Source organism: Akebia trifoliata, chromosome 9, assembly GCF_017979445.1.
Source record: "Akebia trifoliata isolate Shusen 1 chromosome 9, ASM1797944v1, whole genome shotgun sequence".
NCBI classification, from domain to species: domain Eukaryota; kingdom Viridiplantae; phylum Streptophyta; class Magnoliopsida; order Ranunculales; family Lardizabalaceae; genus Akebia; species Akebia trifoliata.
Window position 1 is genome coordinate 17,412,254 of NC_141383.1, and position 72,089 is coordinate 17,484,342.

Consider the following 72,089-nt stretch of genomic DNA (forward strand, 5'->3'; position numbering starts at 1 on the left):
TTCCTTCATTAGAAGTTGAGCTAGATGTTCATTTTCTTTTTTGAGTAACTTGGTTACTTCAAGAGGAGGTTCTTCGTTAGAAGATTCTTCCTTCGAAACTAGATTATTAGTAAAATTATTATTATGTTCAAGGTAATCAATTTTTTTATTTTATCAAAAAGAGATAGGGTGACAAGACTTACTACGGACTTAACAGACTCAATGGAGTCAACAAAAATAATAGACTCATCAAACACATCTGGCTTAGTAGACTTAACAAGACTGACAGAACTAGTCTCAACATGAAGCACATGACTTACTACATAATAATTAGAAAGAAACTCGACCGCAAGTTTGATTACAGACTAAGGATTTGGGATTTCATTTCCTACTGATAACACTAAGACACTGCGATCTTCAATGAATAATTGATCAATATTGAAAGAGTCCACGATTATTTACCGGTCTTCAATTTATTTTTCTTCAACCTCTTTGCTTGCTTCTTTTTCAAGCTAGTCCATGCCAAATAAGATTTTGAATCGTAGCAAACGAGTACCCGTGATGTGATTAACGAATGGTTGGAAAACCATAGTAATGAAAATCTTTCCCTACTTTTACGAAGTATCCATTGAGGGTCTTATGATAAGGTTTCATCTTAATCAGATCTGTAGAGCGTCTTTGCTTTTTGGCATTTACCTTATCGTGTTTTGTCTTCCAATATTGGGTTCAATCTTCCTTGGTAAGTTCGTATCCTAAATCAAACGCGTCGATGACTTCTTTGATCACTGGTGTGTCTTTAATACCTTGTTGCCTACAACCTAGGCCCATGCCAGGGAAAAACCTCATATTCTTGAACATATTAACTATATAACAATTTGAGGTATTTTTAATAGGGAAATACTCATTTACGGTGTGGTCTCATTGAACTGAATAGAGGATTGGATGTCTATGACTTAAAATTTTACAAGAAATTCAACTATGGGTATGTACAATCGGAGGTGTAAAATTTTTAATACGTTTCTCTTAGTGTTATCATATGCTTTGACACTTTGATCAGTTGGCTTGAGATCTTCAACTTTAAACTCATGACAAGTAGCAGTCTTCAATGGGCAAACATTCAATGCGCTCCTATTATCAACTAAAATTAGAGGGACCCTCATCCTGTTGCAGTCGACTGTAATGTGTAATGACTTGGTATGACTTACTATTTCTTTTGGGAAGTCTGGGTCTAAGACAGACAAAATGTTATCCACATAAGTTGCCCTTATTATATTGGCCAGCTGATTTGGGAAAGTATCAAGAGAGACTTGGACTGTCCCTAGTGCTTTGAGAATGGTCTCCCTATGGGCAGTGGAAGCCATAAGAAAATCCCAAACTGAAATATTGGCCCATGTTATCTTTAACTGCTTGATTAAGGAGTCATCTTCTTCGACGGTTTCTTTAATGGGATCTCCCTTCTCTTTTCTTGCCAAGGCTATGGGATTGTCGACACATAATTCTGAAGTCTTAAAGATTCTTCTCCCTTGAGTCACATGTCTAACTTCGTCGTAGGAAAGGGAAAAAAACTTATCGTCTTATGTCAACAAGTATGGGTCTTCTTCGTCAAAGAAATAGAGTTTTCCAGGTCCATTTGAGGTAGGAGGTAACTATTGAATGCATGACTATTATTATAACGAGTTAATTGGGTAGTTTGACGTGGATTGAACAAATAAGAGAAACATGGTCAAATGATAGTTGGGTATTGGAAACCATGTTCAGGGTTAGTGAAGATTGATAGACAAGTAATGGATTAGTGGTGACATTTGGTGGTATTGGGCTGAGAATGGTGATATTTTTAATGTCAATGAGATTTTGAATGACGTAACGAAGGATGATACATCGATCAGTATGATGGCCAAGGTTTTGATGGCATAGAAAATATTAGGATTGTGCGGGGCTTGTAGAGGATTTGGTGAAGGTCAGGATTGAAGAGGGTGAGAAACCCTTTCTTTAGTAGTTTCTTAAAAACTACAATAAGGGTCATCCCTAAGTTGGTAAATTGACGCGAGGTTCGGGGTTGACTTGAATTAGCTTGATTATTAGTTCAGGCTAGAGGTTAAGCTGGGGTGACAGATGTGTTGGTTAAATATACGTGGTTGGTGCTAGGTTTGGAAATGAAAGGTTTGTTAGACTTGTTGTTTGAGGGGTTGGAAAGACCCCAGAAGCAAAAACATCATCGAATTGGCTTCTAGCTTGTAATAGGGACTCAAATGTAGAGAGATATTAGGTGACTAGGTGCTGACCATATCCTTGCGAGAGATTTTTTGGGATAATTTCTAGTTGTTCTTTTTCCAAGGGTCTATCCCATATTTGGGCAGCTTTGACTCTCCAACAGTCGATGAAGTCAATAGATATTTTTCCATTATTTTGTTTAGTTGATTCCAAATCCTTTCGTGAAGTTTCGATCTGGGTACTATCCTTATACTAGTACTAGAACAATTTTGACATATTTTCCTATGTTCCTATTGTAGTTGGATCTTGAGACATCAACCATTATATTGCTAATCCTGATTGAGTGTGTTAGAATAATAATGTCATATATTTATCGTTGATGCCCATGGTGCGCATGTTAGTGACATACACCTTGAGATGAGTTCTTACGCAACCTATTCTATTGAACTTGTCCATCTTAGGCATTACAATTTTTTTTGGTAAATGAATCCTAAGAATACAATTTAGAGGCTCAATACATGTTGCAATTTTATCAATGCACTTTATATTTTTTAAGGTTATCACCAATTAAGACATTCTATTGGCTAACATAGGACTTTTATTAATGGGTATTTCATTTCCATTGAGTTCAAAGACTTCTTGTGAGTGTCTTGTTGCGTTGTCTTCTGCTCTCTTTCCCTCTGGATTGTCAAGGAAGTTTCACATTGATTCTGAAATCTGTTATAGTGCTTTTACCTTACTTTTTATATTGTTTATATCTGTGACGAAGACTGCCAGAATTTTGGGGATCTCTGCAAGTTCAGATTTTGAAGTTATTTCTGATTGTAAACTTGGTACCAATGTTCGTTTTAACCAACTGGACTTACGACTCCAGTTAGGTGATATACGCTTAAGCTTAGGCGCAATGATAACCCTAAAACCCTATCGAAGGTGAATTTAATCAATTTTAGTGTTACAGTCCCTCTTAATAACATTTTAATAAATCCTGAGATTTATAGAATTTTGTGTACCAATCTATTAAATAATTCATTCATGCAATGTTTACTTTATTTAAAAGGAAAATAATTTCATTAAATTATTAAAAATTATTGACAATAAGGACAAATGTTGTTTTCATTGAATAACAACTTTTAACATATCTGATTTAAACTATTTTTTATATTGATGCTTGGCTTCGTTTTATTGGTCATCAGGATGACTAGGGCAATCGAGCTTGCTTCTTTTGGCTTTAACAATTAATTCCTTAAATTCTTCTGATCCATTTTGATACCATTTGTATTATTATTTAATTTAGCCAGGGGGATACAGTTGCATGGTAGGAAATTGAATATCCATTCTCAATTCTAAATTGTTAATTTATTATTTATTTTAAAAGAAAAATAATATATATGTATATATTTTGTGAATTGTTAAAGAGTTTACGAATACCTAAAAGGATAGTCCGTCATATCATTCGGAATGATATACCATCCTGTGATGTATAGTAGGGACAACCAAACTCTTACGTCGTATGGGACGCATATGAGAGTGGCATCACAACTAGAATTCGAATTATTTATTTATATATTTTTTAGTGAATATGTAATATAAATGTAGTCGTACACGAGTGGGGATGTATAATAGGAATCACATGCACGCTTGTTAGGCATAGACGAAGATGACTAGTTAATAATTACTAATGATGTTTAGTAATCAAACAATTGATCTTCGTTATGAATCAACGACCAACCTGAGCCGGAGAAATGATCAACTAACTGTGGCAATTGTGTTGTCCTGCCAGACACTAACATAAAGTCCCATGTCAGATCTCGAGGTATTAGGTGATGCCTTGAAATTTTGGCATGGTCTACTTTATTTATGTTAGCATTCTAGGGCACTAAAAACCTACACCTGATAAAGGACATACACTATCATGCATATATATATACAAAATAGAATAATAGCGGAAACTTATATACATCTAATAACGTATGATAAATCAGAGTACAGAAAAAGAAATTTATATACAGGATTATACATAAACTCCTTACTCTAATAAAATTCTTAACACTCAAAACCAAAATTTATATTACTACTTGGACAACCTGACGCCGCTAGGTATAATCTAGTGCTTACCATGAAAAAGACTTTGATCATCTATCTGACTTACCAGATAATCCTCACTCATGCTCTACACCTGTCTTGCCAAGCTCCAGATCTAAAATTAAAAAAAATGGAGAAGAAAATGGTGAGTAACAATGGTGACTAACAATTTTTGTCAATAATCTCTTTTAACATGAACAAATAAAAATAATGAATCATTTTAACATATGCAAAATTTTAAAGAAAAAACTATGATTAACTTGTACATATAGCCAGGGATGAACAACTAAACATTTTAAAACTCACATTACATTATCAATAATACTCACTATAATATTTATTTTTAATACAAATCTAGTTGACTAAACAGAAACATTAAACATGTATTTCATTTTATATATCAAAATAAGGCAACATATATATAATACACAATGGTAGAGTAATGGAATTAGAGAGTTGTGATTCACGATTGTATCGCTCCTACTCGGGACATAATGTTTCATAATAAAGTATTAATTCCTGATTTTGTGACTGGTCGTTGTTACCACACTTGCAGGATCATTTATTTGGTTCAGGCTAGCCGTTTGACGTGATCGTAAGCAATGAGTCTATTTTCGATGTGTCAGAATGTTTGACTACTATAGATTGTTAGTGATCACTGACTAATTATCTTCGTCTATGCCTATCAGGTGTGCATGTGATTCTCAAATATACAATATATTCGTATATGACCACCTTTACATTACAAGTTCACTAATAAAGATAGAGAGGAAAAAAATCTGGATTCCAGTTGTGACTCTACTCTCATACGCATCTCATACCACGTATAAGTTTGATTGTCCCTACTATATATCCCAAGATAATATATTACTCTAGATGATATGATAGACTATCCCTTTAGGTATTCGTAAGTTCTTTAACAATTTACAAAATAGCTACATATATATATTATTGCTTTTCTTTGAAAATAAATAAGAAATTTCCTTTGAAAATAAATAAGAAATTAACATGACAGAGTTGAAAATGGATATTTAGTTTCATATCATGCAACTGTGACCACGTGACTTAAAATAAATAACATAATATAAATATAAACTGCGCATCGCGCTAAAGAAAGTAAATAAACATGCAACTAATATCGTTATCCCTGGATATTCGTTCACCAACCTACATACAATATTACAATGTAAAATGTAAACATTACCCCTCGAGTGTGACTCTTACATTTTATCGTTTCATCCATTTTTTTTTTTTTTTTGCACTTTCTACGTTTTCAAGCACATCATTCATTTTTAGGGTTCATTCACTCAAATATTCATTTTCTGATATCAAATCCTTTTTCATATTTTAAAATTTATTTTTATCATTTAAATTGAAACTTTACAAAATTTATATCAAAACAGAGTATGAGCAGTGCATAGAACCAACTGGTAGAAATAACCTAGTGAAATATCCTACCAACGTATAATTTGTTATAAAATACAATTAAACATATCAAATATGCAAGTTCTGATGTGAATTTGAAATAAAGAAAAGAATTCTACATTTTTTTGAAACAAATCATAAGTTTTCGATAATAATCTTAAATGCAATTTTTATAATCTACGGTTAACAATAGAAATTGAGAGTCCTTACAGCCTATGTGCGATAGGATTGAAGTGCGTGCGTAGAAATCGAGATGATTGACATGAAAATCAAGATGGATCAGACGTCGAGACGACTGATTTTTGAATCTGATCCGATGATTTCGAAGATTTCAATGTCATCGACCTTAATTCCTTCTACGACGGAGGATTGTTTGGCCTCGAAATTGATGAAATTCGAGGTTTAAAAGTTGAAACCCCTGTATCACATACGATTGATGTTTGATAAAATGGGATGAAAAAGAAAAGGAAATGAAAAGAAACTAAGTGAATTTTGTAGAAGACGAGGCTGCGAACATTTTTTCCTTCTATGTCGGAAGTCAACGACGACCTATTCGCGATGAATATATGATTGAAAATATTAAAAAAAAAATATTTTTTTTAAAATAAGTCTCAGCTGGTTTTTGACGCATTTGAATGATGATGAATAGAAAATTCGTTTAAAAATTATTTATATAAATTTTTGGGACGAAATTGATATTTTACCTATTGTTTCGTTTGACGATAACTTAACCGTTCAGACTATAAAAGTGATGAATGAACATTCTATTTTATTTAATTTTTTATTTCAGATCTAATGGTGTGGTCAAATTCTATAAATTATCTCTCTAACAAAATTTTATTTTTTCGATTCGATGGGACCCTAAAATTGACGTCATTTCCGTTTTTGATGATAATTCAATTTTCTAGACTCTAAAAATAATAAGTAAATAGTCTATTTTCTATAATTTTTCGTTATGAATCCAATGGTGTGATCAAATTTTAAAATTTCTTACTCTAACAAAAAGTCATTATTTTAGCCTAGTCCAACTCAAAAATCGATGATTTTATGATTTTTTTGTTCGGACTCGCATTTGAGCGTGTTTATAGGTTAAAATATATTTTTTAATCATTTTGAATCTAATGATGAGGTTAGATTTTATTAAAAATGTTTAGAACAAAATTTTAAAATTTTACCCTAAGTCTTACTTTTAGGATTTTCTCAAACTTCTATTATTTTTTTCTCGAGATACAAATAAAAAACTTAAAAATTTGTAATAATGCTTCAATTGACCACAAAATCAAGTACAATGGGATTTTACATCGATCAAGCCTAGAACAATCGGGTCCCGACTGGGAACTATCTAGTCGTAAAATTCCAACTCTTTAATTCCTCTATTCTACCATTGTGTATTATGTTTATGTTGCATTATTTTGAATTGTAAAATGAAAAACATGTTTACTATTTGAAAATTTTCAATTAGAGTTGTATAAAAAGAAAATATTATAGTATGAGTACTACTGATTTATGTAATGTGAATTTTAATTATTTAGTTGCTCATCCCTGACTATATGTATAAGTTAATTGTAGTTTATCTTGTAAAACTTTGAATGTATTGAAATGATTGAGAATGCTTACTTGTTCATGATAAGAGAGGTTATTAGTCGAAATTGTTTGTTTACTTACTAGGTAATACGTGTTACTTACCTTTTCTTTATCTATTTTTTTAGTTTCAGATCCGGTACTTAACGAGATTGGTGTAGAGCACACCAGTGAGGATTATCTGGTGGGTCAGATAGATGATTAGAGTTAATTACTTGGTGAGAATTGGGGCTATACCTCATAACGACATCAGTTCGTCTAGGTTGTATTATAGGTTTTGGTTGAATGTTAAGATTTTGATTGAGAAAAAAGTTTTTGTAAAATCATGTATATTATTTACTTCTTTCGCACTCTGATTTACTTTACGTTAGTAGATGTATATAGAGTTCTGTTAGTTGATATCGTTGTTTAGGTGAAACATGTATTTGAGTATCTTTGAATGTTAACATAAAAAGAAAAAACCATGCCAAAATTTTGAGGTGCGACCTAGTATCTCAAGATCTAACATGGGATTTTGTGTTAGTATTTCGGGGATGTCACAGGCTGTCAATCACGTGTGCAGAAACTTTCTTCGAGAAACAATTCATGGAAGGACAAGTTTATCTCTTATGTTGGAAGGTTGGAGTTGGTAAAGTCTATCTTGCTCACTATTAAAGTTTTTTGGTGCAATTGCTTCATGTTACCATCTATGGTTGTCAAGGAAATGGAGAAAAGTTGTGCTAGATTTCTTTGGTCTAGGCCTGATAGTCAAAAGAACAGTAGTGTGGTTTGCTGGAATGATATTTGCAATCTCAATGCTGATGGAGGCCTCAACCTTGGGAACATTGCTGTTTGGAACAAGGAAGCTATTGTTCGTCATGTTTGGAAATTGTCTTCGAACCAGGACTCCTTTTGGATAAGATAAGTTAATGCTAACTTGCTCTAAGGTAGGAACTTGTGGATCGTTAAGGTCCCCAATGATACTTTTAAGAGTTGGAGGAAAATTCTTGAAGCTAGGGAAGCAATCTTGGCTAACATTACCCATTTAATTGGTAATGGCAAATCGACTAAGTAATAGGACCCATGACATCCCCTTGGCATTCTTAAGCATGTGTTCAATGACGACCTTACTCATGACTTAAGGTTGGGCCCTTGTGCCAAGGTCTTGACCTTTATTAGCAATGGTCTAATTTCGATAAGTAGAGAAGATAGCATACTCAAGATCTTTCAGCACATTGATTAAATCCCCATTCATATTGGCAGTGTGGATAAAGTAATATGGAAGGGGAGCACCAATGGTAACTTCTCAGTGGGTACAACCATTGGCCCTTATTTGAGATCCCAACCTGGTTCAAGTTGGGTTCATTTGGTCTAGAATAAGGCTAGTAACCCTAGCCACAACTTCATAACATGGCTGGCTATGAAAGGGAGACTGAAAACATTGAAGAAGCTCAAGGATTGGGGGTTGAATGTCGATTCCAAGTACAGGTTGTGTACATGCAATGAAGATAACACTAATCACTTATTCAGCTTATATTCATTTAAGAGAACAATATGGAATGCCATTTTGAAAAAAATGTCTTGTTTGTAGAGTGTCAGGGAATTGGGAAGAAGAGGTTTCTTGGTCTATCCTCAATTTCAAAGGGAACTCGATTATTTAACTTGTGAAGCAAGTGGCCTTTTGCTCCTTTATCTATCATCTTTGGATGGAGAGGTGCAATCGCATATACTAGAATAAGTTCAAGGATCTAGCCTTGGTCTTCTTCAACATCTCGGAAGATATCTGGACTAAGTTCGGGGATGACTTTGATAACATTGAAGACTCAACCTACAATAGGGCTTTCATGCAAACTTGGGGCTTTCAGGCTGGTTTCACTCATCATATGAGGACTTTTTGCTCTTGGATGAAGCTTAATGAGGGTGTTTAGGCTCTAAATACCGATGGATCCTTCTACCCCACTAGAGGTGGTTATGGTGCTATCATCTATGACCACGAAGGTCATGTGAGAGTTGCGCTTACTAGAAGAAAAGTTCCAAGGTCTGTTTTATTTCATGATATGCAAGGCATCTTAGAAGGGCTTAGATTAGTTGCTGCCCATAATTGTTTGAGAATTCTTATTCAATCTGACTCTATGGTAGCTATCAACATTCTCAATAATATCTGGACGGTTCCGTGGTATGTCCTCCATCTGTTTCTCTTGATTAGGATCCTCCTTCCTAACTTTCCGGAAGTGGTTTTCACCCACATATTGAGAGGCCAACAAGTTAGCCGATCTGACTGCTTCTATGCATGTGGGTGTTGGGTGCCAAAGACTTGACTGTATCTCCTTTCCCCTTGAATTGTTGTCTATCTTTGATCGGGATAGTAGTGGTAAGTGTTACCACAGGTTATAGCTGGTTTGGGTTTGCCAAACTCCGATAACTTTCCAAAAAAAAAGCTCAAATGGGTAAGACAACCATAAGGGTCCCTGTCTTCATAACGTTCAGACTTTCTTCCCAAGAAATGATACTATTGCCTTGTTAACTATGCAAATCATCAGAGGCAATGTCATACGACCACTCTTGAAGCTTTCAATGTCAACAACTTGAGTAACAATCCTTGTATGAATATTATCGTAGTTTAGGCTAAGGTTGGGGATTAGCTATGTGTATTTTGATGTAAAATAATAAATTCCTTATCCAACTGTAATGTCTTAATTTTCTACGCATACACAAAACCCTAACTTCATTTTTTGTTATAAATCGTCGAAATTAAAAAAATACATTTAAAAGTTCAAAAATGAGAAGTATATCATTTTCATTAGTCATTCACAATAAAAAAAATCATTGGAAATGATTGGAGTTCCAGTTGGGAAGCTTAAGTATGTGAAGAAGAAGACAAAATGGGTAGTTTTGATATTTCAAAATATCATAACCTAAGATGAGGTTGAGGGACTGATTAGAAAAGAGGGATATGCTAAATGAACTATTTAGCTCACCCCTAAAAGTTAAGGACTAATCAGAAGAAAAAAGTTAGTGTCAACGACCATTAAGTAATTTCCCCTAATTAATAAGAACTAAAAATTGATTTGTTGGTGTCTGCATGCTTGTTGGAGAATATTTTTTTATACATACAATTTACCCAAATTAACCTTCAAAACTTAATTTTGAATTTTGTGGGGCTATCGAGAAGGGATTCGAAGCCTTGAAAAAATATACTAACAAATAAAATATAATAATTGGTATGAACTACCGAACAAATATTCATATACACATACTAGTTGGAGAATATTAACTTATTTACCTTTGCATCGAAGTCACCCAAATTAACTTCTTTGACCTCCTCTTGGATTTTGTCAAGAGAGAAGGGGTCCGAAACCTTGACAAAATATATTAACAAAAAAAATAAATAAAATGAGATAGAGATGAGCATAGAATGTTGGAAAATATTATCTTTAATTTTATTGGGGGACAAGGCGTTTGAAAGCTTTAACAAAGTACATTAATAAATAAAATTTACTTAAACAAAGCACCAATAAAGTAGTGTATGAGAGAAAATTGTTGGAATGAATTGTGACCACTTTTGAAAACTCAAGTAAGATTAAAAAAAAATAAATGAAAATGCTGGAATGACACAAACGGAGACTCAAATGATGTGGTGGCGTGCACATAATCGTAGATGCTTTTTACTCGTATCTCACAAAAAAACATCTACGGTTATGTGCGCACCACCACATCATTGTGTCACCTTTCTGTCTCCCTTTGTGTCACCCCAACACGACTCTAAAAAAAAAAAGCTTGAAATTGTATTTTTAATATGGGTCTTGTTAACATGTGTCTAAGTGCAATAAATGCACTTGGGAAATAAAAATTTGTACCGAAAATACCCTCAATCTTTTTTAAGCAAATACCCCAAGATGCTTATTTCCAAGGTGCATTTATTAACAAGACCCTTTTAATATTTCAATACTTTTCTTAAGGTGAGCATGGCTTTATTAAAAGGAAAGTTTGGTGAGTTAAGTTATTCATTATTTGAGTTGCCACCTTATTTAGAAAGAAAATCCTATATACTATTAGGGTTCATTAAGTCATATTTGGTAAAATTAGGTCCTAATTTTTTTTTGCAATAGCCTTATATATAAATATTTGATAAAATTATTTAATAGACCCTGTGATAAGGACTTCATTCTAAATGAACCATGAGTTTTGAGGCGATATCCTAAAATCGTACTTAGTAAAAAGAATTCTTTCTTAACACCCCTCTCACCCGATCAAATAGCGAACTCCAATAGTAAAAGGGTAATTATAAAAGCATCCCATGAATTAATAAGAGCAATTCACAAATAGCCAAATTATTTTGTCTTATATGGGTTAAAAGTTTTGAAATGGGCTGATTTTAGTGAGGATGATATTTATGATGAGGAGATCAACTTCACAAAAAATCAGCCAATTCTGAAACTTTTAATCCCATTAGAATTGATTTACAAAAAAAAAAAAAAAATGATTCACAATTCTAGGTTTCAGAATGGGCTGATTTTTAGTGAGAATGATATTTTCATCATAGAGATCATCCTCACTAAAAATCAACTCATTTCAAAACTTTTAACTCATAGGATGAAACAATTCGACTATGGTGTGAGTTGCCCTTAATAATTTGTGGGGTGCTTTTATAATTACCCTAATAGTAAAGATTGACGATTCAAATTGTTGAGGATTTATGTTGAATCATCAAGATCGACAATTGTAACAAGGTCGTTGTCCACAATTATAATTGTTGATGTCGATGATTTATGTTCAAACGTTGAGATCGATGTTTTACAATCGTCAGTCTTGATGTGGCATTGTAAGCTTGATCTCGATGATTGGAATTGAATAATCGAGCTTGCCAATTGAAAGTTTGTAAAGGGAGCATTAAGAAAGAAAATGTTAACTAAATTAAGTGATCTTTGAGAAAGATATATTTTTGTTGACACACCAACTATTACTTACAACACACCAATCCGTTTGAAAATGAAGACATTTACATATAGTTAGGTGTGTTACAAACAATGTTTTAAAGTACTTAAGATGTACTTGAGGCATAAGCCTCAATTAATTTTTTTTAAAAAAAATTCTGAAAGATATATAAAATTAAAAAAAATATATAAAAACAAGTAAACAACATTCAAGCATTAAATAAAAATTAAACATTAAAAAGACAGGGAAGTAGAAATATAATATAATAGTAAAATAGCAATGTATCATCACTTCGTCCTATCAACCATTATCAATCACCATCATAAATAGGTAGAATAGAACAAAAAAATAATAATAAAAGAATCAAATACAAAAACAAGAGAGAAATATGAGTTTTTGAAAAAAATAGTTAGAAAATTTAAGAATGTACATAAAAAAATCACATACCTCAAAATCTTAAAAAATTGTTGATTTCTTTATTCTATTCGATCACAATTTTCGTGAGAAAATTATAAGAATCGCGGATTCGAATGCAGATGAATATTGGAATCTCTACGAAAAAAATCTTGGTGTAAGGAGATTTTAAAATTTAAAAAAAGAGATTTTGAGAAATCTCTTGATAATCTAAATTTAGAAGATAAAAAGTACTTTTATTTAGTAAGATTATGTAAATAAGAGATATTGGAGGGATATTTATATAAAATAAAGTAAAAAAAAAATAAAAGAATTAATTTTTTTGATTTACGATATATTAAGGAATAAGCTTTTTTTTAGCATACATGATACACCTCATGCCTCTTAAAAACACTGGTTACGACTTATAAGTATATTTTGGCGTGTTAATAGAAAGAAATCCCTACGGTTTGTTCCTGTTTTGCACTCGTCTTCTCCTCTCATCTGAACTTTTTCACCTGCAAGGACAGAGGTGAGTTAACTATATTGCTTCGTATGTTTATAACCGCAAAACTCGCTCTAGAGCCGAGTCCACTCATCTCATGAAAAAACTCCTTACAACTTCTGTCGTCGTCTCCTTCACATTTTATAAACCAGAACTAGAAACCTTAGAGATTCAATTCTAGGGATTTTGTTTTTTTGTTTTTTTTGTTTTTCGGTTCAAAGTCGACTCAATCTAGGTTTTTTCCCCATCTTATTATCGTGAAAAAGGTTCCAAAAATGGCGATTAAAGAGGAGAACAGTGAGAAATCTCTAGAATTGTTTCTGAAAATTGGTTTGGATGAGCGAACCGCGAAGAACACCATCGCCAACAATAAGGTTACATCAAACTTAACTGCTGTCGTCCACGAGGTATCGAATTTTATAGTTTTTTCCTATTTTTTGATCGGTTCTTTACAGTTATTATCACAGGTTATTTATTTATTTATTTTATTGTGTTCTTGGAGTAATTAAAGTTTTTTTTTTTTTTTTTTTTCAAATTGAAAAGGCGGGTGTGAGTGATGGATGCAGCAAGACTATTGGAAATCTTATATACTCGGTAAACTTGTCTATTAAATTTACATCTCTAGGGAATGAGAAGCCATCCATGTTAATTTTTAATTGTATCATGTAAAACAGGTTGCTACAAAGTTCCCTGCTAATGCACTTGTACACCGGCCTGTTTTGCTCGAATACATTGTCTCATCGAAGGTAAGAACAACAGTTTTAAGTTGAACTTCCACCTTTTTTGCCCCATTTAAATGTGTTGAAGTTGAACTTGTTCAATGTGAAATATAATATTGCAGATCAAAACCCCAGCTCAGTTAGAAGCAGCTTTGTTGTTTCTTGGACGGGCTGGTCCGGAGAAATTTCAATTGAATGAATTTGAAGAAGCTTGTGGTGTAGGTAAGGTCTTATGAGAAAATGTTTCACAATTATAATTTAGTGTTTTTATTTTTTGATGGGTAAGGTGGACTTGAACCAATGACCTTAAAGTTTCTTTGCAATGCGTCAAACCAACTAAGTTATGGGTCTAAGCTCAAGAATTTCTGTTAATGTCGTGAATAGTTTAGTCGGATTGCTTCTTGATATGGTAGAAAATGGAAAATGGTTTGGGCAACCTAGTTAACCTTCAAGTGAAAATGCACTTGTTCTTTTAGAAAACAATTATTTATGTTGACAACTATTTACCCCAAAAGACTGATTTGATGTGGAAGGTGTAACTGTAAATATAAGATGATCATGGGTCGAAGTGGGGCATGATATGTGAGCACGTGACACTAGGGAGTGGAGGTGGATAACACAACACTCAACACTCTCCCTCATCAATAAGGGTGAAAAATTCCTTAGAGACTTGAACCCGTGACCTATACGAACCTAGTGCTCTGATACCATGTTGACAAATCAATTACCCCCAAAGATTGATTTGTTGGGGGAAGGGCACAACTATGAATATAAGAGGGTCACGGGTCGAACTGAGCTGCAATGTGTGAGCACGTGACACCCAGCAACGGAGGTGGATAACACAACACTTAACAGTCTCTATTGCATTAACAAGAACAATAACTAACTCCAAACTTTAATGACGGAAACTATAACTTATTTTATTAGGAGGGTTGAGTCTTTTTATTTTTTATTTTTTTGCTAGGCAAGCAAGGCTTGGTGGTGTCAATATAGGTGCGTACAATGAGCTTTGACCGAGGTTTTGGTATCAACTCCCCACAAGCCTTGCTAACTTTGCTAAGTTGGTTCCTTCACTAGGTGGGTGGCATTATCAAAACAGGGGTGCTTAAATTGTGCCACTGAAAATGGATCTGAACCTTAAGCTAGAGCATAACTTAACCCAACTAAACCAGGGCTGTTTTAGTCAAGTTTTGTACCTTTAAACTGAAATTACCAGCTTTGACAAGATGGAGACCTAGAGGGGGGGTGAATAGGACTAATTTAAAAATCTACTGAATGTGTATGTTTGGGATGTGAATAAATTTCATTGTCAGGGAGCATTCACACAAACATTCATGTAACAAGATATTCATGCGAGATATGATCAGTCATGATATGCATTCAAATTGACATAAAGATAAGAGAATCTGAGACACAGTAGAATACACACGATTTATAGTGGTTCAGCACCCGTGCCTACATCCACTCCCAAGAGAACCCAAATTGGTGGTTCTTTGGTATCCACTAATACAGAGGTTTATGGTTCACCTTAAACCGCACACAGAATTTTTTTTCCCGGGATGATTCTACAACCCTACAATAGAATGGACCGCATCCACTCAAAGTCCTTGAGTTTTTACTTAGGAAACTCAGGAACCTTTGTCACTCAACATGAGTCTGCAACTCAATCAAGTGCTTGATTTTGAAGAAGAAATCAAGTGAACTATTACAAGTGTATTTTTAGAATTTTAAGATACAAACAATCAAACTCACAGTAATGGCGATGGTAGTGAGTGTGTTGTTCTTTAGTTCTCCGTTACTCCCTTCAACAATGGCTTCTTGACTTGCTCGTTGTTAGACTGCAATTCTCGAAGGGTGGATTAAGTAGAGCTTGATCAACTAAGACGTGATAGTTTGTTGTGCATGATATTGATTACTCTTCACGACTCTTCTTCCTTTGTTAAGCCTTTCAAAGTATGCTTATTTGCTTGGGCTGAACTTTGGAGTGGTTGATCAAATCCAAGAAGAGGCCAAGTGCTTTACTTTTATAGGCAGAGCTCTTAACGGCTTTCTGTCGGTGGCACCTGAATTCCAACGGTGGCACCGACCAATCATAACGGTCGAAAATCTTACCGTTTCATATTTTCGGTAGCACTGACGGTGGAACCTCCAAGCTTCATCGGTGGGACCGATGAGGAATTTTACGGTGGAACCGCCAGGAGTATGTTTCTGCCACCGAATGAAAACTCCTTCATTAGTTCTGGCGGTGGATGTCGGTGGGACCGACAAAGTGTTATTCGGTGGGACCGATGCCTAAACTGTCGGTGGGACCGGCAGGATTGTTCTTCTGCCACCGATAGGAGGTATCCCATGAAAATTTGTCGGTGGCTAGCAGTGGAACCGTCAAGTCTTCATCGGTGGAACCGTCAAGTCTTCATCGGTGGAACCGATTAATATTCTATCGGTGGGACCGACATATTAGAGCTTCTGCCACCGATAGAAGGTATCTCAAGATATTCGGTCGGTGGCTGGCGGTGGATCCTTTACTCCTGCCGACAGATTCTGATCTCCTTGAGATGTACCTGTTCTGATGCTCCACGGGAGATGATGCCCCTTGACCTTGATTGGTTTTGATATATTTTGGATTTTGTCGTTGAATTATGAACGCACAACAATGTTTCTAGTAGTTACATCATGACATCATACGACTACCCTTGTAATTTGACAAAACATGGTACTAACAATCTCCCCCTTTGTCAATTACAAGACAAAACCAATCCTAGAATACCAACTGTGACCCTTTGAAACAATAATCACTTTCATGAAGAGCCAAAGGGATTTTACAAAATATATTACTATGAAGCATACAGGATATACATTATTTCAAAACAAGAGAGCTCTTGGAGATGGCACATCTCCCCCTTACTCCTTGCTGTGATCATATGTTCCTGCATTCAAACAAGTGTTCACAGGTGGGATTCCTTCTCCCCCTTTTTGTCAGTGGTTGACAAAGGAGGGGCAACACCCCAAGGCCAACAGGCAAGGCAACTAACAACAGTGGTAGAGAAGCACAATAGTAAAATGCCAAAAAGTAAACATGCATAAGCAGAACCACATATTCATTAGAAACCTGAGTAGGTACAAAAGATACAGAAATATATAATAGATGACAGACAGTCTGACCAATGTAACCAAACAACAAAAAAGAGCAGAGCAAGATAATAAAAAGAGCTAAGCACTGCTAGAGCTGTCATCGGAGGTGGGGTGCCCGGGTACACAAGCCCGAACAAGAGTCTTGAGATAGCGGTGCAGCTTCTTGAGGCGTGACTCCAGACGAGTTTGCCCTTGGAGCAACTGAAGCTGGCCGGCTTCCAGAGCAGCTAACCGAGACTCATAGCCCGAGGGGGGAGGTGGGGGTGGAGTGGGGGTCTCCGAAGGAGGTGGAGTGGCAGTCCGATGGGCAGAGCGAGGTGGAGGAGGTGCATCGGGAAGGACAATCCGCATCTTGGAGAGAGTTGCAGCCGTGAACCGGTCTTCATGAAGCACTGGACTGGTGTCCGCCGGAAGGCCACAATAAACAGCCAATTGGGAAATGAGGTGGCCATAAGGAAGATTACCGGAGGACCGGCCGGACCGTGCAAAACCGACAATCGTATGAAGAAGATATGTGGCAAGGCACATGGGTTGACTAGTAGCAACACAGTATAGAGTGTCAGCCATGTGCATGGCCACGTCGGTCTTGTTCCCAGCACGCGGATAGAGATTCGAGGTAAACAGTTTGTGCAGAAGTCTATACCGCGGTAGAAGATCGGTGCCTCTAATTGCACTGTCCTTGACCCACTGGATGTCCCGGCGTCCACAGAGAACATCCATATAGGCGTTACGACGAGTCCCGAGGTCGGAAATAGACTCAGGATGGCTGACATAGGTGCAAGTGATACCCAAGACGGAGGCAATGGTGGCAGCCGTGACGTGAGTGCTGATCTGAGTGGGTGTGCCGAAGGCCACCACATCCAGAGATGGGGGAAAGTCCCGAGAGTCCACAATACTGGCATAGAAGCGACGGACTCGCGAAGGAAACACATCACCTCCAAGGTCCAGAAGGGCCTCCCAACCCATCTGATGTAGTAGATCAGGAATACCAAAGGGATGCACCACGGCGAGATCCACGCGGCGTTCACAGACGATGGGGCGGTCACGAAGAGATTGCAAACGCTCGAGATATTGACGTTGGTCATCGTCAATGCCGACATTGGACGAAGGAGGTTGGCGAGAACCCTGTGGAGGAGGCAGATCAGCATCCTCGTCATCGGAGGCGTCAGCCTCAGCAGAGGAAGACGATGAGGAGGATGGCGGAGCAGCGGAAGTTGAAGCACGTTTGCTTCGAACGTTTCGTTGGGCCGGAGGAGGACGCGCTTGGCGACGACGCGCCATAAAGGGAATGAGGAGCCCAACGGAGAGCATGGAAAGCAGAGCGAGAAGAAGCATCATGGTGGTAGGCAACACGCGAGAAAGAAGGAGAGAAAGGAGAAGGCGAAGCAAGAGGGAGAGGGAACAATGAAACAGTGAGAAGTGAAAAGGCGCGAAGAAAGAATAAATAGAAAAAAAATTTGAAAGGAGAACGAAGCGTCGCGTTCTGTCGGTCGAACCGACAGAGGTAGCCGGTGCCACCGATATCTGCCGATGAGTAAGGTGGCGGTGGAACCGACAGAATGCGCATTCTGCCACCGACAATTTCTCCATTTTTTTTTTTTTTTTGTTTGTTTTGGTTTGGTTTGTTGCATCCCGAGAAGACATAGACCCTGCTCACAGTGAGCAGACCCCAATAGATTTCCGAAGGTGATCAAATCGGAAGGAATCGAGGGGCTTGGTGAAGATATCAGCAAGTTGATTTTCAGTCGGGATATATTCCAAGTAGATGGTGTGTGCTTCAACAAGTTCACGAATGAAGTGATGCCGAATATCAATATGTTTCGTGCGAGAGTGTTGGACAGGATTCTTCGAGATATTGATGGCACTGGTGTTATCGCATAAGAGGCTCATCGTATCTTGAGATATCCCATAGTCTGCGAGCATCTGCTTCATCCAAAGAAGTTGAGCACAGCAGCTGCCGGCGGCAATGTACTCAGCCTCAGCAGTTGAGAGAGATATGGAACTTTGCTTCTTACTATGCCAGGCAACTAAACAGTTCCCGATGTAAAAACAACCACCACTGGTGGATTTTCGATCATCCATGTTGCCGGCCCAATCAGCATCGGTGTATCCGGCAATGATGGACGAGGAATCAAATGGATACCAGAGGCCGTTATCCGTGGTACCGGCGATGTATCTGATAATCCTCTTAACAGCTAGGAGATGAGATTCCTTAGGATTTGCTTGAAAACGGGCACAAGTGCCTACACTGTAAGAGATATCGGGCCTACTGGCTGTAAGATAGAGAAGGCTACCAATCATACTCCGATAAAGATGCTCATCAACACTTTTTCCTGAAGGATCTTTACAAAGTTTAAGAGTGGTGCTCATAGGAGTATGATGTGTTTTTCCAGACGTTAAACCAAATCGATCTACCAAATCTCGCGCATATTTAGTCTGTGAAATGAACAGGCCATTCTCGAGTTGTTTAATTTGCAATCCCAAGAAAAAGCTGAGTTCTCCAACCATGCTCATTTCGAATTCGGATTGCATAAGGTGAGCAAATTTTTGGGCCAAGCATTCGGCAGTGGATCCAAACACAATGTCGTCTACATAGATTTGAGCAACGAGAGTGTCGCCACCAATCCTTTGAACAAACAGCGTTTTATCAACGCTCCCCCTAACAAATTTATGACTGAGCAGAAATTGAGTCAGTCTTTCATACCAGGCGCGGGGGGCCTGTTTGAGACCATAGAGGGCCTTTTTCAATCTGAATACTTGGTGGGGATGTTTGGGATCAACAAATCCTTTTGGTTGTTCAACATAGACTTCTTCATCTAAGAGGCCATTTAGAAATGCGCTTTTAACATCCATCTGGAATAGTTTAAATTTCAACACGCATGCAATGGACATCAAGATTCGAATTGACTCAAGTCTTGCCACCGGGGCAAAAGTTTCATCAAAGTCAATCCCCTCAATCTGAGAGTAGCCTTGTGCAACCAGACGAGCTTTATTGCGAACAACATTGCCAAGTTCATTTGATTTGTTCTTATAAATCCACTTAGTTCCAATGACATTCTTGTCAGATGGCCTTGGTACGAGCTGCCAAACCTGATTCCTATGAAATTGAAGAAGTTCGTCTTGCATGGCTTGGATCCAGTATTCATCATGGAGGGCTTCATCAACATTTTTGGGTTCCAACTTGGATGTGAAGCAAAGATGACTATTTAACGTCTCAAGTTGCCGTCGGGTTTTTACTCCGATGTGAGGATCTCCAAGGATTTGACTGGAGGGATGACCCTTAACAACAGGTAGTGTTTCTGGAATTAGAGATGTCGGGGTTGGCACTGAGGTAAGAGGGAACACTCCCTCGTCCTCACCTTCAGTGTCAGAGGAGCCATTCTCCTGAATGGGTTGATCATCGATCACCACATTTATGGATTCTTGAAGTGTGGAGGTCCTCTGATTGAATACTCGAAAAGCTCGACTGTTTGAGGAGTATCCCAAAAAAATTGCTGGATCGCTTTTTGAATCAAATTTCCCCAAATGTTCTCTATCTCTGAGGACATAACACTTGCTCCCGAAAACCCTAAAGTGCTTAACACTTGGAGTTTTGTTGTTCCATAGTTCATAAGCTGTTTTATTCAGGCCTGCTCGGAGATATACTCTATTGATGATGTGACAGGCAGTGTTTACAGCTTCGGCCCACAAACTTTTAGGAAGATGTTTACTGTGTAGCATGACTGTGGCCATTTCTTGAAGAACGCGATTCTTCCTCTCGGCAACTCCATTTTGCTGAGGGGTCTTTGGAGCAGAAAATTCATGTCGAATTCCATGGTCATCGCAGAATTGTGTGAATCGACTATCCTCAAACTCTCCACCATGATCACTTCTTATTCTATCAACAGCGGATTCCTTTTCTATTTGGATACGCGTTATGATCTTTTTGAATTGATCGAAGGTATCTGATTTTTCTCTTAGAAACGCAACCCAGGTGAATCTAGAGTAATCATCAACAATCACCAAGAAATGTCTCTTTCCTCCTAGACTTTGAACTTTAGTGGGACCTACAAGGTCCATGTGTAAGAGCGCAAGGGGTTTTGAGGTTGCGAGAGTGGTTGTCTTTTTATGGGTACTTCGAATTTGTTTACCAATTTGACATTCCCCACAGACATCTCTTGCTTGTTTACCCAATTTGGGTAATCCTCTGACTAACCCTTTTGAGGCAAGTCTAAAAAGGTTCTTGTAGTGAACGTGACCCAGACGTTGATGCCACAACTGAACTTCATCAATTTGAGCCATGTTACTAACTGTGGTGTCTTTTGAATTCTCGATAACATAACAGTTATCCGAAGTGCGAAGGCCTCTCATGATAATTTTTCCATTTGGTGTGGAGATCTCGCAAACTTCACGATTGAAGCTCACACGGTGATCCTTGTCACAAATTTGGGATATGCTGAGAAGGTTATGTTTCAAACCGTCTACGCACAATACATTTTCCACCGTGGGCAAACCATGACCACTGACAGTTCCTCGCCCAATAATCCTAGCGGTGCTGCCATCACCAAAGGTGACTGATCCTCCATCAAAATCAACCAAGTGGCTAAATTGACTTCGGTCACCCGTCATGTGTCGGGAGCAACCACTATCAAGATACCACCGTGAATGATTTCCAGCTTTGAGAGCTGTGTGAATTACAAGACACTTGTTGTCCCCATTTTTGACTTTCCATTGTAGATTCATCTTGGGAGGATTGTATTTGGTAGGAGAGTCCTCTTTACTAGGTGAGCTTTTCTTAGGGAACCTACCCTTCTTTGGTGACCTTGAGGAAGGATTTTTCATTTTGTACCTTCTTCCACTTTGATTACCCATACTAGATTCAGCAAGAGCTTTAGCTTTTAGGTTTAGATAGGCTATCTGTTTGAAGAGTTCCCCAATATTGCTGTTTTGTTTGGGAGAAGACATATTCTTTGTACCCTTCCACTTTGGTGACTTTTCTTTCTTTGTTTTCTCAACTTTGTTCACCAAAGGATTCTTTCCCTTATCAAGCTTCTTCTGTTCAACCAATGAAGATTTTCCAATAGAAGTCTGAGAGGTTGCGGTGTAGATAGTTTTGTACTTGATACATTCAAATTTCATGTGGCCCGCTTTACCACAGAAGTTGCATGTGATAATCTTTTTGGAGTCTTTTTGAGTGTTTGATGACTCTCCATGTGCAAGTGTAGGAGGAGAAGGAGGTGATGCAGAGGTATAACTATCATAGCCTATTCCTCCTTTATCTCCATACGATTTTTGCACTCCTAGGAGTTTTTGTAACTCCAAGCTACCATGAGTGTAGTTATACTCAAGTCTAGTATTTTGTTTTTGCAGTCTATCAATATCAACCTCAAGGACTTTGTTTTCATCACGGAGATTGACTAATTCTAAGTTTAGACGAGCTATTGTGGAGTTGGCCATCGAGAGGAGATTCTTGAGTTGTTGCAGATTTTTTATCATCTCCTCTTTCTCAATCAGGACTGTCTCAGATGTAGAGAGCAGGGTAGACTGTCTTTCTAAGGTTGTAGAAAGCTGAGTCTTAATGCCTTCTAATTCAAGTTCTAGGGAGAGTTTCTCCTTGCACATTTCCTCATACTGGGCATGCCACTGTTCTTTTTGAAGTTTTTCTCGACTATGTTTCTTAGTCAGTTTTACATGACTAACGAACAGTTGGTCAAATGCCGATTGGAGTTCAAGTTCATCACTGTCCTCATCTTCTTCATCAGATGAAGAAGTGACTAAGGAGCGACTCTGACTCTCACAGTCCAGGTCTCCTTCAAGTTCATCCCCATCTGGAGTGTTGACAGTGGTAGAGACCATAAGGATTCGAAGAGTGTCTTGATCTTCATTATCTGACAGAGACCCTAGTTCTTCTTCGTCTCCAGATTCTTCAGAGTCATCCCATGTGGCCTTAGCAGCCATTGTTGTACCCTTATTCTTAGGTCTGGGTAGACCTTTGTATTTGGGTTTAGAGGGGCACACGTTTGAGTAGTGACCACGACCTCCACATGTGTAGCACTCCGTATCTTCCCTTGGTTTAGACATGGTTTTACTTACAGGTGCATGTCTATCTATAGGATGATTACGTCTACTAGTGTTGCCTGGTCCTCTTCTTTTAAAGAATTTTTGAAACCTTGAGGCTAACAGGGCCAAGTCTTCCTCATCCGAGTCAGTCTCTTTATCCTCTTCAATTGATACCTTCTTTTGATTATGGGAGGAGGATTGAGATCCGATATGTGACGTTCGCTTGGATGCGGGCTTTGAGGAGGATGTCTTTAGGACCTGAGTCTTCCCTTTTGAGGGAGGCCCCTCGAGATGGAGTTCAAAGGTAGTGAGGGACCCCATAAGCTCCTCAACGGTCATTGCTTCCACATCTCGATATTCCTCAATTGAGGTGACCTTAGAGGCAAACCTCTTGGGTAGAGATCTTAGGATTTTTGCACAAATTCTACCTTGAGGGACGGTTTCACCAACGTAAAACATAGAGTTGCAGATGTCACTTAGACGTGCATAGAACTCTTGGACAGTTTCGCTTTCCTCCATTTTGATGTTTTCAAATTGAGTGCGGAGGAGTTGGAGTTTAGATTTTTTTACTATGCTTGTGCCTTCGTGAGCGGCTTCTAGAATTTTCCATGCTTGCTTAGCCGACTGACACGTGCATATCCGTTGATATTCATCGTCGGAAATGGCACTCGTAATGGCGTTTAGAGCCTTGTAATTGTTGCTACTGTCTATTTTGTCCTGTTCTGTCCATTTCCTTGATGGTCTCGGAACAGAAGTAGTGACACCATTTACTTCGATGATGTCAACGGGAGGTTCCCAACCTTCCTCAATCATGTCCCACACATCTCTACTCAGTGAGTTGATGTATATCATCATTTTATTCTTCCAGAAGGCATACTTAATGCCTTCGAACATGGGTGGACGAGCCGAGGACCATTTATCGGCTCTAGACATGGTGAAAGGTTACAAATCACTCAGGGTGGTTAGACCTTTATAGAGCAACCCGCTCTGATACCAATTGAAATTACCAGCTTTGACAAGATGGAGACCTAGAGGGGGGGTGAATAGGACTAATTTAAAAATCTACTGAATGTGTATGTTTGGGATGTGAATAAATTTCATTGTCAGTGAGCATTCACACAAACATTCATGTAACAAGATATTCATGCGAGATATGATCAGTCATGATATGCATTCAAATTGACATAAAGATAAGAGAATCTGAGACACAGTAGAATACACACGATTTATAGTGGTTCAGCACCCGTGCCTACATCCACTCCCAAGAGAACCCAAATTGGTGGTTCTTTGGTATCCACTAATACAGAGGTTTATGGTTCACCTTAAACCGCACACAAATTTTTTTCCCGGGATGATTCTACAACCCTACAATAGAATGGACCGCATCCACTCAAAGTCCTTGAGTTTTTACTTAGGAAACTCAGGAACCTTTGTCACTCAACATGAGTCTGCAACTCAATCAAGTGCTTGATTTTGAAGAAGAAATCAAGTGAACTATTACAAGTGTATTTTAGAATTTTAAGATACAAACAATCAAACTCACAGTAATGGCGATGGTAGTGAGTGTGTTGTTCTTTAGTTCTCCGTTACTCCCTTCAACAATGGCTTCTTGACTTGCTCGTTGTTAGACTGCAATTCTCGAAGGGTGGATTAAGTAGAGCTTGATCAACTAAGACGTGATAGTTTGTTGTGCATGATATTGATTACTCTTCACGACTCTTCTTCCTTTGTTAAGCCTTTCAAAGTATGCTTATTTGCTTGGGCTGAACTTTGGAGTGGTTGATCAAATCCAAGAAGAGGCCAAGTGCTTTACTTTTATAGGCAGAGCTCTTAACGGCTTTCTGTCGGTGGCACCTGAATTCCAACGGTGGCACCGACCAATCATAACGGTCGAAAATCTTACCGTTTCATATTTTCGGTAGCACTGACGGTGGAACCTCCAAGCTTCATCGGTGGGACCGATGAGGAATTTTACGGTGGAACCGCCAGGAGTATGTTTCTGCCACCGAATGAAAACTCCTTCATTAGTTCTGGCGGTGGATGTCGGTGGGACCGACAAAGTGTTATTCGGTGGGACCGATGCCTAAACTGTCGGTGGGACCGGCAGGATTGTTCTTCTGCCACCGATAGGAGGTATCCCATGAAAATTTGTCGGTGGCTAGCGGTGGAACCGTCAAGTCTTCATCGGTGGAACCGATTAATATTCTATCGGTGGGACCGACATATTAGAGCTTCTGCCACCGATAGAAGGTATCTCAAGATATTCGGTCGGTGGCTGGCGGTGGATCCTTTACTCCTGCCGACAGATTCTGATCTCCTTGAGATGTACCTGTTCTGATGCTCCACGGGAGATGATGCCCCTTGACCTTGATTGGTTTTGATATATTTTGGATTTTGTCGTTGAATTATGAACGCACAACAATGTTTCTAGTAGTTACATCATGACATCATACGACTACCCTTGTAATTTGACAAAACATGGTACTAACATAAACTTTCTCTGTTTATTAAGTTTGTTCAGTCAACTAAGATTGTAGTTTATGCACGGCTAGCAAATTTAACTTTGGATTGAACTCCTGACACCATATATCCTATGTCAACTTTTAGTCCTAGTCTGGGCTGGACCAAAGTGTCCAAAGTTTCTAGTATATTGGACAGATTATGTCTCCTTTGTAGCAAAATTGGTCACTTTTGAAATGAGTGTATTATGCTAGTTTCTTTTGTAGCATAATTAACTTTTGAAATGAGTGTGTTATTATACTTGTTCTCTGTCAATTTTAAGCTCTTACGTTCTGAATCCAAACTCAAACCACACTTATTGATTATACCATTGATCTTGTGCTCTTTTACTCTCAAAATGTAGTCTGTAAATGCAGCCCAACTCTAGGCATAATGCGCCCATAAAAGTCCATTGGGCCAGCCTGGCTTGTGAGTGCCCTTAGACTTACGGAACTGGATGACTACATTTAGTTGGAGAACTTGGATCATGAGACCTATATTGATACTCCCTTAGATGTTAGACATCCATGCCCTACGATCTACCTTTTAGAAATTTCTTTTTGTGTGTTTCTCTTTGGGACATTCAGTTTGTGGAGCTCACTTTTCAATTCTTTATTTGGTTTATCTTTTTCACTTGTGAGTTACTTGTTTTTAACTCCTTTTTGCTTGCAAGCAGGAGTGGATGTTTCAACTGAAGAGATTGACCTCACAGTTACTCAGGTTTTGGAAGAGAACAAGGACACCATCTTAGAGCAACGATATCGAACAAATGGTTAGGTTTCTTGCTTACAATGATTTGAATTTATTAGCCACCCTTCTTTCTGTTTTCCTATTCAATATGGTATATTTATTACTGTTGCTAATGTTACTTCCGAAAAATGGGTTGAAGGCTGCATATCAGTGAAGGATACTACTTGGATTGGATGAAATGGTGGAACAGGATTTGCATCAATTGTTTGGGACAAGTCTTAGATGATGATGACGCATAGAAAACACTACCTCCCAAAATATGAAGTGCTGTTTTGGGTAGAACTACGGAAATCTAATATGAAGTGCATTAGGTTCAATTTACTTGTCGGCTTGTTTGCTAGGATTCAGGACAGCTTTAAGGTTTTGGGTAGAACTATGGAAATCTAATGTGGTATGGTAATTTTGTCAGAGATATGGCATGGTCTGATAGTGAAGCACGCGGATCAATTTAAAGAACTCATATAATATTATAAGAGGAAGAGGAGTAACTTAAGTTGCTTCTTTAGAGATGATTTTTTTTTTTTTGGTTATTTCCTTGATGCTAATTTTCAATTTTTACTGTTTCTTTCTAGATGATATTTCAAAAACTATATTTCAATTACCAGTAAAAAAAATCTGACATTCACTTCATGGCTTCCTTTTCTAGTTGGTGATCTTTTTGGGAAAGTTCGAAAGATACACCCATGGGCCGATCCAAAGATTGTCAAGGTGATAATTTTTATACCAGAAGTATACCTCATGTGGTCTATCATATAGTTTAAACCAGGGTTACCCAATTCGTTGGTAAGGTATCGAACCGCTAACCAGGTCGAATGAACCGAATCAGTTTGTGGTGCGGTTCACTCTCAGTTCGTGAAATGCAGCCAACCAAAGGAACTGCATTTGCCTTATTTTTTTTACATCTCCCTCCACAAGTTTGATAATATTTAAGATATCCCCCTATAATTTCAAATGGATAGCATGCCCCTTTGACCTTGGTCTTTATTAATAGACTGATGAAAAATGACCAAATACCCTCATCTACAACTTATAAATTAAAAAAATAACTTGACTTTTTCTTCCCAAAATCTGTCATCTTCAATCTCCTTTTTACCCTACTCACCAGTCATCCCTTCAACCTTTAAATGCCCTCATCCCTGTCTGCCCCTACGAACCGGGTTCATTCTCGAGTGGTGAACCATAAACTACGAACCCGGATTTGAACTGCTTGAAACCACGAATCAGGTAACATAGGTTTAAACTACTTCAGTGTTTGTCTTCCTGTCTTCTTAATTCTTTTGCTCGCTTTGCCTTGCATTTGTAACAGCAAGTAATTGATGGGAAATTATATGGATTACTTGGTGAGAGGACTGCAGCAGATGATGAAAAGCCTTCAAGGAGGAAGAAAGAGAAGCCTGTTAATATCGAGGTAGGGGTGTCTTAGTGTTCATTTTGTATCAGGTTCTGTCCTGCTTTACGGCAGTTTAACAAAAATTGTGGAGTTGCTTTTGATGCCCCGACTTTAACCTTTTTCGTTTATTTATTTATTTATGTTTTGCTATTTTTCACATTTTTCTAGGAACAAGTCATTGCTGTGGATACTCCATCTGAAGAAGAACTTAACCCTTATGCAATATTCCCTAATCCGGAGGACAATTTAAAGGTAGCTGATGCCATGATTTTCAATTTTCTGTTTATTCTATCTTTAACTGATCATGGGTTCACTTATCTGAAAAAAAAATAAAAATTGAAAACTTGCTCAGGTGCATACTGAAATATTTTTTAGTGATCGCCCTGTATTGAGAGTTTGCAATACAAAGGAAATGCTTGAAAAACATTTGAAAGCAACGGGAGGTAGGGTCTTCACCCGCTTCCCTCCAGAACCCAATGGATACCTACATATTGGTCATGCAAAGGTAATCACAATTTCATGTTAGAAAATATCTCATCAATCATTGGCTATGAGACTTGTTAGCAATTATCTAATAACAGTCTTACAGGCCATGTTTGTTGACTTTGGTTTGGCAAAAGAGAGAGATGGATGTTGTTACCTGAGGTAAGCATTGCTCCTCTTAACTTCTTTCTGTTATCTATGTCATGTTCTTGCTTGCATTGTTTGATACTTTGGATTAAGATCTAAACCATGCTTTATTAAAGTATTGCTTTTCTTTCTAAAGTGCCTCAATCATATGCTTTTGTTAGTTGCTGATATATTTCAGACTTAGTAAATAAGGTGGTTGTTTTTTAATTTATTATTCCATTCTTGTGACCCGAGAAAGAAAGGGCCGTTTGTTTGATGGCATAAATATTGACCGATCTAAAATAGTTTGATGAAGCAATGACAAAAGACATTTTTTTATATTATATATTGTACCCTTTATTTGTTATTCATCCCGTTTTGAATGCTTAATTTGCTCGTGCAAGAGCCAATGTGGGCTTCTTGTATGCCCTTGAATGCGTATTTTGTATGTTTCTGCTCATCAAGCTTGTATTGTAAATAATAATATATTTTTTTTAGCATCCTAGGAAATGGAAATGTATGTTAGAGTCCTTAAAAATTTCATCTCTTATCTATAAATAAAACACAATGGTGGGTCCTACTCCAGCTACAATTGTGGGGTATAAACGTCCCACTCCAACTACAGTGGAGTGGGGTCTACATGAGTAACCTTTCCTCTTCACCCCCTTCAACTTTATTGTGTTTCCTCTCCCCCACTTTTTCAATAATACACCTCTAATTTTACTATTCTCTCTTTTACCCCTTTAACCCTAAAGAGGATGAGATGTGGAGACGAGAACAAGAGAGGGAGATGCTTATGTGGATGGTCATGCATGTGATGAATATTGCAGTAAATTGCAGGATTTATGCTACCGAGAATCAAGATCTCTCATTTATAATTTTGAAGGTAATGTTTGGTGAGGAGTTGGGAGCTCCCTATCAGTTTAAATAATTTTCGGAATAGTTTTGGTGTTACTCCGATTTTGAGTCCAGTAGAGAGAAAATTAGTAAGTGATAAGTCTCTGTTGAAAGGATCCCTGTACAAGAAAGGGAAGAGGTTGGCCAAGGAGGTGAAGAGTTTGTTGAAAGATATTATCAAGCATCCCTCGAAGGATATTGACTCAAGGAGAATGGTTAGGGGGTCCCATAGAGTTATTGAATGTTTAAATCCTTTCTTGGAATACTAGAAGACTGGGGGAGAAGAGAAAAAAGGCATTAGTCAAATTGATTATAAGGTTAAATAATCCCAAATTTGTGGTGTTGCAAGAGTCAAAGTTAAAGGTGTGCAATGAGATGATTATAAATGAATTATAGGGGGGTAATATTGGTTGGTGTTGTTTACCAGCAATTGCGGCTTTTAAAGGAATCATTATTATGTGACAGGAAATAAGACTGCAACTTGGTGGGCTAGCTCGAACTTAACCTGATTGATGAACGAGCCTGGACCAAGTTGTGTAAACGATGAGTTGAGCTTGGGTTAGAATATCTCAACCTGACCTCAATTCAAGTTGAGGGTTCGAGCAACTCGAACCCGATGTTATATATGAATTTATAAATATTTTTATATTAGTTATAGATTTTTTATTTTTATTTTTATTCCATCTTATTATTATGGCTTGTGGACAGTTGGATATTATTAATGTGAGCTTTGGTTTAGTATGTTTTGTTTAAATATTTCCTCAGTGATGGATTAATTGAAGTTTGTATGCTATTTTATTTATTAATCAAATGAAATTGGGGTTATTCAAAGAGCCTAACCTGACAAAACCACTCTAAATTCCCTAACTCAGGCAAACTCGAGCTCAACCTAATTTTAGAAGATCAAGCTCTGGTTAGTGAGCTTAGGCCCGATGGTCGGGTTGACTTGAGCTCGGGTTGAGGGTTTTGCTACTTGGGTTGAGCTTGGGTTTACCTACCCAACGCGCTCAGGTTGTAGCTCTAGTCGGAAAGCAATGTGAGGATGGCAGATACTTTGATAGGGGACTTTCTCGGTATCAATTTTGTGTAGTAGTATTGATAATAATTTGGATTGGGTGTTCACGGGAGTGTACGACCCCGAGCGTCAATAATTTTGGGAAGAGTTGTGTAATGTGAATGGTTATTGGGATAGGCCGTGGTGTATTGGTGGGGATTTCAACGTGGTCAGATTTGGTCACAAAAAATTGGGAGGTTCTTTGGAATTGAAGAGTATGAGGGATTTCAGGGCTTTGGTGAATCGGTTCTCTTTGGAAGACTTGCTCTAGAAGGGTGGTCCTTCACTTGGTCAAATAACCAAGATGTCCCTAAAATGTTGAGATTCAATAGATTCCTTGTGTCGTGTGATTAGGTGGATTATTTTGGGTACTTATCTTAGTTCGCGACACCCAGCCCAATCTCAATCCACATAGAAATTTTGCTAGGAATAGGCTTGAGGAGGAGTAGACCAAGGCCTTTTAGATTTTAGAATATGTGGCTGTTTTAGGAAGATTTCTGTCAGAAGGTGGATGATTGGTGGAAAGATTTTGTGTTTGTGGGTAATTTAGGACTCATTTTTAGAAATAAATTCAAAATCCTAAAAAAAAGATCAAAGTGTGGAATGTGGAGGATTTGGGAGAGTGGAAGAGAAGAAAAAAGCCATCTTAGAGGAGATAGACATTCTCGATAAGAACGAAGAAGTCCAAAGCCTTAACTTGGAAGAAAAGGTGAGAAGAACAAATCAGAGAGCGTAGTTCAGAAGGTCGTGTTGATGGAAGAAGTGGGTTGGAAGCGAAAAAATCAAAGATCAAATGGTTAAAAGAAGGTAATAATAACTTAAAGTTCTTCCATAAGGTGTCTAATATGATAGACATGACTAATTTTATCAGAAGATTGGAAATCAATGGAGATTCCATCGGGGAGGGGGGGGGGGGGAGGAATTGATTAGGGAAAAGGTAGTGGATTTCTACAACGACTTGTACTAGGAAAGACATGTGCATCGCCCTTGATTGGATCTCTTGGAGTTTGATGCTATTTCCTTAAATCAAAGGGAGTGGCTTGAGAGGCCCATTGAGGTGGATGAGGTTTTGAGAGCAGTGTTAGAAATGATTGGGGAAAAAGCACCAGGGCCCGATGGAGTCACAATGGTTTCTTTTAGGAGTTGCTGGAGCATAGTTTGTGAGGATTTGATGAAAGTAGTAGTAGATTTTCAAGAGATAAATTTCCTAGACTTTGGGTTAAACAATTCCTTTGTGGCATTGATTCCGAAGCATCAATGAGCTGTAGATGTGGCAAACTTTAGGCCGATAAGCTTGGTGATTTCCACTTATAAAATCATTTCCAAGATTTTAGTAGCAAGATTGAACGAAGTCTTACATGGTATCATCGGCTCTGAGCAAGGTGCTTTCAAAGTTAGACAAATCCTTAATGGCATTCTTATCGCAAATGAATGTATAGATTCAAGGACAAGTTGGGTCTGGTGTGCAAAATTGATATTCATAGAGCTTATGACCATGCCAATTGGGGTTTTTTGAGGTACATGATGGGTCATATGGGTTTTGGGGTTAGGTAGATTGAGTGGGAAGGAAGTGTGTAATCTCTGCTTCTTTCTCGATTCTTATCAATGGGAGCAAGACGGGTCATTTCAAGAGTTCATGGGGATTGGGACAAGGATACCTTCTATCCCCCTTTCTCTTCGTGTTAGTAGCAGAATCGCTAGGGAGGTTGGTAAAGAGAGCGGTGAATATTGGTGAGTTGGTAGGATTTCAAGTTGAGGATGTGGGATAATATTTATCACATTTATAGTTTGCGGATGACACTCTGATTTTCCTAGATGCATCTCTTGATCAGGTAAGATTCTTGAGAAGCCTTCTTTGTTAGGCGATATTTGCGCTTCAGATTAATTTGGGAAAAAAGAAGTTTTTCGGTGTAGGTTAAGTTCTAGAGCTTTGAAAGTGGGCCACAATGTTTGGTTGTCGTAGAGATTCTTTTCATATCTAGGACTACCTTTGGGGGCAGGGATTAGGTCTAGAGAAATTTGGGAGCCTATTGTCGAAAAGGTGGTGAAGAGGTTGGGCTTGTGGAAAGCGCAGTATATTTTGAAAAGTCACGCTGGTTAAGAACACCTTTCAAATTTATTGGTTTATCTGCTACCCTTATTCCCAATTCCCAAGAGAGTTGAGTTAATAATGGAGAACACAAATCAAGCCAACGGTCAAGGGTAGATGGAAAATTTATAATTATTTAGGTTTTCATTTATTTGGGTCTAGATTTATCATTTTATCGTTCGGGATTATTTTAGATTACTTATTTATTTAGTTTTTTGTTTTAAGGTTTTAATTTTATGTTTTTTGGGTTTATTTTTATGTTTTATTAGCCTATAGTCTTAGTATAATATTTAGGGGTAGTTTAGTAACTGTAGCTTGTTTTTTATTAAAGTTTATTCGGGTTTGAAAATTATGAGAGAGAAAGTTACGAAAATAGGGTTATTTATTTGGTTTTTTAGTTTGACTAGGATTCTTGATTTATCTTCTTTATATAAATTGTATTAGGTTTTTTTTTTTTTTTAATGAATATGATGAATAAAAATAGAGCTTGAGCTTGATCTTCTCAACGATGGGTGTGGTGTGAGGCTATTTTGAAGTGAGTCCAATGTAACATTCTTTTCTTCTAATCTTTATTTTTCTTTTCTATTCTTTTGTTTTTTTTTCCTTGAATTTTTGATTCTTTATTCTTGAAATCTTCAAACCTCAACCCTTAATCCTTTTCCCATTTTCTTTTACCCTTATTTTATTAATCTCTTTTCTAAATCTTTAACCTTTAATCATTTCTTTACCTTACAAACCTTTAACCATTTTCATTGGGATTGTGGTCATACCTACCATCATTGTTTTCATTTTACTTTTTGGGTTTACGCAATCCTAAATCAAATTTCTTAAAACCCTTATTTTTTTACCTCCCCTCAACGTCCTGCATCAATTAATATTGGAAAAGTTGATTAGGGATTTTTGGTGGAATGATAAGGACAGGAAAAGAAAATTCCACTTGGTTAAGTGGAAGGTGATTGGCTCCCCAAAAAGAAATGGGAGGTTGGGTATTAAAGGTTTCAAGCTGTCTAATGTGGCCCTAGAAGAATTATGGATAAGTAATTGTCAAGTCTCATAATGAGAGCTTGGTATATATATATTAATAAAAAAGTGAATGAATGTAAACACCCTTACATAGAAATAATAAAAGAGAAAAGCGATAAATAATAAATAGGAAACATTGTTTCTAATATTTCCCCTCAAGCTGGGGCAAATGTATCAACTAAGCTCAGCTTGACAAGATGAGAGTTAGTGACAGAAGGACCAACGGACTTGTAAGCATATTGGCAAGTTGATCTGAAGAAGATACACAGATTGTATGAAGAGCACCAGATCGAACTTTCAGCCTGAGAAAGTGAACATCAATCTCTATATACTTGGTCCTTCTATGAAGAACTGAGTCAGAGGCAAACATGATGACAGACTTGTTATCACAAAATAAAGTGGAAGAACCAGAGACAAGAAATCCCAGCTTCGTCAATAAAGATCTAAGCCAAATAAGCTCACAAGTGCCAAGGGCTATAACCTGATACTCAGCTTCGGTAGAAGAACGAGAAACTACATTCTGTTTCTTACTTTTCCATGAGATTAGGTTACCACCATGGAAAGTACAAAAATCAGAGGTAGATCTTTTATCTATAAGAGAACCAATATAATCGGCATCAGTGAAAGATGACAAATGTGGGTGAGCAGTAGACAAGTAAAAAAGTACAAGACTAGGACGAGACTTCAAGTAGCGAAGAGTACGGTAAACGACATCAAGATGAGAGGTACGTAGAGCATGTATGAACCGACTGACTACACTAACCGCAAATGTCAAATACGGTCTAGTGTTAGTCAGATAGATCATATAAACTATGAGTATCTAATACGAAGAAGGATCAGATGAAAAATCACCAGATTCAGCATGAAAGTGATGGTTCTGATCCATATAAGATGAGGCAGGACGACAACCTAGCATCCCAGTATCCTAAAGAAGATCCAATGTGTATTTGCGCCGAGATAGCGAAATATCACGACGAGAGTGGACTACTTCTGCCCCCAAGAAGTACTTGAGGGGACCTAAGTCCTTAACCTCAAAAGCATGACCCAATAACATCTTAACTTTATCAATCCACAGTGCATTATCTCCAATTACGATAATATCATCCACATAAACCAAAACAATGGTGCAACGATCATCCACTCCTCGACGAACAAAACAAGTATGATCTGAATGGCATTTAGAAAACTCCATCGATAAAACAACTTAGAGAAACATTGAAACCAGGCGGATTCCTTTAGGCCATACAGAGATTTGAGAAGGCGACAGATCTTCTTCGAATACTTCCCCTGAAGGTGAAACTCAGGAAGAGGGTCCATATAAATAACCTTAGTCAGATCACCATTCAGAAATGCATTCTTCCCATCAAATTGGTGAAGGAACCACGAATGACATGCAATTAAAGAGATAAGGAGGCGAACAGTGGAGTGTTTGGCTACATGAGCAATGTAGCATCAAAATCTTTTTCTGGAGTTTGTGTAACAGTGAAAACTCATTTACATCCAACAGTCTGTTTCCAGAGGGAAGGGTAACAAGTTCCCAAGTGTGATTTTTCTGTAAAGTATCCATATCAGTAGTCATGGCTCCGGTCCATTGAGGGTCTTGCAGTGCATTTGATACAGACCGAGGACCTCGAATAAAATCAGTGACGACAAGATGGGTTTGATTAAAGGAAGAGGGTTTTTGATAGGAAGCAAACTAGACAATAGGGTGATCAGTAACACACCCCTGCTTATCCTTGCGAAGTGTAATAGGCAAGTGAAAGTCAGAAATATAAGGAATAAGAGTAAGAGTGGAAGAGGTTATACTTGAGTTCAAGGAGAAGGTTGGCAAAATTGGAGAGGGCGACGAGAGTAAAATTTAAGCGTCGACGAAGATGGAGAGAAAACTGGTGATGGTAACACTATACGAGAGGGATCCTGCAAAGAAGATGTATCACGAAAGTTGGGAACATCTTAAAAAAATGTTACATCCAAAGAATGAATTATATGATGAGAAAATGGATCATAATAGTGATACCTCTTTGATATAGTTGAGTAACCCAAGAAAACACACCGAATGGTTTTGTCATCTAATTTCGTGTGATGAAGGGTCCTGTCCTGAACAAAGCAAGTGCACCCAAAGACTCGAGGTGTAATGGGGAAGATGATGCTATCATGTTGAAGAACATAAAGAGGCACTTGTCCCCCTAAGGTGTGATTTGGAACACGGTTAAGAAGAAAAGCCGCAGTGAGGACTTCTATATTCCATTGTAGTTTGTGAGCATGCATTCCTCGAAGAAGGCAACGGACAACTCCGTTCTGTTTAGGAGTGTTGGGACAAGTGGACTGGTGTAGCATACCATGCTCATAAAGATGGGATCGAATCTCATCAGAAATATATTCCCCCCTATTATCATACTTAAGAGATTTAATAGTGATGTTGTTTTGAATCTGAACCATTTTAAAAAAATTAACAAAAATATGAAGCATTTCAGAACGAAAACGCATCAAATAAACCCAAGAACAACGAGAATAGTCATCAATAAATATAATATAATATCTATGTCTATTAAAAGCAGTAATAGGGGAAGGCCCCCACACATCATAATGAACTAAATCAAATATTGTATTAAACTGATGTATGCGATGATATGCGAGGTATGTTTGTGTTTAGAAAGCTCACACATAGAGCACTGAAACTTGTGTCCATTACAAGAAAATTTTAAAGCAGGAAATAAAGAACATAAGTGTTGAAGATCAACATGTTCTAAGTGAGCTTGCCATAAATCTAAAGTTTGAGAAGAGAAAAAATGGCTCCCAGAGAGTGGAAGTACAGAAATCAGTACAACCCATTCCTCTCATACCCCATGCCAAAAATCCTACTCAAAGTTAGGTCCTAAAAAATACGGTGAGAACGAAAAAAAGTTACGGAGCAATTTATAGATTTGATAATACTACTCATAGACAAAAGGTTAAGCGATAGGTTAGGAACATGAAGCACAGAGTCAAGAGAAAAGTCAGAGGATAAGGGGATGGTTTCCTCATTGTGGACGGGTAAAAGACTCATCAGCAAGGCGAACTTTCTTATGAGTAGAAGGAAAAATAAAAGAAGTAAAATGGCTAGATTCATCGGTCATGTGATCAGAGGCACCAAAATCAATTACCAAGAAGGGCCAGACATAGTGACATGAAATGCAGAAGACGTACCTGGGGGTGTGATAATTGAGGCTATTGTTGAAGATGAGTGAGTGGGTATGGATCTGATCCTGTACAATGCCAACAATTTGAGTTTGAAGTTGTTGTAAATCAATAGTGCCAAGGGAAGCAGGAGGAATTGATGATGACTTCACAGTAGCGGCACGATGGGTTGATTGTCCCAAAGAAGGGGTGGCAGGAGATCGCAATAGATGGGGATAAAGTTGAAAGCAACGGGACTACAAGTAAGACCACTCCTTTTACTATGGTCTCGCGACCTCCAAGACTTCGACTCCCAGATCCCTGAGTACAAGTGTCAGAAAATTTCGAATTGGTTGTTATAAAGCCATCTGATCTGTAGCTAGAGTAGAGATAATGTTAGGGGCCTGAATCTGAGAGGAAACCACACGATGATGACACTCATCATTAGCAACAGTCACAAATGCCTCAAATAAAAATGGTAAAGGAGTGGTGTTTAAAATTTGAGATCGAAGTGCCTCAAATTCAGGATGCAAACCCATGAGAAATTGAAATGTCTGATGTTGAGCAATCCTTTTAATCACATAGCCGGTTGCTTTTACAGATAGCTCAACTATAGACTCATAATGAGAGAGCTTCTCTCAATGAGATTGAAGAATACCAAAGTAATCTACTACATTCTGAGTCCCTTGGGTAGTCTAGGCAATATCTCGATAAAGCTCATAGATCTGTAAATTATTCTGAGCATACGCATATGTCTAAGTGAGGGCTGACTACAATGAGGGGCAGTGTAATGATACATGAACATGGTATAAATGCGTTGCTCCATGGAGTTAAAGAGCCATCCAAGAATGGTGTAGTTGTCGATCTCCCATTGTTCAATTTTGGGATCAGTGAGAGGTGGTTTATAAATGGTATCCAAAAGCCAACCATATTTTCCTCTACCACCCAAATAAAGTTTAACAAATCGAAACTAGAACTGAAAATTCCGACCATCTAATATGGCATTGGTAATGCGTTGGGCTGAGGAAATTGCCCCAAGAAGAGTGTTAGAATTCTTGGTCTTGTGATGTGAGGCCATTGTGTACTTTGAACAAGATGGTCATAACTTTGGTTTGAAGGGAGATTACTTGTAATCTCAACCCAAGATGGAAGAAACCTCAAGATAAAGAAAAAGGGCACGCTCAAAAGAGAACAACAACACCCTTGGTGCTGCTGCAAATTCTAAAAAAAGAAGCACCTTTGCTGTCGTGGGTCACAAATCAACCCCTTAGCTGCTATCGTAGATCACTAAGCAGCCTCTGTTGCTGTCGCATACCACTAAAACAACACCCAGTTGCTGTCACAGATCACCAAACAGACCTTATTGCTACTGCAGACCACCAACTGTGCCTCTGTTGCCGTCACGGATCACCAAACAGACCCTATTGCTGTCGCAAACCACCAAAACAACACCTATTGCTGTCGCAGACCACCAAAGCAGCACCTATTGCTATCGCAAACCACCAAAAAGGCCCCTATTGCTGTCGTAGAACCAGAAAACCTTCCCAGTTGCTGTTGTAGACACCAAACAACACTTATTGCTGTTGTAGACCACCAAAACAGCCCCTATTGCTGTCGTAGAACTAGAAAACCCTCCCAGTTGCTGTCACAGACACTAAACAACACACTAGTTACTGTCGTGGATCACCAAACTGCTGTCTTGTACTGTTGCAGGTACAAAACTCCACCCCTTGTTGCTGTCGTAGATCACCAAGCAATCCAACAAGGGTAGAAAACCCTAACGATCCTTATCGCAGGTTAGGGTAACTCTAAACAGGCCTATCACAAGGCAGAAAACCCTATTGAGTAGTAGAAACACAGCGTAGAAACTCTATCGCAGCATGTGATCACTTGCACGATCCTTATCGCAACACGCGATTAAGAGATCATGAATCGAAACAGAAAAAAACAACCCCCGAAGGGGAGACCTCCTAACTAAGCTCTCGCTAGGTTATTAGGTCTTCACGATCTGGAAGGTTGATGGGAGAGAGAGAGAAGAAGGGGGAAGAGAAGAGAGTTCAAGGTCCCAAAAGTCGGAGAGGAAAACCCAAGGAGGAGGAGTTGATGGGTCCCATAGGGCTCTGATACCAAGAAGAATTATGGAAAAGTAATTGTCAAGTCTCATAATGAGAGCTTGGCGGATATATATTTTTATAAAAGAGTGAATGGACGTAAACACCATTACATAGAAATAATAAAAGAGAAAAGAGAGAAATAATAAATAGGAAACATTATTTCCAATAGCCTTTTTAAGGAAATGGTTGCGGAGATTTGAAGAAGAGGTCTAGTTTTTTTTAGAGGAAGTTTCTTAGTGAAAAATATGATGAAAAGCTACAGGTGGGAGAGTAAAGAGGCTAAGACCCCTTACGGGTGTAGTTTGTGGAGAGGAATAATGAGTGTAAATTCAAAGCTTAGGGAGTTGGTGGCTCGTAGAGTTGACCTTCAAGCTTGATCAGACTATCGTGGACCTATCGAGGGTTTTTAAAAGGGTATGGTTACGTACAAAGGACAAAATTTTCTCAGTAAGTTCATTCCGCTCAACAGTGTCACGACAAGGTCTATCTTCCTTCCATGTGTGTCCCATTTGGGATCATAAAATTCCCTCGAAAGTGACTTTCTTTATTTGGTTGTTGGCCTCTGGCAAAATTCTTTCTTTTGATAATCTTATGGCTAAAGGTTTTGTTGGGCCAAATTTTTGTTTCTTTTGTAGAGGGAATGAGGAATCAATTAACCACTTATTGATCCATTGCCGTTCGTTGGGAAACTTTGGTTCCATTTCTTGTGCCTTTTTAATTGTTCGTGGGTGCTACCAAATTTGGTTCTTTCACTTTACCATGCTTGGAATCTTAACCTGTTCTTGGGTAGAAAAAGATACCTTTGATCCTTCATCCCTTTTGCCGTATGCTGGGTAACATTGTGAGAAAGAAATCGAAGGGTTTTCAATGGGCATGATTTGGAGTTTCAAGACTTGATATTGGAGGTGTTGGCCTTCATGTTTTTTTTGGAGTAAACTGGAATCGGATTTTAAAGGGGTGTTTTTTGATAAATTTGTGTTTAGATGGGACTTTTTATTCTCAGAGTAGCCTTGTAATCTTGTTTTCTTGTATTCGGCTGGTTATCTTAACCAGTTGTTTTCTTTGATTAATATATATATATATATTCATCTAACACCCTGAATAATTATAAGTAAATAAAGGGTACAAAGTGTACTTGCTTTGCTAAGATGTTTTGGGAGAGCTTTGACCCATAACGCAGTTGGTTGACATACTGTAAAGAAAGTTTGAGGTCATGGGTCCAAGTTCAGCTTACCAATAAAAATAAAGTTTTGTTTAAGTCTTCAACCTCTTTTAATTTTCTTGGCATTTTCAATGGATTAACTCACAAAATTTTTGTGTAGTCTCGGATATTATTGAATATTGACTGACTATTATCTCATCTTTAAATTCTGAAACCATCATTTTTACTGGCAGTAAATACTGAAGTCAAGAAAAAAAAAACAATAAATATTGAAGTTACTTTATGTATATAATATAAGGGAGAGGAAGGGTAAGATTTTCGAAAGGTAGGAACATTCCCTTTAGGGGGTTATTAATATTCTTGGCTTCCTGTATTTTTGGAGTTCATGGGTGTGCTTTTTGAGGATTTTCTATTTAGATGCAAGTCGGTTTGTGAAATTTGAGTAGCTAATATATTTTTTTGACTGTATTCAATGCCACCTTGACCTTCTTTCTCTATGAATTATTATTATTTTTTATCTTTCAACAAATCTATATTTAATTAAATACAAAGGTTGTCTTCCCCTAATGTTTATCCCCCATAGAGAGCAGTTCAGATTCAATTTTGAGCGCATCTCGATGAGCAATTAGAATTTTATTCCCTTTTCTCTCCTCCCCTTTCCAAGAATACCCCTTCAACTTTATTGCCATTTGACTTCTACCCCATTTCCAATAATACCCCATAACTTTATTGTCTTTCTTCTTTTACTCCCTTAGCCCCAAAGAGGATGACAAATGCAGTAGGCATGGGCAAGCTCTAATAAATAAATATAATATAGGTAGGGCGTTATGCCATAGCTGGCTAAGTTAGCATGTGTAACAAGCTTGATGATTGATTGTTCTTGTCTAGTCAGTTGGGTAAATATCCTCACTTTCAGGTTTAACAGTAATTGAAATTGTGGCACCTTTAGCATTAAAGTTCTTTCTTTTTCTTCTTTTTTGGTGGTGTCAAACCGCTTTACTGTCTAAACTTAGAAAAGGTATCTGGGCATGCTAGATATGATGATACAAATCCTGAAGCTGAAAAGAAAGAGTATATTGATCATATTGAAGAAATCATCGGATGGATGGGTTGGAAGCCTTTCAAGGTATCCCTTTTATTTAATTTTCAAGTTGTAGATAGTTATACTTTTCAATAATAATTAACTATTTATTTAATGCTTCAGCAGCATTTGATGAATTTTGGATTTTTGCAGATCACTTACACCAGCGATTATTTTCAAGATCTTTACGATCTGGCTGTGGAGTTGATACGGAGAGGCCATGCTTATGTTGATCACCAGGTTGCTTTGAGAAACAAATAAGCAAGTCTTCATTAACATTTTAGTCAACTTATGTGCCTATTTTCATTGACGAGGCTTCATTCTTGTACCTGATTGAAAATATTCAAAAGTAATTTACTATAATAATGCTTCTATTGTCTTTAGATTCCCGAAGAGATAAAGGAGTATCGGGAAAAAAAGATGAACAGCCCTTGGAGGGATAGGCCAATTACAGAATCATTGAAGCTTTTTGATGAAATGAGGCGAGGAATGATTGAAGAAGGCAAAGCGACACTAAGAATGAAGCAAGACATGCAGAGTGATAATTATAATATGTATGATCTTATTGCATATCGTATAAAGGCAAGTGTTCACCCATAACTTTTTTTTATACTTAAATTGACAGAGTTACTCATATTCCACGTACTTGATTTTTCGATCCAGTTTACTCCTCATCCACATTCGGGAGACAAATGGTGCATTTATCCAAGTTATGATTTTTCTCATTGCATTGTTGATTCTCTTGAAAATATTACACATTCGGTATGTTCCCTTGCTAACTTTATATTTTTCTTGATAAAATAATCTTACTAAATTATCTGTGACAAATTCAATATTTTGATTTATTGTTATGATTTAAAATATTACAATGATGCATATCTTGAAATTAACTTATATAATACTGAATGAGTTTTGAAGTTTATTTGCTGATATAAATCAACGGGGTGTGGCGTGCACATGCACAGTTTGGAATGATTTGGTGGAGCATTTTGCTTTTGGTCAAGACTAATGAGTCATTGACCCCAAAACATTGAATATTTTGTAACGTTTCAGATTGTCTCAGTCAAGACCTTATTGGTTTTTCTCCAACCGAAACTTTTCCTCGAGAAGATATTTTAGAACTTGTGAACATGTACCTGTGATATCAGTATGAGACAGGCTAGCACAACTGCGCAAGCCAGAGGGGCTTATCTCCAATTTCGTTGCATTTTAACCTATGTTGGAAACATTTACACCATCTATGCACATATATATTATTTCATATCCACATGTATTATGAAACGTGCGTATGATTTATTTTATGCAAAATACATTGTTCATCTGTCTATGAATGAATTTATAGAGATGAAAATTAAAATTAACTATTATATTTTATCACATATATAGTCCTTGTTTTATTTATATAATCATCATCATTGTCATAGCAGTATACCAAATATTTGGGGTAATATCGATTTATATAATAGATGTTATTATCATATAGTATTCATGTTGTTATTTTTTCTTATGTATGGTCATTAACTTTCCATTTAGAGTTGCATCGTGGCAATATTTCTTACGTGATCTGTACGGCTTTATTAATTGTTCAAACATGAGTTTGTTGCGCATAGCCAGTAATGCTTGGGTCGGCTGATGTGCAGCTGTGTACACTGGAATTTGAGACTCGTCGTGCTTCATACTACTGGCTTTTAGATGCATTAGGCCTTTACCAACCCTATGTCTGGGAATATTCACGGTTGAATGTCACCAACACAGTGATGTCAAAGCGTAAGGTATGCCTGTGTATTTGTTAAATTTATAGAAATCTCAAAGATCTATCTTCTCATGCACATCATGATTTTTGTGTCCCTGAATAGTAAATTCGTGGGAAGCTTGAAGGTTTTTCTTCTCATACACATGATGATTATGACCTCACTTTTGATTGTGTTTTGCTGTGTAGCTGAACCGTCTTGTGACGGAGAAGTGGGTTGATGGTTGGGATGATCCACGTCTGATGACACTAGCTGGTTTACGACGTCGAGGAGTGTCTTCTACTTCAATAAACGCTTTTATTCGAGGAATTGGGATCACTAGAAGGTTGAAATATTTTATGCATGTTCACATGATTCATTTTCAGTAATGACAACTTACAGATTTATGCTTTTTACAGGCAGAATCATATTCTCTTTTGCTTGATGTTTTTGATTCCTAGGAAATCCTGTCGTGCAATATGTTTGATTGTCTGTTTCTTTTCTTTTTGGGCATGTCAAAATAACTGAGATGTTGAACTTTATTCCATGTCTTTCATGTTCTACAGTGATGTCCTATTGTGATGCTGTTAGTATTAAGGTTTAAAATCTCGTTTTGATGCAATATTTTGTCAGGAGAAAAGCTGAAATGGTCTTAATCAGATTCCATATCTTTCATGTTCTGCTGTGATGAGCTACTGTGATGCTGTTAGTACTAAGCTTTAAAATCTCGTTTTGATGCAATATTTGTTTGGAGAAAATCTGAAACGGTCTTGATCGAAACATTCGAAGACAGTCCAAAACACTGACTGAGTCAGGGTCAATGTTTTCTTTCAGTCTTGGCCGAAATCGGAATGATCCATTGTAACATTCTGAAATGGAATGAAACTCTGAACTATGGTTGTTACAAAGACATATTGGGAAGAGCCTCAGCTAACATCGGCATGGTCATATGAAGCAATATTAGAGAACTGCTATTGGCACCCCAACTTTTACTTATTACACCCCAATTAAAAATAAGGGAAATAAGTGAATGTTCTTTCTTCTAGATTTCTATTTTTTAGGTTTAGGATATCGAATGAACCTAATTGTAATTGTAAACAACTATTGAAATTATTTGAATGATGTTGAGATTATAATTTGAGCCAAACCTTGGTAATGTTTGAAGAGTGTTTTAATCTTTAATTGGGGCGTGGTAAATAATTTAAGAAATTGAAGCACAATAAGTAAAGGTTGGGGTGCCAATAGCAGCTCTTCAATATTATTCACTAATTCACTACGAAGGTCTATAGGGTTAATGCATAATTTTTTAATCATCTTATACACATTAATGTGTAAGACATGTGGAGTGTTGTTCCCACGTCCTAGGTTCAAACCCCCTTGAACTCAACTTCGTTTGCTAACCACTTTCCCTATACCTATAAAAAAATGTTGTGAATGTGTGAGCATCCATGTGATGATTTGTGCTTGTTTGCAGATCCAAATAAAATATTGATGGAGGTTTTCAGCTGTACATTAATTGCTTTCAGTTTAGGTTCCTAGAGAGTTTTGTCCATTGGCATCACCTAGGTGTTTTTCAATTTTGGTTGTAGTTTTAATTTGGTACATTAATTGCTTTCAGTTAAGGACCTTTGAAGACAAAGGCTGAGGAAATTCAGAAACCTTGTTATAATTTGGTAATGAGAAAGACACAATTTTTGGTTTGGTGATCTCCTTTAAAATGCAAATGACTGAAAAAAAAAATTGGCAGTAAAAGTTTGGGATTACAAGAAGAAAATGTTAGATAAGAGAAGAAAAGGATAAGTGTGCAAAGGACACCGAGCATAGATTGTTTTGGTGCCCCAGGCAAAGACGAGGTTGTAGGGTTTGAGCTTATATATGTTAAAGCAGAGGCTCTTTTCTTGGAAAATAGATTTTCAGTGGTCCAAACTAAAATTTATTTTCTAAGGGAAATCTGAGTGGGGTGCAGAGTCTTGGCATTTTGCTTTGTGTGTGTTTGTGTTTGTTCCCGCCTGTATAGATTAGCCAATGTGGATTTCCAAAATTATGATATATGTATATCTTGTTATTACAGATACTGATGATAATATTATCGTACAGTGACAATAGTATGATACGTTTGGACCGCCTTGAGTATCACATAAGAGAAGAGCTAAACAAAACAGCGCCTCGGACAATGGTTGTGCTTCATCCACTCAAGGTATGTATCTTGCTTGAATCCTTGATTTATTAAAGCCACGATGTTGTTTAAAGGATTCTAATTGTGTTTTCAGGTCATTATTACAAATTTAGATGTTAAGTCAATTGTGGATCTCGATGCAAAGAAATGGCCTGATGCTCAGACAGATGATGCATCTGCTTTTTACAAGGTTTGTAAATAATTTTCAGCTAAAGTGGCAGGACCTATTTGTTTTGACCTCAACTAGTTTGGCACATTAAGTATCCAAGACTCTTCTCAATCTGGATTTGGTAAATTGTGGTGCCCTTAACAGAAGCTAGAGCATTGCGTGAGTTTTTTAAATATGGCTGTTTTATTTCTAAAAGAATTGTTCCGTTGGGTGCCTTGAAAAACAAGCTTGAAGTAAAAATATGCATAGAAGTTAGAAGTACTTGGAACAGTTTCACTTTGAATGAGTTCATGAAGTCCAGTTTTCGTGTTGAGTAAATCAACCCCAATCTTTCAAATTCTTTTACATCCAATGGGAAGATGCAATCCCTGTATGACACTTGTATAGATATATAGCATGTGTTGACGTTAGTCGGGGAGAGTAGGGCTGCAACTTGGGTGGGTTGGGGATCAACTCGCGCCCAACCGACACTTGACAAACACCACCCTGTGCCGGTGCCCAACCCAGGTTGGTCAGGTTGATCGGGTTGGTTCATTCCTCATTACTACTAGATAATTTATTAATGATAATGACATATAAAGATAAGTGGTATGTAAAACAAATTATAATTTGCAATTATTTGTCCTAAAAATACATTTCAAAGTTCACATACATGAAATTATAAGCAAATGTAAAGAAAATGATGATGATTAACTAAAGTTTGAAATGTGAATTGTGAATGAGAAAGAGACAGATATTTAAAATGTATTTAAATTATAATCATATTAGGTTTGGGTTCGGGCAAATGGGGCAACTTGATGCCGAAGACCGAACCCAACCCGATTTGAGTTGGTTAAAATTCTTTTTTTGCCCAAACCTGAGCCTGAACCCTAGCTAACTGTGCCCAAACCTCACCTAAGGTCGGCTTCAATCCATTGGGTTCGGCTTTGGCCCGCCCAAGTTGCAGCCCTAGTGGAGAGGGGAGTTTGGTACCTCTTAATACTGCTTTAACTTTATCAAATTATGCCTGGATTAATTGTCACATGTTGTTGTCGTTTGTTTTCTTCCTACAATAGGTTCCTTTTACAAATGTCATTTACATCGAACGCTCTGATTTTCGGACAAAGGATTCAAAAGACTACTATGGGCTTGCCCCCGGTAAATCTGTGCTGCTCAGGTGTGTATGCAAGTTCTCATATCACTAATCCACTTAAAATATCCTTGCTGAGTACTCTGTGTTTCCTTTATGCGTGCAGGTATGCTTTCCCTATAAAATGCACTGAAGTTATCTATAGCGACAATAAGGAGACTGTTGTTGAGATCCGGGCTGAGTATGATCCTTCCAAGAAAGCCAAACCCAAGGTTTTCTTTCAATGGAAATGAAAATTGTTTAAGTTAGCACTTCATTAGAATTGCAAAATTACGACAGTGATAGTTTACAAAGATTCATTAAAATTTGATGTAGGGTGTTCTCCATTGGGTCCCACAGCCTTCTCTAGGGGCTGATCCTATTAAGGTGGAAGTAAGGTTGTTTGACAAACTGTTCCTTTCTGAGGTTGGTAACCATTTCTTTCTCTGAGGTTCACTCTTTATTCATCAATTTTGCTGAATGTTGTCAAAAACTTATTGGTTTTTCTTTTTATTGTATTAGAATCCTGCTGAGCTCGATGACTGGCTTGCTGATCTGAATCCACGGTCCAAAGAGGTGATACCTGAAGCGCTCGCCATGCCATCTCTTTGCAGTGCTACAGTTGGAGACAAGTTTCAGTTTGAACGGCTTGGTAGACTCCAAACCCTCTTATTTTTTTTGGAGCTGTTATTGGCATTCCAACTTTTATTATCATACCCTACTTAAAAGATTTTTTCCATTCAAACAACTTCAACCGTTGTTTACAATTAGGATTATATAAAATCCTAAATCTAACAAATAGATATCTAAACAAGAAGAGAAAGAGAGTTTCTATTGGCACCCCACCTTTTACGTATTCTCAGCCATTGACTTATTTTTTTAATTTTAATTGGGGTGTAACAAGTTAAATTTGGGGTGCCAATAGCAACTCTCATTTTTTAAGATCTTTTCTTTGAGGCGGGGGAGGGGTCGATATCTGAATGATATTAGAGAACTTGACAGCCAGCATTGACAGGCGCAGTTGCATCCCGCACCCAAGTTTCACAATAATCAACATTTGTTACACTTGCACACAAATATTCCCACATATACGCCTACCCACTCACCACATGTTACTTATTTTGAGACAAATTATTCTAAATGGATAATTTACTAGGTCAGTATTGTTGGCATTACTATTCCACTGTTCTTTATAACAACACTATTATTGTTTTGAGGTTGTAACCCTCAAATGATTTCTAGTAATCGCCTGATATTGATATCTTGATCTTGTTAGTTTGACCCCAAATTCTTGGGATAAGGCTTGGATGATGGTGTTGATGATCTTGTTAGTTTGAATCTCTATTTTAGTTTTGATCACGAATTCCATGATAGCTTTTGTTCAACTTGTGTCTTCCTTCGCTATTGGCAGTCTGTACTTGCAAACAATATGTTTCCTCCAACTAAAATTTTGACTTTGTGCCTTTATATTTATGTTTTTGACTTCCATACTCTTCCAGGCTATTTTGTGGTGGACTCAGATTCTACCTTGGATAAACTCGTGTTCAACAGAATTGTCACACTTCGTGATTCCTATTCCAAGGGTGGTAACAAGTAATGACATAGGGAAAGATTCTCGAAGTATTTTCTATCCCTACTAGAAGTTAATTGATCTTGACCAATGCCTGGACGTATCGTCAGGATGGTTTTTTGGGCCACTTGGAGGTTAAGACCTACTTGATGCATGGCGATATTGAATGTGGAGACTTAAATATAAGCAGCATATTTAGTATACAGGGCATTCTCTTCCCTAAGTTTGTACAATTTATTAGATAAGTTGTTTATATTGGAACTAAGGGAATTATCCTACTTGTTATAATCTCAGTTTAATCTTTGTTGTTAGTGCAGTCCTGTCCTCAGATGTTTCCTCAGAGGGGTAATAAGCTTAGAGAATGGTTTTGTTTTAAGTTCAATGTGGGTGGTTGAGGTGGTGCAACTTTGAGTGATTCCTCAAAGGAAGGTAAGTGATTCCCTTCAAAGTTGTGAATGATTGCAAGTTATCAAGTTGAGTGATTCCCGATTTATCTATATATTTTGAGAAAGAAACTATTTGATTTTCGAGGGAACTGTTGAGATGGAGAGAAAAGGTCTCGCTAGTGGCTATTGCTTTAATGCCTATAAACCAAGGACTCATTAAATCACAGTTTATGAACTTCAGACCAATAAGCACAAGAAGGCAAGTCAAGAACCAAACTAACCACCTATACTAGATCAACGGGACGACTCATTGCTTATATTGTGACTCCATACCCAAGCCGGAGGACATGCCATCTCTTCTAAGACTATTGCCCTCAGATACTTGATCGAACAAGGAAGTCTGCAACTTATATTAGATTGAATGAGTGATTTGCTATACGAATTCCTAGTCTCTATTAGCAATGAGTCTACGGAGTTCCTGGGGTGTCCCTAGCCCAAGGTGGAAAGTCTTAGGAGCTGATCACTGAGGTTGGTAAACTCAGGATGCCTACGCCTACCACACTTTTTGGTCCTCTTTCCATATCCCTCCATTACAACAAATGGAGGACGGGAATTCTTTCTTTTGCGAGGAGTGGGGCACTCACTAATTGGATGAGGATTCGTTTCACACAAGGAGTCCTCAAGTATAACTTCCCACGTGAATTGTACGTTTGATGCTCTGGCTCAATGGTATAATTTTGAGAATCACTTTTCTTATTAATAAAGTAAGATTTTAAGCCTTGCTAAGGGTCTGTTTGGTCAAATGGATAATCAAATTAGCAAATCCAACACACCACAGCCGTCTAAATTTCATGGAAAAACTGGGATTCAAAAGAAAAGAAAGAAAATAAAATATTAGTTTATTGTTTTTTTTCGCTTCGTCCATGATTTTGAAAATGGGTGGTTACCTAATTTCATGGAATTCTTAAATTTAAAATTAATATTCAACTGTGAAAAGCAATGTTTTTTTTTTTTTTTTTAAAGTTGATAGAAATTTTCCTTTTCAACCCTGTGGGATTGATATGATCAAATAACGTTTTTGGATGCCACAAGTTAGGTCAACGACCCTTTCTAAGAGTTGGAATCTTAGTAGGTGTTTGGATAGGACTCCTTGGCTACTTCTGACTCTTGCAGGGAGTTAGAAGTCGTTTGGATGAACAACTCTTTCGAAGAGTTACTTCGTACAAGAGCAACAAATTACTCTTTATGAAGAAGTCGAGAAAACTTATTTCTCAAAATTCATCTTGCGGGAGTCAAAATCTAACGATTCATTTTACCAAAATACCCTTAACTTTATTAATTTTCTATGAAAATATTCCTAATTCATTTTCCCTTAAATCAAATGAAAGAAACATTTATTAATATTAATTTTTTTTTAAAATTTTGAGTATAATGGATTTAAACACATTATATTAATATTTAATATTTAAATTATTATATTATATTATATTATATTAATATTTATAGTTAAACATATTATATTAATATTTAATATTTAAAATAGTATATTATATTATATTAATATTTATAATTAAAATGTCGAAAACAATATAGTTTGAAGGCATATTATGACATTAAAAGACAGTCTGTCAAATTTTTTTTTTTTAAATTTTGAGTATAATGGATTTAAACATATTGCATTAATATTTAATATTTAAAATATTATATTATATTATATTATATTAATATTTATAGTTAAAATGTCAAAAACAATATAGTTTGAAGGTATATTATGACACTAAAAGACAATTTGTCAATTTTTTTTTTTAATATTATGTCAAAAACAGTCTGTCAAATTTTTTTTTTTTAAATTTTGAGTATAATGGTTTGAAACATATTATATTAATATTTATAATATTATATTCTATTAATATTTATAGTTAAAATGTCAAAAACAGTATAGTTTGAAGGCATATTATGACACTAAAAGATAAAAAACAATAACTGGTATAATATAAGGGTATTCTAGTCTTTTTTCTAGAAGTCATGAGAAGTCAGTATGGTTCCCAAACAGACTTCCAGTACAAAAGTACTTCTGTCAGTACTTCACAGAGTTGATTGCCAAACACCCTTTCTGCATAGAATTACTTTTCCAATTTCTCCATAAAGTACTTCAGCTCCTGTTCGTTGGAAGAATAGTTCTACTCCTGGTATCCAAACAGGCCCTTACTTAAGTCAGTAAGGCTAGTTGGATTCTATAATGCTTTGGTTTAGAACTTTTTTATTCTTTTATTTTTTATATCAATTTAAAGTTAATTTCATTAGTTTAAAGTTCTCTTAATTGTATATGAGTGCGGATGGTATGCATCCAGAGTGGAGGATTGAACCCCCAATGCATGACATGTAAGACATAATCTAAAGAAATTTTAAAAAGGAGAGATTTTAGACACCAATTCCTTGAATTTTAACTTATGTGGTGTGCATCAAGGTGTAGGAAGAGCGTCTCAATCCTATCATCCGGAACAGAGAAAATTAGTTGATTTTCAACTAAATCAACACGTGGCACAAATGACACGAGCAACAGAGAAAATTTGACTCTCCCGCCCACAAGTCCCCTACCCACATACTTCTAACTTTAAGATTTTAAATCTTAAAAAGAGTCAAATCATCAATCTAACACTACAACCTTCTAGATATTATGAAAAAACTCATATTAAAAATAAAATAAAAATTTTAAAAAGATTTTTGTGCTTAGTTCAGAGAATTGAAAATGGACGATTACCTGATATCCAAATTTAAAATTAAAATTCAATAATAAAGAATATATATATGGGTCACGTTCAAGGGCCAACTTTTTGGCAAAACATTTTTCAAAACATGAGTTAGAAGTTTTGGAATGAGCTGATTTTTGGTGAGGATGATCTCTACGGTGAGGAGATCATCCTCACCAAAAATCAGCCCATTCCAAAACTTCTAACCCATGTTTACAAGTTGAAAAATTGTGGACTGTCCATTTTTTGTAAACTATTTTTGATGGGGTTAGAAGTTTTGGAATGGGCTGATTTTTGGTGAGGATGATCTCCTCACCGTAGAGATCATCCTCACCAAAAATCAGCCCATTCCAAAACTTCTAACTCATGTTTTGAAAAATGTTTTGCCGAAAAATTTGCCCTTAAATGCCACCCTATATATATATATATATATATATATATATGGGTCACGTTCAATGACAAACTTTTTAGCAAACTTTTTGGCAAAACATTTTTCAAAACATGAGTTAGAAGTTTTGAAATGGACTGATTTTTGGTGAGGATGATCTCTACGGTGAGGAGATCATCATCACTAAAATCAGCTCATTCCAAAACTTCTAACCCCATAAAAAACAGTTTACAAAAAATGGACGGTCCACAATTTTTCAACTTGTAAACATGGGTTAGAAGTTTTGGAATGGGCTGATTTTTGGTGAGGATGATCTCCTCACCGTAAACTTCTAACTCATGTTTTGAAAAATGTTTTGCCATTGAACGCTACCATATATATATAGGGAAATGTTCAGCAACAAACATTTTGGCAAAACATTTTTCAAAACATGGGTTAGAGGTTTTGGAATTGGCTGATTTTTGGTGAGGATGATCTCTACGGTGAGGAGATCGTCATCACCAAAAATCAGCCCATTCCAAAACTTCCAACCCCATCAAAAATGGTTTACAAAAAATGGACGGTCCACGATTTTTCAACTTGTAAACTGGGGCTAGAAGTTTTGGAATGGACTGATTTTTGGTGAGAATGATCTCCTCACCGTAGAGATCATCCTCACCAAAAATCAACCCATTCCAAGACCTCTAACCCATGTTTTGAAAAATGTTTTGCCAAAATGTTTGTTGCTGAACGGGACACACACACACACACACACACACACACACACACACACACACACACACACACACACACACACACACACACACACACACACACACACACACACACATATATATATATATATATATATATATATATATATATATATGCGACGGTTCGATAGCCCTAAAGTTTGCCAAGTTTTATGACAAACATTTTTTGTAAATCACTTTTGATGAGATTAGAAGTTTTGGAATAGGCTGATTTTTTGTGAGGATGATCTCTACGGTGAAGAGATTATCCTCATAAAAATCTGCTCATTTTGAAACTTCTAAGCCTAGTTTACAAGTTGAAGAATCGTGGACCGTCCAATTTTTGCAAATCACTTTTGATGGGGTTAGAAGTTTTGGAATAGGCTGATTTTTGGTGAGGATGATCTCCTCATCATAGAGATCATCCTCACAAAAAATCAGTTCATTCCAAAGCTTCTAACCCATATTTTGAAAAATGTTTGGCACCAAAGTTGGCAAACTTTAGGGTTGTTGAACCGTCCCCATACATATATATGGGAAATGTTCGGCACCCTAAGTTTTACCACACACTTTAACAAACGTTTTTTGTCCTATATGGGTTAGAAGTTTTGGAATGGGCTGATTTTTGGTGAGGATGATCTCTATGATTAGAAGATCATCCTCCCCAAAAATCAGCCCATTCTGAAATGTTTAGCCCCATGTTTACACGTTGAAAAATCGTGGACTGTCCATTTTTTTGTAAACCATTTTTTTATGGGGTTAGAAGTTTTGGAATGAGCTGATTTTTGGCAAGGATGATCTCCTCACCATAGAGATCATCCTCACCAAAAATCAGCTCATTCCGAAACTTCTAACCCATGTAGGACAAAATACGTTTGTTAAAGTGTGTGGTAAAGCTTAGGGTGCCGAACGGGACCCATGTATATATATATATACATGGGTCCCGTTCGGCACCCTAAGCTTTACCACACACTTTAACAAACGTATTTTGTCCTACATGGGTTAGAAGTTTCGGAATGAGCTGATTTTTGGTGAGGATGATCTCTATGGTGAGGAGATCATCCTCGCCAAAAATCAGCTCATTCCAAAACTTCTAACCCCATAAAAAATGGTTTACAAAAAATGGACGGTCCACGATTTTTCAACGTGTAAACATGGGGCTAAACATTTCGGAATGGGCTGATTTTTGGGGAGGATGATCTTCTAATCATAGAGATCATCCTCACCAAAAATCAGCCCATTCCAAAACTTCTAACCCATGTAGGACAAAAAATGTTTGTTAAAGTGTGTGGTAAAACTTAGGGTGCTGAACATTTCCCTATATACATATATATGTAGGGAGCGATTCGACAGCCCTAAAGTTTGCCAAGTTTGGTGCCAAACATTTTTTGTAAATCACTTTTGATGGGGTTAGAAGTTTTGGAATAGGCTGATTTTTTGTGAGGATGATCTCTATGGTGAAGAGATCATTCTCACAATTTTTTGTGATGATGATCTCTACGATGAAGAGATCATTCTTACAAAAAATCAGCTCATTTTGAAACTTATAACCCTAGTTTACAAGTTGAAGAATCGTAGACCATCCAATTTTTGTAAATTACTTTTGATGGGATTAGAAGTTTTGGAATAGGTTGATTTTTGGTGAGGATGATCTCCTCATCATAGAGATCATCCTCACAAAAAATCAGCTCATTCCAAAGCTTCTAACTCACATTTTGAAAAATGTTTGGCACCAAAATGTTTGGAATGAGCTGATTTTTTGTGAGGATGATCTCTATGATGAGGAGATCATCCTCACCAAAAATCAACCTATTCCAAAACTTCTAACCCCATCAAAAGTAATTTACAAAAATTGGATGGTCTACGATTCTTCAACTTGTAAACTAGGGTTATAAGTTTCAAAATGAGCTGATTTTTTGTGAGAATGATCTCTTCATCGTAGAGATCATCATCACAAAAAATCAGCCTATTCCAAAACTTTTAATCCCATCAAAAGTGATTTACAAAAAATGTTTGGCACCAAACTTGACAAACTTCAGGGCTGTCGAACCATCCCCATATATATATATATTATTCGTTTTTTTATAAAAGTTCATAGAATCTTGTCCTTTACGATCCCGTGGCATCGAATCATATTTCTGAATGCCACAAGGTGATCTGATTAGAAATTCCATTTTCCATCAAGGGCAGAGAGAGAAATTTCCTCTCTTAACCGATGTCATTTTGGCCACCTCAAAGTTTAAAATATTAAAGAGGAGTGATTTTTTGCTCACAATCAAATACCCGTTTGACATATGGTGTAAGCCACAGAGAGAAAATTTATCTCCTGCCCACACATCCTTTACCCACAAATTTTAGTTTTAAGATTTCAAATCTTTAAAAAAGGTATTTCAAGCCTCATCCAAGGTGTTGAAAATAAATTTGAAATTAAAATTTAACAATAAAAAATATATTTTTTTTTAAATTCATAATGTTTTTGAATTCGATGAGGTGATCTAATTAAAAATTTTCGTTTTTTTATTTTTTATTTTGGGTTGGAGAGAAATTTTCTCTCTTATTGTTTACATCATCTGCGACATATGTCAAACGGATGTTAGTTATGAGAAAAAAAAACTAAAAAATCATTCTACTAGTCATATTCCATCATCTTCGTGTTATTCATTTCTATTTCAGTGCCTCCAACATCAAGATCCCTCAAGAGCCCTCATGAATAAATTAGTAAAAATAATTTGGTAATTTTTTATATTATCAAATGTTATGGGCCATATTTCCATATCTACACTTCTGAAACAATGTATCAACACGCCTTCTCTTCCAACAGCAAAAATGCTTCATACCCAGTTCTTAAAATTAGGACTCCTATACAGAATCTTCTTCTCCAATAGAATTCTTCACTTATACTGTAAATGCGGTCTAGTTTCTGATGCTCAGAAACTGTTTGAAGAAATGCCCAATAGAGATTCTGTCACTTGGAACATCATAATCTCTGGCTATGTGAAATCAAAACATGTTAAAAACTCCCAAATGTTGTTTAATGAGCAAAATCAAAATATTTCTTGCAACCCAATTTCCAATGGTTCTGATGCTCTCAATTTGTTTCATCAGATGGTTAAGCAAGGATGGGTCCCGTCTGAATTTTCTTTATCGAGTGTCCTTCGTGAATGCGCCGGTCTTTCCTGGTTGATGAGTGGGAAACAATTACATTGTTTGGTTTTTCGATTTCAATTGGATGATAATGTGTTTGTGTGCACTTCGTTAGTTGATTTGTACTGTAAGTGTAAGGAACTGAATTATGCTCGACGTGTCTTTAATACGATGCATGAGTGGAACATAGTTTCATGGAATGCAATTCTTTCTGGTCTCTCTCAAAATTTTCTCAGTGAAGATTGTTTCAAGTTGTTCATTGAGTTGTTAAATTCCGGGTTTAAACCTGATTCGACCACGTATTCTGTTGTTCTTAGCTCAAGTGCGGCATTAGCCAACTTAGTACAAGGAAAACAAATCCATGGATTATTAGTTAAAACCCGATTTGGATCCGATGTGTTTGTTGAGACAGCTTTGATAGATGTTTATGCAAAATGTGGAAATGTAGACAATGCTCGTCGGATTTTTGATACTATGGAAGAACGGAATAATGTCACGTGGAGTTCAATGATAGTTTCTTATGCACAGAATGGGTATGGTAGCGAAGCTATTTTTCTACTCGAAGAAATGTTGAGATCAGGAACTAAGCCGGATGCTGTTACGTTCATTGGCGTTCTTATGGCATGTAGTCATTCTGGGCTTGTCAATGAAGGTTATCGCTATTTCAAGTCCATGAAGAGAGTTCATGGGATCGAGCCAGATAGAACACATTACACATCGATGGTTGATCTTCTTGGACGAGCGGGGCATTTAAAGGAGGCAAAAGAACTAATCAATAGTATGCCAATGAAACCTGATGCGGCGATTTGGGGTGCATTGCTTGGGGCTTGTAGGGTCCATCAGAATTTAGAGTTGGGAAAGCTTGCAGCCTCGGAAATTTTCAAATTAGAACCACATAATGCGTCTGCCCACATTTTATTGTGCCACATTTACACTGATAGTGGGAAGTGGAGTGAATTAGCGAAACTGAGAATGAAAATGAAGAACATTGGGGTTAAGAAAGATCCCGGTTATAGTTGGATTGAAGTAGACAATGTTGTCCATACCTTTGTAGCAGATGATGAATCCCATACTAGGATCAATGAAATATATGTTGCATTAGGAGAATTGATTCAACAAATTGAAGGTTTTAGGTATAAATCTCGCCGAGACAATCTGTTTGAGGAGGAGAGACAATCGTATCATAGTGAGAAGTTGGCAATTGCCTTTGGAATAATAAGTACCCCATCAGAGATGGAAATCAGGGTCATGAAGAACCTACGGGTTTGTGTTGATTGCCATACTACCATAAAGTTTCTCTCTCAAATCTCGGGACGTAAGATCATAGTAAGAGATGTGTGTCGTTTTCACCATTTTATAGATGGAAAGTGTTCTTGTGGGGACTACTGGTAAGGTAAGGAGTATATGAGTGCATGAAATGATGGGTTATTTATACATATAAACTCGATCATTTCAATGAAACGAGCATTAAGAAATTCTACGAATTCTAGACAATGCCTAAAACATCTTGGAAGGACAGTTTTTGGACCACGTGGAGGTTAAAGGTTTCTTGATCAATATGTGGTAATGAAAGTTGAAAGTCCCCCGAGACTTGAGATATACACATGGATACTTAATATACAGGGTAATCTTCCCCGAGTTTGCAAATTTTCTTATAGTATTTATACAGCATTTTAAATTTATTTGTAGAAAAGTGGGGAACAAGGTATGTCACTTTGAATCCAAACTTTTTTTTTTTGTTGGAACTAAGAAGAGAATCAAAAATGAAGTAGCTGAACAAAATCTTGTTACAAAAATCTGCTAAACTCATTTTAATCTTCATCGTCACTACAGCATCTCTCGTGCTAACACTTTTCTCTTATGTTTCCTCAGGAGTGCAGCGAACCCAAATGGATGATTGATAACCTTCGATCACATTGGGGTGTTGATTTTCTTGGTCACCATTGCTTTGCCTATCATAACCAATAGGCCCGAGAAAGTTATGTCCACTGCATTAGGAAAGGATTCATCCACTCATTGATGCAAGCTTGAGCTGCCTGTAAACTGCTGACTGTCATCACTTTTACATGCTTATACCAACCAATCGAGGTACAAATAAGCTTTGGAGGATCCTGAAGCATTGACACTCATGTATATGACTGCCCCGGTGTAAGTCCGACTTAGGCGAACTCCCTAAAGCCCAGATACGGTACCGACACATGATACTGGGACATTGATGTATAGTTCATTATAGTCTTCCCCACTTATAATACAAACATCCTTGTTTCATTCTCACTTTGATGCTGGTGTCTTCTATGCAAATGGTGGCAAGATCACTGTATGGTTCCAACTTGTGTTATCACGTTTTCTGACATTGCTCACTTGATGATTTGGAAATGGTACTTGTTATACTCCTCGTTCTGGATTGATTCTCTCTTGAGGCAATGCTTTGGTTAAAGTGCTAGGATTTTGGTCTTCGGTCTTCGACCTGAGTGGGTTCAGTTACCTATGTTTGTTGGTTTGTCTTCTACTGCACTTCAACACTCTCATAACATGTCCATGGATCTTCAACACTCTCCTAGGAAAAGTTGATGAATAGCCACAACCATGTGGGGAGTACATGTTTGTTGGCATGAATGGTACTCGACCTGGTGGTCACTAAATGTTCGGGTGATTTGGACTTGGGGAACATGGGAGGTGAACTTGAGCCATTTCCTTGAACATTAGGCACAACTCTCTCGGGGTCAAGTTGCTCCTCCTTCCTCGGCCCTATCCCTGGTTATAGGGTTGTGATGGCTTCATTTTTTGCTTGCCCATTGACACTAGGCACAACAAATGAGCATTTCTCGGACATAACCAGCTTTTTTGCATGACATGAGGATTGTTTTGGCTTGGCATAAGAAATCCATTCTCATGATGACTATGAACTCTTCCAAGCGTGCAAAATACACGTCAATGGCCCCTTTTCACGTGCCCATTTTCATAGGCATTGCCTTTGTTGACCCTAGTATCAAGTGTGTCTTCTATGTTCACGACCTTCATATGACTGGACTCTTTTGCTTCTTTTAATTGAGGTACTTTGCTTCTCAAGAAATGATGAAACATGTGTCACTTTTGTATTCACCAGAGCATGGGATTTCTTTCCATTAAGCCCAATTTCCACATACATTAGTGTCTTCAGTTGGGGACATTTGGATTCCTCGGGGTGCTTGTTGATGACATCCAATATATGGAGGGCGCCCATATGCATATCCTCCCCATCACTGATATTTATTTCTCTAGATTCATTGTAGATACGCTCATGCTTCTCATTCTGCAATACATTCAAGGCAGGTTCTTGAGGGATTTAACCAAAAAAAAAAAAAAAAAACCGGTAGGATCTTGAGAGCATTTGAAGTTAGGTGTGACCCACCACATAAGAAGCATTTGGGAGGCTAATGTTAGTGACACTACGGCTAGTTGAGGTACCAGTGTTATATGCGTGCATGGGGCAAGTGTTCTACAAGCTATGTCCCCCACTTTTAACCTTGTTAAGCTCGGGGGTCCATTCCTTTGTTCGGAAGCGATGTTCATTCTTATCTTTCATCTTTCCCTCATCCCTCTAGGTGAAGTTGATCAATTCCCCTGCCAATACCATTACAGATGTAGGGTCTTGCACACTGATATTGTAGTTCTGTCTGAAGTCATGACGTCAAACTCACAAGGAAGTAGAACAATTTATCTTTCTTGGTCAAATCCCGGATGTCATACATGAGCACTAAGAATTTATTGACATACTAATGTACCGTGCCACTTTGGTGGAAATGTCTCAATTTCATGTGGGCTTTGGGAAGAACCAATTCTTTAGTTCATGCTTGAGATTGGTCCACATATTAAAAGGACATCTACTTGGTGTGTACATGATTGTAGTGGTGATCTTCACCTCTTCTGACTTGGGTCACATGGATTGAAAGTATTTTTTTTGTATCAAAACAGAATTTCTCCAACTCTTTCACATCATAGGGACCCTTATCTTCTTATGTCCCGAGGATATGCATCTTGTGGCTGCTGTTCACGTTGGGGCCCGTAGACACAATTCCTTTGACTAGTTGTTGTAACTATGCCAAGTTGTTCCTGTATAAGGGTTCCACATGTGTCCTCCTCAAGGACATTCATTCACTCAGTCAATGTAGTATAGTTATTCTGTTATTCTGTAGTATACCTGTCTACATGGTCGCTTAGTTATGCTACACCATTTATAAGACCTGTCAAATGGGCCATCTGAGCGTCAGTAGGTCAATGCTTTTCTTTTGTGGTTGTGGTGCTGTCGATGCTGGTATGTCCATAGGTAGCTCTCAACCATAGGAACAAGGAAACTTTGATACCAAATGTCATGGTGATGTTTTATTGAGATAGCTTACTGTGTGGCACTTGTAAGCAAAGACTTGCAACCATGCTTGAAGAAACCTAGACATGTGCAACACGCAAAAGCAACACATGTTGAGTTTAATCCCACATCGGACACACATTGCCTTGTCTGTCTCTCCTTATAAGCTCCAGTGCCTCTCCACTCATTGCCAATTGGTTTTGATGCATGCTGGTCACGTGCTTGGTGAAGATTGGGCTTTTGTCCTTCATTCTAAGTTGACACCCCTCCTTCAAAAACGGATGCTAAGTCTTTCCCTCTTCTCCAGAAGGAAACATCAATTTTGGAAGCCAATCAGACCATGTTCTTATGGAGGCTTAGTCCCAAAATAAGAGCCCAACAATTATGCCTTATTACAAACACTATATAGAAGACATGTACATCTACATTTTAATACTCTCATATGTACACATTCATATGCAAACCCAAGAGGGCAAACTACCTAAGGCCTAGACATGGTATTGAGACACTATGTACATGTTCATTAAACATGGGCATGGAGAGGTTTTTAGGGTTTTGGATCTCCAGAGACTTATTTAGGGCATGGTTTTCGATGAAAATGAATGTTTCGACATGTTCGGTACATTTTGGGCTAGAAATGTAGGTGGCTTCATCAGGGGATTTTTTTAGAGATGTTGACATGATCGTATACAGGTTGGTTTCTAATCTAAAATAATTTTCTCAGGAGTTTAAAATGCTCTCCAAAAGTCCCAAAAAGATCTAGAACAATGATAAATGCTTTTGGAACACTACTCATCAATGTTTTCAGACACTATGGCATGAGGCAAGGCACGCAATTTACTAGCGCTTCAAGGAGTAAGTCTCAAGGCATAAAGCGTCATATTCTCTTGCATGATATTTTTAAATAAATAATACAATATTAAAAAAACTTAAAATTAGGATAGTCATTGCATATTTATAAACTCCAAATCTTTATAACTGAAATTCAAATTTTAATCCATAACAATGAACAATAATATAAAATATTATTAACTTTCTATTTGAGTCAAATAGAAATATTTAGTATTTGAATAGTTGAAGGCCTCTATAATAATTAATTATTTTATAGTTATTAAAAAAATAATTAATTTTTCATAACTTTCATCTGTATAATACTAAATACCATGAAAAATTATTTGTAAATTAGCTTAAGTCAACAATTTAAGAAAATGAACATATTTTAGAAAATGCAGTAGTAGTTCCAATAAATTATAAACTAAGAGAAAAAAGATTGAGATGATTTGAATATAATCAATGAAAACTGATAATTACCCTAATTGGAAGGAATATACAAAATAACATTATCAAAGAATGAGAGAAAGATCCAAGAGGGAACATGGATTGATCGAGATGGTAAAAGTGGATATGAACACACTTTCATTAGCAAAAGACATGACTTTAGACAGAATTAAATAGAGGAATAAGGATCACTAAGTCGGCCCCAAATATTTGAGATAAGGCAATGATGATGATATATAATCTTTCTAATGGTTAGTTCACTATTCACCATGGTTTTAAACTCGTTTGAGATCGAGACGTATCGTCTGAGTTAACTTGGTATTGAAGTTAAACGAGACCAACTCACAAAGTCATTTTTTGGCCAAGATTTAGGACTCACGTTCAATTTTTTGATTTGTTCGATGAGACGTCTAAATGTATCAGAAAACTTGTCCGAGACAAATCGGTATTGGACCTGAATAAGACAAGATGCTACGCAAAGCGAAAGCGAATTTTAAAACCATGCTATTCACATATTACTTCCAATTAATTCAATTACAAAATCAAATGTACTTTTCTTAAAATCTTGAATTATACTCAAACTTTATCTACATTGAGACATCCAACTCATGATGGGGTTTGAGTTGAGTCTCGTAAAGATTTATCATATTAGTGATGGTACTTTTTTATATGAAGTCCTTAGATTTGACAGTTGCAATCATCCCATCTTCTTGTTTATTTCTCAATTCTAATAATGATTCTCATAGGTTGGACCCTCTTGGGTCCATATATCCTTGTACAGCAAACTTATAATGGAAAATTACTTAATAGACCCTGTCCAAGGGATGTTTTTCTAAATGCATCCTGAGTTAGAGAGAAGTTTGTAAACTACGTAGGTAGTAAAAAATCTTTCTTCTTGATGCCCCTCACGACAGTAAAATGACGAACTCAAATGATCGAGATTAATATTCAAATATTGAGATAAATAATTTGAATTGTTGATCACGATGACTCATGTTCAAATGTCAAAGATTGACAATTTATAATTATTGATCTCAATGATTTGAATTGTCGATCCCAACAATTTGAACGAACGTTGAGAATGATTGAAGGGGTTTTAGAGAGAAAACCTTCAGTGGTAGTCGATTCTACCAAATAATTTTCCCAACTTATCATCGACACCATTCATTAAAATTAACCCCACAATACTTCAGATTATGGAACCAACAACATCACAAGCTCAAAAAGGATACTTCGATATAGAATGGGTATCAAAGGTTTGATGCTGGCCACTCCAAGTGTCAGATGGGGAAGTCTTCAGGGCCCATGGACCTTCTAGATGTTTGACACATTGATTTTAGTAACAAAAATAAATTCAAAATTCAAAATTCAAAGGTATGAAATCTCCCATAAAATATACTATAAATTAGAAAATAAAGTAGTCAACGAGACTTATTTTAATTTGGAGGGTTGGTATCAAACTTTTGATTACTATGGATTTATTTGGTAATGTTGTCAACTTTTACAATTGTGAATTGTGGTTGGAATGACTAACAAGCAACATTTTTTTCAAAATTGCAATTAATAAACTACATTGGAAAACTGCACTATTGTACAAAAAATCTTAAATTATTATTTGTTAAAACAATTATAATACTTGAAATATGGTAAATTAACCAGAATGCCATTACATGTAAATAAAGAATCAATCATATAAGGATCATGATAATCTAACTTAGGTACGTGGCATATTCTATCCACTTGGCTCAAAAATCATAGATGTACTCTTCTCAAGATATGTAACTACACTTTTTTGTTATTATTATGGTGAATCGTAGTTATGTATCCTGAGGAGAGCATATCTACGATTCCCAAGTCTATCACTTTAGGTAAGCTGATTGAGTTGCCACGTGGTTAAGTTAGATTATCAGTACTCATGATTTAATTATTAAAAAAATTCACTTTATTTTTAAGTGCTTTTACTGCAAAAATAACACTAAAAGCATGAATTAATCGCGTTACCAAACACAGCCTATGTCTGCATCAAATTTTCTAACCCCCAAAATTGGGAATGGGAGATGGCCAAAGAGACCCATCTAACCTCAAATGGGAATCAATGACTTGAAGACCATGGGGGTCTTCCTCTGTGTCCAAAGTCTATGAATTATTCTTTTGAGGGATATAAGGTGGCTTTCAATTTGGGTGGGACCCACCACGAAAGTAAGGTCTACTAATGCCACGTGGAAGTGGTGGATTTTGATTTTGATGGGTAAAAGGAGCAGAGAGAGAGTCTTTAGTTTCAAAGAAAAGCAAAGGTCCATCCCCCCTTGTAAGGGTTTAGTCTCTTCACGGGTCTTATATGACAATGATAGGACGATTCCATTGAATTTTTTTTTTTTCTTTTTTTCTTTTTCAAACTTTCTTAGGTTCCACCTTCTAATGAAAGTTTAGCCAGTGGTCACATGTTGATGTATAAATTCTGCTAAGGTTCATGTCACCTGATATGACAATGGTTAACTATAATCATTGAGTCATGTAGGCAACTGTCTTGTAGATACTAAGAATGACTATCAACTGGATTATGAGTGAAATTTCATTCCAAAAGGCTTGGAAGATGCAACAAATAATAATAATAATAATAATAATAATAAAATATTTGTTAAAAATTATACATTTGTAAAAAATAGTAATAATAATAATAACTATTATTCATTTGAAAAAAAATTATAGTGTCTTCTTTTCCTTGAAAACCATTGGATCCATTTCTTCTCCAAATTTTCTCTTTAGAAAGAGAGAGAATAGTGAGCGATCCAAATCCAAATTTTGTGGCTTGGGTCTTTGGAATAGATGCAAATAAAAAAAAAGGGTAGAATATGATTTGATGTCCCATGATCTAAGTTGGATCCATGTTGGATACAGATCCTTCTATATATTCATTTAAATATATCCGAATTATATATAACTTTTAAAATTATATTTTTATATTTTTTCAAAACGGTTGGATTCCATTGACTTGAGAAATGTGTCTCAAGAAATAATACAAGATCTTAACTTTGTAAACACAAAATTTAATGATTGAGAATTATCCTCAAGATAAGCATCACTGGGTTATGATCCTTATACAATCTCAATCGTTGGATGTTATTTTTAAATGGTTGGGATCTTGTGCTATTTTTTGAGTCATTTATCTTGAGTTAACAAAACTTGGCCCTTTTCCAAAATACCCTTTTCTACTACATTAATATAACATAAATTCTTATAAAATAAAATGTTTGTAATGCTGAAATAGAATAGTATATAAAATGACAAATAAGTATATATGAAAAAATGTTGAACTGTCCAGAATTATCCAACCATATTTGACCTGAGTCAAGCAATTCGATCGGGTCAGATCCGGATTCAGATCAAGTGAATTCAAAATGATTCGGATATGGTTTATCTAGTAGGATCCAAGTTATATTTGGATATGGATTCATATATAAATAAAAATATTTTGAGAGAGAGAGAGAGAGTGAAAAAATCTTATAAGCTAATTTTCTTGCTAGGATATTTTTAGAAATAGACTTATTTTTACTAATTAAATTTTTTTAATAATAGGATTTAAAAAGCTTCTATTGGGTTTGGAATTGTTGGATTGGAATAAAAAGGCAAGAACAAGTTGCATTGATAAAAAATGATAGTGACAGTAGATTATTTAAAATGTAAGTAATTAGTAATAATAGTATTAAATGTATAGTATAGTACGTGAGGATTCAAGACTTTTGAGGTTTTGATATCATCTACTTGGGATTTTGGAGTCACCACCATTCAAAGAATTTGGGTATGAATGGATATCATTAAAATATTTTGTGAAATTCGTTTTAGGCATGTAGTGACTCACTTTTAATGATAAGGATATAAGTTTACCTACAGAACCAAGTAAGGAGGTTCGATTGAGGGATAAGAAAGGTGTTAAGCATCTTGTCCCTCTCATCCATTGATGATTACCAAAATGACCATAAGTTGAAGTTTTAAATTATTTTTGATCTTTTAGAGAGTAGAAGAGATGATAGAAGTTAAGAGGAAAAAAAGAGAGTTATAGTTTGATTTACAAATTAGAGAAATTAAGATGATGAGCAAACCATGCACCAAAGTGTATGCTTCTTGGATTTTTTTGTGTGCTTGGGACTTAGATGAAAATCTATTTGGATTTCATCATTTGGAGTCGTCAAGTTTCAAATCTAACTTATGTGCTATCTTAGGAGTCCTTATTTACAGGTTGACCCATAAGAAATGTTCATGAGTTGAACAAGACTATGAAGGGGCCGGGATAAGACCTTCTGCATGGGATTTTATTCATTTAAGGATAATCTTTTGTTGACTTTAGAGTTAGATGTAGGTTCATAAGGAGCCTACACCTTAGTTCAATACTCATTTTCATGTGAGTGTGTGCATGAGGAGTGTATCCATGTGATAGACTTAGTAAGAGAAGATTACTTCTAATGAGGGTTTACTCTCTAACTTTATTGTCATTAAGGAAATAAGAAAGAAAATTAATCTAAGTATTTAAATTGCAAGGAATGTAAAGGCATTTATATTAAAAAATTAAATTGCATAAAAGTAAAGAATATAAAAACATTTACGCCTATGGAATGTAAATGTTCTCAAAAAGCTTATTAAAGACTTAAATGGGGAGATTACCTCAAAGAGAAATTACTCACTACCCTCAAACCTTGAGACTAGGAATTTAGATTTACGTTATTAAGCTTGAAAGCTTGTAAGTAAAGAAAATTGCTTAAAAAATAAAGAAGGGGAGAGGGGGAGGTGAGAGTAGGAGAGATGAGAAAGGAAATATTTCTTGATTCCATCTTGATCTTCTTATTCTTTTTCTTGGGTTTTTGCCTCTATGAAAATTGAGAGAACTTTGAAAAAGTTTAGGAGCTTTAAGAAGGATTTTGACAAAATTTGGAAGCTCTAATTTTACTAATCTTTTGTACCTTAGATGATGGTCCTATTTATAAGATTTTTGGAGATCCTTAGGATATACTTATCTTAAATCTTAGAGTTCCTAATATTCTCAAATAAACTATATATGAGTTATCTCAAATACCCACCATTAAAGTGTTTTTTATTGTATTTTAAACTCCTATGAGTCCTATCAATCATGATGATTAAAAGATATGATTGTAAAAGATAACAAACTCTAAAGATTTCTTGTAGGAGGGTCAATAGATTCTTAAGGCTTTGGCCTTGGGTCAACCTAGAATGAATTAGGCTAAATGACAAATAAATAGGTAATAGGTTTTTTGATAGTTTGGTAACTTAGCTTATTTAGATCTTCAACAAATTGAGGATAAATGAGTCATTAAAAACAAGTTCTAGAGAATTCTCTAGGTTGGATAGGATGGTCATAAGCTCTAAAATTGAGTTATTTTACATTGAATACTAAGGAATTTCTTGGGTTCTTGACGAATATTAAAAGGGTATAAGAGTAAATCATCTCTAACGAGTCTCAACAAATTTGGGCTAGAGGAGGTAATTTATCTTAGTGGGGATCAAGAAAGACCTTAGGTCAAGATTAGAGGACAATGAAGATTATCAAAAGGTTTTGGTGAGGAAAAATTATAAAGGTTAAGACATGGGTACTTAATAAATTTAAAAGGGATTTAGTTGAGAGAAAATTTAACTTAAAAAACTTGTAAGGGCATTTGTTGATGAAGATCTCGTGCACACGTGGGCTAAATAACTGTCCAATGGCCATATGAAAAGAATGACTAGAAGAAATTAACCTTAGATGTTTTTTAATGTGGTTTAATATAGATTGAACCTTTGCATTACTTAAATAAGGTTTAGAACATAAATAGCTCAACCATTTGGTGACAAATGGCCAGATAAGGCTATGCTTGGTCGTTTATCTCAAATGGCTAGGCAAAAACCTACTTTTTGATTATTGATTGGTTGGTTTGATTGGCTTAAATGGGTCCCACTTGATTGATCGAAATTCCTTGATTTAGTTCTCAACACTGGATTCAAATAAGTTCTTGGACTTATTCAACCAAGTTTGGGTGTTTACATATAGAATACTTGATAGAAGAAGTTTCACATAAGCAACGACAAGGTATAAGCCAAGACTAACATGATTAAGAGACTGTATGCAAAGTAATAATGATATTTGGATTATGCATGTTGATCAGGTCTAGAAAGTGATTTCTAGAGCTCTAATTACATAAATTTTAAGGGTAAACTATACACTAAATCTTCTTATTAGATATAATTCATTGTTAGTTATATATAATTTATTGTTAGTTAATAATAATTGTTATTTTCCAAACAATGATATATTTTAGGAACTAATTACTATTATTTTTGTTTAACATAAAAAAATCATAAATTTTCAGAAATAAATCAGAAAATTCAAAGAAGTCAACTAACCAAGACCTAGGTCAATTGGGCCCACATGGACCATGAAGCTTTGGTCAATGTGGCGGTGCGGTGATGTCGGTGAAAGAAATCTTAAGATTTGTGTAGAAGTTTTGCGGCTGGAAATGTTTTGTATTGAATTAGGGTTTGAAAGTTTTTGTCTTTACAAAAGGGTTCCGAATCCTAAAAATTCTAATATGATCTTTATAAATAGGAGACTAGGCTAGAGCTTAAAGGATATCTGTAAATGTATATATAGAATTTTAAGAATTTTTTTTCTTATTTTTCTTTTAGTTTGTTTAAAAGTAGAAACTTTGTAATCAAGGAGACTACTTGTTTCATAATCAAATCAATAAAAAACACTTTATGTTCTCTCATCTTCATGCTCTCTTTCTTTTACTTTTATTTTATTATTTTTGCGATTACTATCGGCTAAACTCTCCATTAGAGCGGTAAAGGAAGTCACAGCAAGTTTCTGTTAACCTCTTTTTAACTGTTCTTATAACAATGCTTTATTGTTTTATTGTGAAAATTCTTATGTAAAACTTATAGGACAGAATATTGATTGTTCCACCGTTTTGATGATTTATACTTTGATCAGTTCAAGATAAACCATACTTCACAAAGAACATTTAATATTTCTGTTATAATTTTTACTTAATACGTTGATCACATATTTTGAAATCCCTTTGTAATAGAACATATTAATTTTTTGATCCACAAACATTAGTTTTGTTTAATGGATTGAGATAAATAGAGGACAATAAAAATATTAATAAAACTTGCAAGGGTGGATTAGACCGATCTAAACTCTTATTTAGTAATTTTAATATTTTATTTTATCATCTTTTTTAGATACTTTATTCTCGAAAAATGTTTTTGAATTGCTTATGTAAATCTGAATCAGGTTTGAAGTAAAAGGAATATTAGATCAATGTTGTCTCCGTGGATCAATCCTTGCTTGCCAATGTTTATATCTTGTTCTTTATTTTGTTGATAATCTACACCGAACACATGTGATTATGATCATCTTCAAAACGAGGGACGATGAAGAGCCTATAATTGAAACTTATTGAATGAGTTCGAATAAAACTATCATGTAGATTTCTTTTCATTTAATTTAATTATACAAATAATAAGAAAAATGATGTATGATTAACTTGTTTTAAATTTTTTATAAAATATTTTTGTATAGTTTCAGATTGATGCATTATGTTGTTGTGATCAATGTTATTTTAGTGAATGTTGAGGTTGATGTTTGGGTTTAGGATTGCAGTCCATGTGCATAGGTATCTAAAAATAAATATAAGGCAAATGCCATTGGGTGTAACCATAAAATCCCTCGAGGAAGATTTCGTATTTTGGGATAGAGAATCTGATTGAGTTGGTATGAAAATCGATGATGAGAGTTGGACCAAGTTGGTGCGAAAATCAATGATAATAGTAAGGTCAAGCTAATGTGAAAATCGAATCACATGCACATTGTGTAAGTGTTCATAATTATATTCAACATTTATTGTGAAATCCATTTTATTATTATTATTGCTTTAATTAATAGAAAGGAAAACATAGAATCTATTGGGCTTCATAAGTCACCCTATTTTAACAATTTCAGATTGACTTGAAGACTTGCAGTTGCTATCGATGAGTACAAGGTCAGAGAAATAGCTTGGTAAATATTGATGTGTCAAACATTGTTTATTGTATAATGTATAAGTTTTAATCTAATTTTTTTTTTAGATTTGTAATTGAGGAATTAAGAAAATTATTTTGTTATAGATTTGACATGTTTGATGTGTGACTGAATGATGAGATGTACTTATTATGGTTAAAAGTGTATCTTATAAGCTTGTGTTATCAGATAGGAATTTTCTTAAGTTCTATTTTTTAAAGGAGGTGTTGTTGAATTTTTAGTAGGTATTTATAATTAAATTTCATTATTTATTTATTTTTCTTTGATTTTAATAAATGGTAAAAAAAAAACAATCAATGAAAATTCTCTATTTGTTAGCATTTTAAGATTTTCTCACATCCTAGAATTTTTTTTTTTTTTTTTTGGGGGGGGGGGGGACGGGACATTTATAACAACTTAGAACACAACAAACATCATATAATTACTCTATTATCATTCAATAAAATATATAAAATTTAAATTAATTTAATTTGAATCAACATTAAATAAATATAAAATATATTTATTTTAATTATATTATAATATGAGTCACATTTAAGTGATCCCACCAATCGTAACTGAATCTAAATGAATGATCATAACCATATGTTCCATACAAGATTTAGGACGAAGAACAGTTTTCCAATTGATTCGTTAATTCTCAAAAGAATACTGAACAATTGGACATCACAAACTTGTTTATTCATACAAAAGATCAAGCAATTGGAAATAAAGAGAAAACTCTTTGAAAATAATAAATTTTATTAGTTAAAGATGTTCTCCCATATTGGAGTTACAATAGTATTTATAGAAAAGAGTCTTATTCTCAAAAGAACACGAAAATAGTCAAAATAAAAAATGACTAAAAATGACTTATTGATGGAAATAAATACTAATTGATTATAGAAATAAGAGAGAATCGACGATGCACGACTCTAACTTTTATAACTGAAGTTATTAACAAAATAATTTTTTTTTCTAAAATAACAAAAATGTCTAAAAAATAGGGTAAATGAATGAATCGGGTCTAAAATTGGAAAGTCCATATCCTATGGATCTTGAAGATCTCGATGTGTCCTTTGAGAAATAGGTCTCCTCGGATTATTCTGAATTTGTGGTCTCACTTGGGCTTGATGCATTACATCAATATATTGGTGCATATGTTATTCGATTAGGGTTTTGTCCAAGGGAATAACTCATCAGATGATCAATCCCAACATATTGAAAAAGGGTATCCTGATTATCATAAATTTGACTCTTTATTAAATTCTAATCACTACAAGAAAAATCAAAACCATGAAATGGTGGGGTTTGGGGGTTGGTGTTTAAAAGTCAAAATTCTATACGGTAAAGGTTGTAATTAAGTAGTCAACTTTTCCATTGAAGTTTCTTTGTTATAGTCATGGTAATACATATCTTTTCCTTGTTGAATTTTCCATTAGGAAATTAGTTTTGTCATTCATCAATCAAACAAAGATGCATGGTTGGTTTCCTCACATGGACCATGGCATTTTTTCTTCAAAACAAATTAAGTTATTTGTGTCTAGAGTTTCCTTTGATCATGATAGGTGCCACAAGTGTGAATTGTCATACTTGTGGCAACTATAAGGTGTCCAACAGACAAAATACAAAGAACATAAGACACGTGATACAGTAAAATGGCGAAATAAGATACATATTATCGACTACAATAATAAAGATAAGTTAGACAAGGGAAAATTATTAAAACAAAATTAATAAAAAATAATAATTATTTAAAAAATAATGTTTTTTTTTCAAATTTAGCCAAAAAGTAATAAACCGGTAGTCTTAGTCTGATCGTCGATTTCAAAAAATCGGCGGGTGGAATGCCGGTTTTCAGTGTTAAATATTTAAATTGATAGAAATACCCTTTTGATTGTGAAAATTGACGGTTTAGTTGCCAGTTTTCATACTAACCTTCTTCCCAACTCCCAACCACATATTTGTAATGAAAACCGGTGGTTGGAACGTTGGTTTTCGTTCTATACAAAGTGACCTCATGGTCCCCCCACTAACGCACTCTTATTTTGTTAAAATATATTATTTTAACAAAATAATATATTTTTTTATATAGTTAAAACTTCATTTAAATTATTAATTATTTAATAATTGTAAAATACATTATTATTTTTATAATTGTTTTCCCTTATTTTTAAGAAAAATTATATATATATATATATATATATATATATATATAATAGTTATAATTATTAAAAATAATAATTTGTAAGTATTAATTAATTTTTTTAATATGATAGTTGTAATTATTAAAAATAAGGAAGAAAAGTATCAATAACATATGTAATTATCAATATTATTTGTAAGTATTGATTAATATTTTTTTAATATAATATTTATAATTATTAATAAGGGTCTTGTTAACATGTGCCCTAAGGGCATGCGTTAAAGTGCAATAATAAACTTTGAAAATTGGAATCGGAGGGAATTTTGGTCTAAACTGATTTTATTAAGGGCATTGTTGGTATATATTCCAATTTCCAAAGTGTATTTATTGCACTTTAACGTGTGCTCTTAGGGCACACAATAACAAGATCCTTATTAATATAATAATAGTTATGAATGATATAATATAACAAATAATATATGTAATTATCAATATTATTTGTAAGTATAATAGTTAAAAATAATAATTACTAATATAACAATTAATATTGATAATATATGGAGTTATCAATATTGTTTGTTTTTTAATATTATATTATTAATATAATATTTACAAATAATTATTATTAATATAATGATAATTAAAAATAAATATTATAAAAAAAATAAATAATTACATATTATATGTAGGGGAATTATTTAAAAATAAAATATTAAAATTTATAATTATTAAAAAAATATATTAATTTATAATTATTAGAAATTATAAAATATAACAAATAATTTTCAATTTTTTTTATTTTGTAATATTTTTAGCAAATAATATATTTTTCCTTTATTTTTTATAATTATAAAATAACATAATTTTGGGAAAATTATTGCAAAAAATAATATAGTAAATTATTAGGAATAATTAGTGAATTTATAAAAAAAATAATAATAACAATAATACTTTTTAAGAATGATATGAATATTATTAAAAAATTAATTATAATAATTTATCAAATAATAATAATAATAATAATAATAATAATAATAATAATAATAAATTATTAAAAATAATAATATATGAAAATCGAGAGTTGGACTACTAGTTTTCATGGGGGTATTTTCGTTAACTTGAAAAACATTTTTTTTTTAATAATTAGTAGTTAATATATTATTGTTTTATAATTTTTCCTAAAGGCTTGTGTCTAGATCCCTAATTGCACACGGAAATCTGATTATTTTAATCCCTTCTGACGCCAAAGTAATCAATTCCAATAACCAAACCCCCATAATATGTTGCAAAACAAATATAAGTAATAATAAAGAA

The 72,089-nt window shown here is 35.8% G+C and overlaps 1 protein-coding gene and 1 pseudogene across 3 annotated transcripts; both read left to right on the top strand.

Annotated features, from left to right (window-relative positions):
• Positions 1 to 12,980: 12,980 nt before the first annotated feature.
• Positions 12,981 to 47,933, top strand: LOC147394453 (glutamine--tRNA ligase-like). Of its 2 annotated transcripts, none has more exons than XM_086453197.1 (24): positions 12,981 to 13,117; positions 13,357 to 13,497; positions 13,634 to 13,684; positions 13,765 to 13,836; positions 13,932 to 14,031; positions 26,156 to 26,251; positions 26,876 to 26,937; positions 27,536 to 27,637; positions 27,788 to 27,871; positions 27,972 to 28,124; positions 28,209 to 28,264; positions 40,759 to 40,849; positions 40,958 to 41,044; positions 41,189 to 41,386; positions 41,468 to 41,566; positions 42,445 to 42,576; positions 42,744 to 42,880; positions 44,632 to 44,731; positions 44,805 to 44,900; positions 45,935 to 46,035; positions 46,115 to 46,220; positions 46,324 to 46,413; positions 46,510 to 46,639; positions 47,487 to 47,933. In XM_086453197.1, the coding sequence occupies exons 2-24, from the start codon at positions 13,366 to 13,368 to the stop codon at positions 47,582 to 47,584; spliced, it is 2,373 nt and encodes a 790-aa protein (XP_086309323.1). In that variant the 5' UTR covers positions 12,981 to 13,117; positions 13,357 to 13,365; the 3' UTR covers positions 47,585 to 47,933. The 2 variants fall into 2 exon arrangements, with proteins under 2 accessions (XP_086309323.1, XP_086309322.1); XM_086453196.1 differs by having other exon boundaries at positions 12,981 to 13,116; positions 13,348 to 13,497.
• Positions 47,934 to 53,906: 5,973 nt separating this feature from the next.
• Positions 53,907 to 57,230, top strand: LOC147394454 (putative pentatricopeptide repeat-containing protein At1g68930 pseudogene; annotated as a pseudogene). The gene is made up of 2 exons (XR_015181728.1): positions 53,907 to 56,580; positions 56,829 to 57,230. The product of XR_015181728.1 is annotated as a putative pentatricopeptide repeat-containing protein At1g68930 pseudogene (transcript).
• The last annotated feature ends 14,859 nt before the right edge of the window (positions 57,231 to 72,089 follow it).

Coding starts and splice junctions, on each gene's coding strand:
- LOC147394453 (XM_086453197.1), top strand. CDS start 13,366: ATGGCGATTAAAGAGGAGAACAGTGAGAAATCTCTAGAATTGTTTCTG. Junction 26,938..27,535: donor CCGATCCAAAGATTGTCAAG/GTGATAATTTTT, acceptor CATTTGTAACAG/CAAGTAATTGATGGGAAATT. Junction 42,577..42,743: donor CAGTGATGTCAAAGCGTAAG/GTATGCCTGTGT, acceptor TTTGCTGTGTAG/CTGAACCGTCTTGTGACGGA.